This window comes from Dermacentor variabilis, chromosome 5, assembly GCF_050947875.1.
Source record: "Dermacentor variabilis isolate Ectoservices chromosome 5, ASM5094787v1, whole genome shotgun sequence".
Taxonomy (NCBI): Eukaryota; Metazoa; Arthropoda; class Arachnida; order Ixodida; family Ixodidae; genus Dermacentor; species Dermacentor variabilis.
The window spans coordinates 137,050,783-137,122,871 of record NC_134572.1 but is presented as its reverse complement, the minus strand read 5'-3'; the positions used below and the strand labels follow the sequence as shown (position 1 = coordinate 137,122,871).

At 45.1% G+C, this 72,089-nt stretch overlaps 2 protein-coding genes across 2 annotated transcripts; one reads left to right on the top strand and one right to left on the bottom strand.

The window, feature by feature from the left end:
• The first annotated feature begins 11,462 nt into the window (after window positions 1-11,462).
• On the top strand, window positions 11,463-36,779 carry LOC142583649 (uncharacterized). The gene is made up of 8 exons (XM_075694141.1): window positions 11,463-11,478; window positions 15,235-15,295; window positions 18,370-18,434; window positions 19,473-19,607; window positions 23,188-23,334; window positions 26,820-26,931; window positions 29,995-30,139; window positions 33,335-36,779. The coding sequence occupies exons 1-8, from the start codon at window positions 11,463-11,465 to the stop codon at window positions 33,419-33,421; spliced, it is 768 nt and encodes a 255-aa protein (XP_075550256.1). The 3' UTR covers window positions 33,422-36,779.
• Window positions 36,780-44,123: 7,344 nt separating this feature from the next.
• Window positions 44,124-71,195, bottom strand: TfIIEbeta (transcription factor IIEbeta). The gene is made up of 7 exons (XM_075693544.1): window positions 70,990-71,195; window positions 70,735-70,893; window positions 70,585-70,664; window positions 59,134-59,241; window positions 58,461-58,743; window positions 52,135-52,250; window positions 44,124-44,498 (listed from the first exon to the last, which is right to left on the bottom strand). The coding sequence occupies exons 2-7, from the start codon at window positions 70,883-70,885 to the stop codon at window positions 44,394-44,396; spliced, it is 843 nt and encodes a 280-aa protein (XP_075549659.1). The 5' UTR covers window positions 70,886-70,893; window positions 70,990-71,195; the 3' UTR covers window positions 44,124-44,393.
• Window positions 71,196-72,089: the final 894 nt, after the last annotated feature.

Sequence of the window (72,089 nt, the reverse complement as noted above, 5' to 3'; positions counted from 1 at the left end):
CGGATTCGAGACCCTCGTTATGTAATAAACGAAAAGTGAGAAGGTTGTGAGATCGTTCCGCACCTGCGGCAAGTTGTTTTTTCATGCACTTTCGTTTCCATTAATTTATAGTTTCTTTATTCCAGTCATTAAGCACAAGTAATTGCCCCTATGTTGTCCTTGGTGTCAGTGTTTGTTGGCTCCTTATGATATGACTATATATATATATATATATATATATATATATATATATATATATATATATATATATATATATATATATATATATATATATATATATATATATATATATATGCTTGTATGTGCTCCGAATGCAAGTATACCAACAAACGGAGCCATATAAACCCTGCATGCTGACCGCCAAAGTAGTGCGATCCTGAGGGCGCAACCTCTGTTCTGCGTAATAAAAAATTTACTTCTTACATAACACTTTAACGCATAATGTTGGCACACAGAGGCATCTCTAAAGCACTCCGAACACTTAATGGAGTAGCGCGTTACATTACGTTACTTCTTTTATTTACTTGATTTGGCAATTCGGTACGCGCCATTGGGTGCCTGCCCAATGGCACCCAATGGGTGCGGGTGGGTACAGAATGGGTATGGGCCACTGTAGCACAAGCAGTAGAGAAGCCTTGCTTGTATTCACATGTGTGCGCCAATGAAACACAAGGGATATATAAGTTGTGATCTTTGCCGTGCGTGAACGTAAACATTGCATGAGATTACATAGAATGATAGCAAACACAAGTGTAGCATCGCCATTACTTGTATACCATTTATTTACCCGCCTTCACATAGGCTCCATCCAACATATTGGTTCTGCATAATTTTTAAAACACTTCCTGCTCCCAACGCAGAGTTAAGCTCATTCTGTCCTATATTTGCCGTTGTTAACGGAGTTTCGTTTTTCGCGGCTAGAAACAAGTTTCAAGGCATATAGCCTTGCCATCGAAGACCTTCACTGTGTCTGAATCAATGCTAAATAAATAAATTATATATATATATATATATATATATATATATATATATATATATATATATATATATATATATATATATATATATATATATATATATATATATATATATATATATATATATATATATACGCAGATATTCAAACGACACTGGGCACGACGCGGTGACGGTTTCTCCTGGTACAGTATCTGTCGTCGAAAGCTTCTGCAGCAACGATAGTAGTTACTACAAATTTTGCGATCAGGCTTGCAACCGGCAGGGCGCCCACTCGGCCAAACTTGTCTGGGCCGGTTAGTTTTACTTTGGAGCAGTGAGAGTGAACCAAGCCACACCTTAATTTGTGCGAATCGGTTTGTATTCACAGCACAAATTAGAGCGCTAGTGACGATAACGACAAAGAACACATACGACAAGATGTGCGCTCGTCCGTCCGTATGTGTTCTTTTCGGCCTTGCCCTTATCGCTGTTATGAACGCTGTCGAAGCCGGACGAGACACTGGAGGAGTTTTTGTTCAATCATTCATTCATCTCACCAGCTGTGGCTGACAGACTTTACACGGTCCTGCAGTGCTTACGTGACTTCTGCATTATACCATCTTTTTATTCGGAATCCTCAACTACAGCTGGGGGGGGGGGGGGGGGGGGTGCTATCGCACTTCATTCATCAGCACCCGAAGTCGCTAGAAAAGTATTTATAGCAGGGCTTAGCCCGTTAGCATGCTTCGAAGCTTTCTTCTGGATCCGCTGACAACAATTCGGAATGAGAACGTTGTTTGCGCATATTTCTCGCACACGAAACCGGAGAGAGTGCGGAATGTTTGTTTCTTACTAAAACCAGTATAGTGAAATAATGTGCACATCATCAAGAATCTCATCCTCGCTGTTCCTTCAATATGAAAGTACCACTTGAATTTTCAACGCCAAGTGGTATAGAGTGACGGTAACGCACACCTTCATATAAAATTGAGGGGCACAACATTTTTATGGCACAATTCTTAACCGCTCAAGCTGGTGTCCCACATTTTTTCTTTCGCTCGCCATCAGTCACATCGCAAGCTGTCTGGCCATCGGCAGAGTGACCCGAAAGTATTTTTAATTGAAACTGATGGACTCGCTTGCTGGGCCCGAAATGACTGCGAATGGTTCCTACGTGAACGACACGAGAGGAACAAGAAAGAAAAAAGAAGCAAATGCTCGCCGAGAGAAAGAGAGCGGGTGAGCTACGGAGGCTCCCGCTTCGTTCGGTTCCCGAAATCGGCGGTCGATAAATCGAGCGAGACCGGAGGAAGTACAAAAGGACGCAAGTATAGGGAGAACATTTGGACCACAACGGTTCGACGAAAGAGACAAGAGCCCGGGGAAACCGTTTCCGACGGCCCACGGCACCTTTTGTTGCGCTCGTTCTTTTGCTTTGCCCCTACTTTAATCGAAGGCTTTGCAGACAGGAAGGACGTGTAGTAGCGAAAAAACAACAACGGGGAAACACGAAGAGGAACAACCGGAAGACTGTGGCGCGAAAAGGAAAGGAGCAAAAAAAGAAAGCTGAAGTTGAAACGGGCCCCACGCCAGCGCGCCTCGCTTCCCTGTTCTGCGCACACGCCGGCTCTTTTTCACTCGACCCCAAAGAGGTGAAAGAGTGCCAAGTGCACGCAAGAAAAAGAATGCACGGCAATTTTTGCATTGTAGACAGAGGAAAAGGAAAAAAAGGCGGGCATCGCGATAGCTCTGTTGAGTTGCTAGCACTGGCTGAGTTATGAAGGTGGTATAGAGGCCGAGAGCGTCAGCATTTTGGTTTTATTCGAGAAACGCTAGACTTTTCTTTTTTTTCAGGTGTGCGTGTGTGTCTGCGTGCGTGAAAGGGGGGTTGAATAACGGTAAGCTGTACAGAATCGAGATGCTTGTTTTCACAACCTCCGAGTTTCAGTTGTGTTGCCAGTACTTTCTAATTTCTAATGACAACCTACTTACCCTGTCACGAAAAAAAAGTTTCTGGGATTTCACATGTCAAAGTCACGATATCATTATGAGTTACGTAGTAGTGGGGGACTACGAATTCACTTTGGCGACTTGGTTTTTTTTTTTTTTTTACGTGCACCCTATGCACAGGCTTTCTTGCATTTCACCCTTATGCAAATAATGCGGCCGCCGCGGCCGGGATCTGATCCCGCGCCCTCGGATTTAGCAGCGCAACGCCATAGCCACTACGCCACCACTGCGGGTTTACTGTCATAGCATCTGAAAGCTACCCGTAATTACTTCTGTTCCTTAAAATCTGCAACGCTAATGCAGTTTTTGAAAGATCAGCTTCTGCTTGAGCCGACATATTTAATCGCGCAGTGATCATCTCTTCAAAGTCGGTGTCGCTAAGTTTCACACTGGCAAGCACTGCGAATCTTTGTGTCGCCGACTATACCAGTTATTTGAACAATCTTTCCCTAGTCCTTCGCTGCCATCACTGACACCATCGACTTCAAGAACGTTGTCGCTGATATATTTCTAATCTGGTGACCAAACAGGGTCTGCCGCACCTTTCCGTCAGCCGCTGTACAAAGAGAGCTAACCTGGAGGCGAGGCGAAATTAACCTACAACTCGAAGCGCGGGAACTCGGCCTACCATCTCTTAGCCTCGGATAGTTCAGCAGGTAATGTGAGTGACCCAAAATGGAGGTGGCGCTGGGCTTGCGAATGTTTCTTCAAGTGCGAGGCTTCCTCTCTGAGCAACGCGTATTGGCTTCCTCTGTGTTTTCGTGCTAATCTAAGGTGAACGGTAACTTTGCTCTTATCGGGCATTCGTTTTTCTTCACCTAAAGCTGTGAGCCAGCATTTTTTTAATAGAAAGGAAGGTCAAGCATGTAAATAAGAAAAAAGGAAATGGAAAGAACGCTACACCGTGGGCTTCAACAGTGTGCCTTAGACTGTGCTTTAAAAAAAAAGAAGCATTTTGTGCTGCATCACACTTTTAGCCAACGCTTTAATTTTGTACTCCGTGTTTGAAAATGTATTTATGTCAGAATATATATATATATATATATATATATATATATATATATATATATATATATATATATATATATATATATATATATATATATATATATATATATATATATATATATTGTCGCAAAACATATGTTCATCAGCAATTGCTCTCCTTTATTCACAAAGGAGAAAAGGGGCCTGGTACTGGGAAGGGGGGAAGGGGGGCGCATAGTCAGAAGTGTGCTATAGGGCTGTTTTAATTAGCTGCAATACAGTGTCTAGACGGCCCAGGAGTGCGGCTAAATTAAAGAACGCTATTCTTTAAGGCCCGTGGAATGTCAGCCACTACATTCAGTTGAATCTCTCCGCAGCGACAAAAAGGAAGCACTAGTGGGAGACACTACCTTAACTAAGCAGAACGAAGAATCAGATATAAAATTAATTATTCCGACATATTTGAGAACAGCGTAGATAGCTTTGTGCCTGACCACGTTAGACAATCTTTCTTTTCTGTCAAAATACGGGCAAGAATCACCCTGCCAACGCCAATAATTCAGTTCCATTCAAAATAGTGTCTGCCTTTATAGTCTCTGTTCAGTTCAGTGCTCCTTTCCTTTTATTCAGCTGGCTCTGTCTGTCGCAAACGACAAGTAATTCTTCTTGTTTTCTTTTCTGTTCTTTCTTTTTTTCTCGTATTGTTCACTCAGGTTTGGCTTATGCCAACGCAGAAGAACGGATCTCTTGCAATATTGCCAGCACAGTATTCTGCAGTCGGAGAAGGAAATATTAGTTCCAAAAAGCAGCGGCGCGCTACACTATCAATGCCGAGCAGTCACCCCAGGAACTTCTCTGGAGAGACGCCTTTAATATTGCCGCCTCCTGAATATTTGAAAAGCCATTTCCACGCTTATGCGAGAGTAGCGTCAGTCGTCTGGAGAAGTTTCCTTTTGTACTGGCAGAACAAAACTAAGCAGACAAAGAAATACTTTCCAATTATAAAAAGAAAAGGACTACAATGGACAAAGTTATTATTTTATTGTTCTTGCGTGAATTTCATTCATCACAGTACCAGCGACATCTCTGTAATTTAGTTAGCAATTTATACGGCTTCTGAGCACTGTGAGGAACAAACAGTACCGCGCCGTGTCAGATACAAAGGCGACGTTATATTGGTCGGATGTTCCACGATGTCGCACCTGGCAAGGAACAAAGATCGTTAGAAATAAACGAGCACGCGCTAAATTAAAAAAAAGACAAATAAAGAATAAAGCCAAATCAAACAATTACGCCGACTGGCTGAAAATTTAATTTTACAAATACTTAAGTCATAAAAAACCCCAACTTCATTTTTCTTCTCTACATATTTCTAGAAAAGCCCAACATTAACATTATACAACATAGCACAAGGAAACACATGAATAAATATTGATTTTTTATTCTGGTTTTAGATGGGAAGGGGATAAATTTAAGTTATAGCAAAGTAATTTCCATAGTAATAGCTTCACGGCGTGTTTTTGGCAATGCTTTATTTAATTTCGAATTTTGCTCTTTCCGAGAAAATTTTCTTCGCGAAAAATCTTTTTAGCAAAACTAGAAATTGGCATAGTTAGTGTTCGCTCATCTTGTAATGCGTTGCGTACCACTGAGTAAAACTAATAACACTAACAATGCTCGTCTGATGCGCCCTGTCGTGTTATTTGTTTTACTGGGTTGTACTCAGCGCATTACAAGATGAACTATATCTCGAAAAAGAAGAATACTGTTCGCGTAAGTGTAAAAGCCACTAATCTTTCGAAAGAACTTGGTGATGGAGGAGAGGCAAGGTTGGTGCAGTTTGCATGGTTTTACGCAATAGTAACATTTTACTGCGCGCTGCTTTCACAGTAACGTATTTTCGTATTCCCCTGTAATGTGTGCTTCTCCTTTGAATGTTCGGTACAAGGAGAAGCACACACAAAGAACTTCTTGTGAAAAGTTACGTATACTTTTCGTTTATTTATTTTTACCATAGCAGTTATATGGACGATTCTGGCGGATTTATGCCGTCGGCGTTGCTGTCGCCGTGACGTTCCGTATAAAGTCCAAGCGCGATAAAATCGTAGCCGCGTGCCATAAGCTGCAAGTGTGAGTTAAAGCGTGCGAGGGTGAGCCGGCGATCGTGGCTCAATCTCGTACACACAAGGAAAAGAAGCGTGTAGGAAGCGCGCCGTCTTCCGTCGCACGCAAGGATACGGGGGGGAGGAGGATAGGGAGGGGAGCGTTCTACTCCGGGCGACCCGAGCAGCCGCGCATGCCCGCCCGGGCCTCTGTATCCTGAAAGCCACTGCGACGAGGACAGAGTCCGCCGCGCGCTGTGTTTCCGCGACTTAGCGTTGACGCGAGACGCAGCACGAAGGTCAGTTCGCTCGCCGCTGCTGCCGCTCACTCACTCCAGCGTTATAACAGCGAGTTTCCGCGGTCATCAAGAGATACGTGTTCATGTTTGCTTGTGCGCGCGTGGCACCATGCTTTTTAAGAGAGAAGAGAGAGAGAGAGAAGGGAAGACGGAAAGGCAGGGAGGTTAACCAGACTGAGTCCAGTTTGCTACCCTACACGTGGGGAGGGGAATGGGGAGTGAAAGAGAGAGAGAACTTAGGTGTAGGATGTCTATAGTCGGGCACTCAAGTCTGTTGCCCTCAGGTAGCGACAAAGCGCTCGAACCGCTTTCTGGGCCAATGAGCTGTGAGGCCACGCTCCCAAGATCTTCGCTTCCGTAAATGGCCTGTCATCCAGTCTATTCAAGGCACACATTGGAGAGTCGCACGCTGATTATCGAAGTGAGAACAGTGGCACAGAAGGTGACTGATGGTCTCTTCACACTTGCACTTAGCGCACATTGGTGAATCCGCCATTCCAATACGATAGCTGTAGAAGTTGGTGAATGCTACTCCTACCCACAGCCGACACAGCAGTGTTGCGTCACGTCGTGGAAGGTTCGCTGGTAATGTAAGGTTCAGTGATGGGTCGAGGCTGTGTAAACGACACTTAGAGTTCTGTGGTGTATGCCAGCAACTTAACTTGATGCATGCTTTTTTAAGTTAGTTAGTGTGACAAGCATGTGACGCCACCCCCTCGCGTATAATCTTCGTTGGCCCGACAGGCTTGGTGGCCTGCCAGGCTCGGTAAGCAACATCGGTCACCGCACCAATAAACACCGGCGAGCACAGCTGCTCGGCGGTCAGTCATCGTTCGTCACCACCATGCTGCGGAGTGTCCGTCTAACGGAGGGAGCCTCGAGCCCTCCCTTGTTCACGAACCCGGGCGGATCGTGACAGTTAGTATGCCTATCTTTACAAGTCTTAACGGGCGATAAAGCTACTATCCTTACTTCGTATAGCTGTCCACTAATTTGTCATCGCAATCGATGCTTCGCCTTCCGGGCGGAATTGCGACTTTTTTATTATTTTATTTTGATAGCAATTATACAGGCCCACTCGCACCGTCGCCCGTTGACGCCGCCGCCGTTACGCTGCTCTGCCATCGACAACGCATGCGCGGCCCGCGTGTGGAGGGCTAGAACATAGAGTTTCTCACTATAACACCTAGAGGGAAATCTGGCGCCACCGTCTATGGGAGTTTCTTAAGGGTGCACCGTGCCGTCATGGGAATGACGGTATATGTGTCTGCTAGGCTCGTGTTGACTGGTGTTGTAAGAGGCTTCGTCTGAAACGTGGATATGGCTACGCAAATAACGCGTTCTCAAAGTAAAATCTTCATAAAATGTTTCCATTCACGCATATTACATCTTTACTCACCCACAATTCATGACCAAGCGAAGAAAAGCAAGAACAGACGACCAACTGTTTCAAAGCGAGCGCGAACCTTGTCGTCTGTCTTCCAACTTTAGCGGCTCGCTGATACGTTTTACGTAACATATAATCGTACACGCTATAACAGGTTCTCATAGTTAAACAAAACATGTTTTCGCGTAATAATAAAGCTAAAACAGCTTTTCACGTGCTGTTCTAGTAGAAAATGAATCATTGTGACAGACGGAACGGTACTTGCCAAGCGCGTCTTCAAGGTGTCCTGTCTCTACGAGAACGATGCCAATCCGAATCCACAATATACCGGAATTCCCATGCATACCACAGCGCAGCAGCGCCAGATTTCCCTCTAGGTAATGTAGTGAGAAACTCTATGGGTTAGAAGGTCTCCAAGGACGCGCAGTGCGTTTGGCTGCAAAGACGGCGAAGCCAAGTGAAACCTCCACCAACCTCCACCAACGCTCCGCTCAATCGACTCTGCAGCAGAGCCAGGGCAGCATTCTGCTTTCTGCTGCAGACGTCTACGTTGTGCGCACACTAGCGTTTCTGCTCAGCAGATGTGTTGTGCATGCGCCACATTGGCCGTGCTAGAACGCCTGTCCTAACGTTTTCAGCGCACTCGTGACCCCACCGTGGTTAACGCAGTGGAGCTGAGCGATACCCGCAGTAAACTTCAAGCTACAAGCGTCGACTCTTTTTCTTCGGCCTCTAACCTGTGCATCATCGAGGTGCGACGTCTGCAATGCTTTATCAAGCCAGCGTTGTGAGATGCCTGGTAGCTACCTGGGTACTGTTTCTACGGCTCAACAGCAGTTGCCTCGCTTGCTGCTTCGCTCCAAAATGTCGCTCTCGTTTATTGTTAGAACACCGTCTAAGGAAATCGGGAGCAGCCAAATGGAGCAACGGTAATCCTTGCTATCGCTCCCACTGCTTCTCCCTTCGGGCGAAACTGCCTTTTTTTTTATTACGTAATCATTCTGTGGCGAGTACCTCAGCAAAATTTGTCGGTCACGCGAAAATTGTAATGGCTTGTATCTGCTGAACAATCCGTAATATGCGAAGTTAAGACATTTAATCGTTATGATAGTATTAATGCATATGATTGGTAGCTTTATAAGCTATAAAGAACAACTGAAACCAAAATAAAAGAATTGATCAGAGAGAAAACCGTTCTCGTCAGGCCGCTTTGAAACCTTACTTTCACGCTTTATGGGTGTATACACAGAGAAGCCTGCTGTGGGGCTGCTGAGTACAAAAAGGACTTGGAGGATGCTTAAGCTTAGCCAATTCCGATGCCACCTATGCAAACATATGTAAAACGCAGAAACGCTTTTCTGAGATAACCATTGGGCCGATTTTAATGACATTTGTTGCATTTTAGAGAGAAAGTTAAAATCTAGTGACTGTTGGAAGCGAAATTTCAGTATAGGGCCTAAATTTTTAATGGAATTTTCAAAAAGTGGTACGTTTGAGAAAAATAGAAGCACGAATTTTACAAATTCGCAGCTTGCACATATAAAAAAGGTATCGCAGTTCTGCGAACTGCTATTGTAGCATCGAAAGCGGACAAATTTGATATGTCAATTTATATCTTACGTGGATTCGTGAAATGTTTACAAGGGTTTTGCAAAAGTTCTCACAAATTAGTAGTCAATTCGAAAGTCATACATCATCATCATCATCATCATCATCATCAGCCTGGTTACGCCCACTGCAGGGCAAAGGCCTCTCCCATACTTCTCCAACAACCCCGGTCATGTACTAATTGTGGCCATGCCGTCCCTGCAAACTTCTTAATCTCATCCGCCCACCTAACTTTCTGCCGCCCCCTGCTACGCTTCCCTTCCCTTGGGATCCAGTCCGTAACCCTTAATGACCATCGGTTATCTTCCCTCCTCATTACATGTCCTGCCCATGCCCATTTCTTTTTCTTGATTTCAACTAAGATGTCATTAACTCGCGTTTGTTCCCTCACCCAATCTGCTCTTTTCTTATCCCTTAACGTTACACCTATCATTCTTCTTTCCATAGCTCGTTGTGTCGTCCTCAATTTGAGTAGAACCCTTTTCGTAAGCCTCCAGGTTTCTGCCCCGTAGGTTAGTACTGGTAAGACACAGCTATTATATACTTTTCTCTTGAGGGATAACGGCAACCTGCTGTTCATGATTTGGGAATGCCTGCCAAACGCACTCCAGCCCATTCTTATTCTTCTGATTATTTCCGTCTCATGATCCGGATCCGCCGTCACTACCTGCCCTAAGTAGGTGTATTCCCTTACGACTTCCAGTGCCTCACTGCCTATTGTAAATTGTCATACTTTATATATCAATTTTGTCCGCTTTAAATGTAATATTAGGTACCGTTTACAGAATTGTGATATAATTTTTAATTGCGGAGTTAGTGTTGCAGACTTCATAGCTTCGTTTTCTGAGAACTTACTATCTTTATCTTTATTTTAAAAAATGACAACCTAAATCAAGAACTCTCAATGAACAGTCACAACATTTTAACTTTTTCTTACAGACACAGTGTGACAAAAAATTGTATAAATTTGTACTTGCTTGTTCCTAATTTGTTCTCTTTTGTTTGTATGCATTCCATTGCCCCTCTGCCTGGACCGAAAGGTCTGCAGTATGTACTAAACTAATAAATAAATAAATAAATAAATAAATAAATAAATAAATAAATAAATAAATAAATGCAACAAACCTCATCAAATTTGGTGAAGTTGTTGCCGAGAAAAACGATTTCTCATTTCCCATGTATTCAGATAGTAGCCCCCGAGCTGAAGATCCCTGTTTGCATCTGACGCTTCTCGGGCACTACAGTTTATGTAACTGTAACGTTTACCGGAAAATGCCGGTGGCGAAAGCTACGCACGAAAGCGACCTTTCTGGTAGAAACGCGGCCTCTTGCGTGGGCCGATCCCAAAGGTAATGCACCAACAGCGCCAAAAAAAAAAATCATTTCAGTATTCTGTTATTGTTTCGCACTTTTAATATATAAGTCTGAGAACATTTAACATGAAAGGCAAGCGCTGTCGGTGTTTTGTTTCATGACATTTGTTTGTGGGCTGCCATTCTCAAAATTCCGAGCAATAAATTCGTCAAGAATGTAAGACAAGGTATGAGCAAATTTAGTGATAGAAAGGTTTGGCAAGATTTATTTTAAGAAACCCGTAAAGGCCCTCATAACGCGGGTATTACACAGGGAGGTGGCAAAAATTACATGGCAAACTAGAGAAGCGCGATAAATGAATACGCAACAAGAATCAAAATGTGGCGGAACAACAACACTCTGTGGAACAATGAAATAACGCAACACAATAAACAGTGCGAAAAACGAAATACAACATATCGCGGTGAACGGTTCAGAACCATAAGAAAAGCTACGCATCGCTTTCTTTTTTTTATAAGTTCATGAAAATTTGGCTCATTCATTTCAATTGTGATTCTAGGAGGCAGTCGGTTCCACTCAATAATGGTTTTGGGCATGAACGATTTAGCAAAAGTGTAATTGCGGCGTGTGATACGTTTGATCTTGAAAGGGTGGTCACGGTGTGAAAAGACGGCTGAGGTTGAGCGAAATAAATCGTCATGAAGCAACAGTGGATGGTAAATTTTGTGAAAAAGAGTTAAGCGAGCAAGTTTACGACGATGGGAAAGGTTATGAAGAGCGTCACGAACTTTTAACGCCATGACGCTAGCGCTACGTGAGTAATCTGAATTACATTTTAACGAGCAGCAGGGTTCTGCAGGGATTCGGTGTTACCTATGACGTAGGCTTGATCCGTGTCCCATATGGCTGAAGCGCACACGATATTAAATTACGAGATTTTACGTGCCAAAACCACGATCTAATTATGAGGCACGCCGTAGTGGGGGAATCCGGAAATTTGGACCACCTGGGGTTCCTTAACGTGCACCTAAGTCTAAGTACGCGGGTGTTTTCGCATTTCGCCTCCATCGAAATGCGGCCGCCGCGGTCCGGATTTGATTCCGCGACCTCGTGATTAGCAGCGAAGCTCCATAGCTGCTAAGACACCGGGGTGGGTTATCTACGTCATTTGCAAGCAGACAATGGACCTTTGTTTTCCGATATCGCGCTCCTGTGCTGCGAAGTACTGTCACCTCCAGTCAGTCACTGTCTCATGTTCGAATTTTCGTATTTGCAATCGCTCCGACACCACCTGGCTTGTGCATAATGTCATTCGCATTCGCAAGCAAAGAACCAAAGCTTATGTTGGAGCCTATAAGTGACTCAATGTTTAATAACTAAAAGAGCCATTATGGTCGCGATTAGGCTGACAGTCTAAATCGCGACCTCAAAGGCTGCCACTGTTCTACCTCAGTTCAAATCGTCCGCGACAAATATTGCATTGCCAAAAAAAATCGTGTCGCACTTTATTCGCTTAATTTTGCCGATAGATGTAGACTCCATAATTACGGTATGAAGACTCAGTTTCTCGAGAGGACCAGAAATAATTATTGCATCGCCTTTTAGTCGACCAGTTCAAAAACGCCAGTGGAGTGACGCGCAGCTTCGGACGTGAGGCGGGAGACTATATTCACGTCACCGACACCGGAGGCGGCGGTCAGTTGGTGTTACAAACAACCCTGGTGCGCGCCAATTAGCCCGGTGCAGCAGTTTGGTGACACACAACGACCGAAAGCTGTCAAACATGACCCTTCGAATCGTATGCGTCTCTTAAACGCAGGAAGACCCTCTCTCACCCCTTATCACATCGAGTGCTGTATATGACTACGCACGGTCATAGCATTTGTGTAAGCGTCAGCCTTGTCTGGTGCCACGAGACCACCGCGTCAGGTTTGGGTGACGTGAATGTAACGTCCCGCTTCCCGTCCAATCGAAGCTACGCTGCACTTGGCGCACGCTTTAGACTGGCTGCGTTAAAACGTGACGTAATTATTTGTTGCGCTCTCGAGGAGGTTCCGTAGCGCAACCTCTGTGTCGACTGCTATCAAAGAAATAAATTAGTAAGAAGGTAAATAAATAAATAGCCGACACAAATTTTTGTCAGTGCTCCTTTAAGCGTGAATCACGCAAGGAACCAATTTACGACGCATTTACGGAGCGGGCGCGTGACCAAAATACAATGCGACGTCGTGTCACACCTGACACAACCTGGGCGAGGGGTAGTACAGTCCACTCCCGTTAATTCAGTTTCGGTCAGTTTGCCGTTTCGCTTAATTCAAACGCACTTGAATGCTTCGGCGAGATACCATACATTGTCAAAGAAGAAAAAAAAGTACGGAAGAACCCATCTCGCGAGGACAGCCGACGGTAACGCGGTCAGCATTCAGGCAACGTAGCGACAGAGCGTACACTGCTGAAGTGAAGTTTACTTGAAATATGCAATGGGCCATTCTGACACCTCCGTTGCTTCGGCTATATGCGACATACGCGGTCTCCGGTATACCGGCCGCCCACTTTGCTATCACACTCGCCTGCCAAGATCACCAATGAGCATGACGGCAAGATGATGACTGTATGACGACGACGACGCAGTGACGACAATGGAATGACGAAGAACGAATGACGTGAATGGAAGGAGAAATGCGGTATGACGAAGTCGCACGACGGCAATGAGGTGACGATTCTGAAATGACGACGATGGTAAAACGAAGGCAGCGTGGCGATGGCGTCGTGGGGACAATAGCACGACGACGAGTGTATGAAGGTGATGGCGTGACGACGGCGGCATGCCGACGAGGGCATGACAACGTATGCTTGACAGCGAATGTCTGACAACAACGCAATGACGATAATGACATGACCACGGAGGAAAGAAACAAAATAGGAGAGGCCTTGACGTCACGTTTTTGAAGCCGGAAACGCAGCCATGCTGGTGTACCATCTCCCTTTATATTTACCTTTCGCCTCCAATCAGCTCACCGAAATAGACAGGCGCGAGCTTTGAACTTTCATTGCTACAAGCTGCCGGGAGTGTGTGCTGCCGACGCGCGTCAGAACGAGGCCTACAAAACTTCTGTAACACGTTTAGTGAAGCAGGCGCGCTACTGCGATTTTCCGTGACACGCTGAAGAAGACGACGAAGACCTGCGCCGTGATTACTTGAGTGTCTCTGTTGTCGGTCGACACTCACACACACACACCCAAAACACAACTGTCGAGCTTATACACCACGCTCCAAAGTCAGCTTGTCTCGCGAACAGAATCTGCTACAAAAAAGACACAGGTCGAAAAATCTTATCGAACTTTTCAGAGGCCGAGACCAGCGGCGCGAGCTTCAGGAGCGCGGTTGCTGTGGCAACGTTGACATAGAGGTAGCACTCCCAGTATAGCCTCTATTGGCGGCGAGGAGTTACGGAGTCGCCATCTATCGGAAGCGCCTCGCTGGCGTAGTATGAGGGAACACGCGGCGCGCTCCTCATAGGTTTTGCTGTCAGAGCTCACTGAAAACACCACGCCCGAGCTCTCCCGGACATTTCTGTAAGTACTTTCGAAACGAAAGAAGCTTTTTAACGCGACAACGTTAAGGAGCTCGTGTCGCAGAAAAGCCGGTGTCGTCGGCGTCGGTGTCGGCGGCGTTGGCCGTGAGCGATAAATCCCAGCAGGCACTTTATGAATAAAAAACAACTTGCAAGATGGGCTGGGTGGGAATCGAACCAGGGTCTCCGGAGTGTGAGACGGAGACGTTACCACTGAGCCACGAGTTTTTTTTTTCTTTATTGCCAACTTGGCACAATACAGTGAAAAAACAACATCATATCATCACATTAAAAATGCTAGCTTGTGTCTGGCTAGCATAAGTGGGTAAAAAAGCGCTTTACGGTCAGGAGTTCGTCCAGATAAACACACCAATCTGGCTTTTCTTCCTTCTGTTTGTACACATCTCGTAAATATGCGATGCTTTCGTTGAAGTTGTCCCGGGCTGACCTCGCGTTGACGTCCGCATTACGCACTGACATTCTGGTTTTCTAAACACTGTGCATTACTAGAATCATTAGCATATCGTACGGCACACCTCCGCTTTCGACGGGAAGAAATCGAACGCCGTATAGGGTGTAAGCGGCAGTTCCTTTTTCAGGGTTCTTTGCAAGATGTCCCATAAGAATACGGCATCGCAACAATCGAGTTCGATGCTTCAAAGCGGTACAAAAGCGCCTCTAATGAACGCGGTGTTGCCTTAGAAACGAGCTGTTTCTAAGGCTCAGGCGTGCGTCGCTTGCTCAGGCGCACATTTCGTTGTCGCGCCGAACGCTGCGTTGCTCGACGCTCACCGCGTCCGATGCGGGGCGCGTAGTCGCTGCGCCGTAGCCCATTGTCTTACACCCCTTGGCGGGTCGACGGGAACGCTATCGCGTTCCACTCTTGAAGGCGAAGCTTAAGCGTCCTCCAATTTTTACTCTCTAAATAATAATCTTGGGCAAACTGAAAGCACACAATCGTTTACAGACGCTATCTCTTTACCGAATACGTACAGTGAACGCCACTGCGCGCGGTCGCCACGATGGAGTTTCCCGAACCGGCTTCTTGCGTGAAAGGTAGGTAAACGCTGAGAGCAAACTATGTGAAATATGTTATTATAGTGTTTGTATAACTAAGTGGAGCATAATAGAACGAAGCCTCAATGCAGCGATCGCGCAGATTCGCAGCGACCGACTGCGCGTCTACATGCTTGTCCGCGCACTGTTTCGCTTTCTCCGCGCGCGCATTTTCGCACCGTGCCATGAGCTTCAGGCCGCAGAATATGAGCATTTGACAGTGTACAAGCAACCACTGTTGCGTGAGCGCTATCAGAGCTGTTCAAAAATAATTTCATTGTAGAGACTTCGACGCCTATGGGGACTGTGATGTGCCTTCGCGACGATTCAATGTTTTTTTTTTTTTCTTCTAAATCCTTGGACGTTTCAATATCATTTCTCGAGTTGCGTCTCACTGTATGTTTAGCGGTGTTCTCAGCGTGCGATTTCCCGCTGCTTCTTTTTTGTAATCCAGTGCATTCATTCATAAAAGAAACATGACCATATGCCATGCTTTTTTTTAAATGTGCTGCTTACCGCTGCCTTTCCACTCCACTGAACTTGCCAGTATCTATAGCATCGACAAGTTCATAGACCAAACCGTCATGACATTAGTCGGGCAGCGGACTCGGGCGAGCGTCTCAGTGCGCGTTTTCAGAACAACGCAGACCGGGGGCCGTAGCAGAAATCTTCCTTGCGTCTGTGCTTGCTGCATACCCGAGTTGTAGCCGATGACTGTTTGCCTGTTTTATGTTTCGCGAGCCAAGCTTCACGCAGCTTCTTGTCCTGCGGCTACGTGTGAATAAGGCTGACACCGGCCTCCGTTACGTGCGTCCGGCCCTGCGGCACCGAGCAGTAGCCTACCATGTTGCGCGCCTTCAAAGGCAGCCACTACCTATTGTAGTGCTTTCAAGCGTTGTAAAGGAGACACTCGAAGCGGGAAAATTTCGCCACTAAATGAGGACCGCAGCGTACGAGAGAATTTAAACTCGTTTTCAGCTCGCTTCGGCGCTCCCGAAGCAGCCGACGCGGCCGCTATGTCCACGTGATCCCTCCTAGCACGTCACGCCGACGGTGGCGCCAGCTTTTCCAGTGGTGGAGCTCGAGGCCAATAGTCCCAGTGCTACTTTTGGAAAAACAGCACGCGACTTCCGCCACACTTTCTCCAAAAGGTCCGTGCTGGCCGGGGCCTCTCCTAAGCTTTTCTTCCTCCATGGGCATGACAAAGGCGGCATAATCACGATTCGATGACAACAGTACGATTACGAAAACATAACGAATAAGGAATGGGTTGACCGACGGACGGACGAATGGGATCGTGCACTCACTTCGCACAGCTTCCCTGCGTAATGGCGACGCAGCTTGGAATGCAGTTGGGGCAAGGGTTCGCGGTTCGCGCATGCGCATGGCTGAATTGGAAAAAGGTCCAGTGACCTTTTAATAGATCCATTTACCTTTTAAATGGGCCCTTTCTATTGCGATAATGGAGTGCCACTGGCTCCGCAAGAGATGGTAGAACTCTAGGCTCACATGATACATCAACTTCTCTAGTGCTTGCCCCGTGGTAATTTAATTTAATTCAGCTCTAACTTCGCTGACTTGAGATACCTTCGTGTATCATTCGTCAGCGATCGGCTGATAACGCCTGCGGTATATGTGGTGAGTATATTTTCCACTTTTGGCCTGTTTGCGGCGGTTTAGAACACGTAAAGACACATACATCATTATAACATTTTGCTGGGCTAGTTACACACGGGCACACAGGACAAGCGCAGTATCATGTCTATGCTTGAGTGTCACGTTCCATTGTAGCGCGAATTCCATTGGCGAGAAATACATGCCATATGACATCGCTTCACACTTATGGAAACACGACACGAAAAGCCCGTTCATTATCAAACTTCTAGCTCACGTGACAAAAAAAAAACTGAATTGTTTTCCTAAAATAGTACTTTCATTCCACGTAAGTCCTCTGTGATCATATTTGGTTGCAGGATTTCAAGTAAAAATGTGCCTCCAGATTTTAATAAGCAAAGTACTGCATGCAAGTAACATGTTCAGCATAGCTGGTTTCTCAATAGCTGGCTATAGGCATCAGTCATTTAGAGCTAGTTTTCTTGTTCGGTGAAAGATTTTTTATTCGTGTTGTTAAGGATTAGGTAACTGAGCGTTTTATTTACTTCGGCTTGATTTTTCTGCAAAATGCCCATGAGAGGAAAACTAACTACCAATAGTTTAAAGCAGCCGGGAAACTGAGCATAGGAATTTTCGCTCCGGAAGAATGTCTGCTGTAAAGCGGCGAACCAAACTTAAGGAGAAGAGGGCAGCGCGCGGCAGGAACCGGCTTCGCCGTATTGTATCCTGTAGCGCCAAGCGCGGCGCGACTTTTTATGAACGTGAATTCACTCATTGTCGGCGAGAACTGTTCCGACTTTTTAGTTTAGCCCATAATCGGGAACATCGCGCACCGCATACGAGCAAGCGTTAAAAGAAAAGCTGACAAGCACGCGGGTTCTTACCCGCGTGCTTGTCACCTGGCCCTCGAGCGAGCTTCGAGATAGGCGGAAAAGGCGCTTGAAATCGAATTCAAAATAGGTATACGAATTTTTTACGTAGGTATTGCTCAACGTTACGTATACTAGTAGTCTAGTAACGTTAGGTCTTACTAGCTTAATTACACGCCGCCATTCACATTGCTGTCGGAGTGCTTGCAAAGAGTTTTCCTCACGGCACGGCAGCCGCGAATATGACAACGATGGGCTTTGCCGATACAATCACGGTACACGCTGCACAACGCCAACAACTTGCCTTCATGTAAAGCCCTGTGTCGCGCTGCGGCTGAACTGGCGCTGAACACACCATTGGAACAAACTTGGAACTGTGCAATGAACTCGTGCAAAAGAAGTGCAGGTGAGTCGAACAGACCTCACATTTCCGAAAACATAGAGTTTCATACAAGTAATTATTGTAGAAAACTCCATCACACCATGCCATAGAGTTTCTCACTGTGTGGTGAGACACTCTATGCTCCATGCATAGAGTTTCTAAACAAATACTAATATGTAACTCTATGTCTCCATACAATCCGTTTTCAGATCACGGAGGCTAAAACAGAAGTGGAGGCCACAGAGAACACCGGCCGGAAACACACACAACCCAGGTGATCTTGTTGACGAAATGTCCGGTGTGCTTTATGACTTTGAGCCGTCGAACACACAAAAAGACACCTAATAATATTTTTGAGCATAGTAAACCAATAGTGGTAGCGCATACTAACATCATACTAATGTGTTAAGAAATTCTTGCTATATTGAAAAGGCTTGCAAACTTGTTTCTAGATGGCACTACCTTCTAAACGTGCTTCATCAAATAGACGTCATGTTTTGAACGTCAGTGTATTTTCTAATGTTGTGTAACGCGTTGTTGGCGGCCGAAGTGTGCATTTGACGAACTTCGTTGTGCTGTGCCATCATGTATAAGGAGTGCGGACGGATTTACGGCTGCGTCCTTTTCTTCCTGCTTTATGGAAGCTGTGAGTAGCTAGGCATTGCTTCGCTCTTCGATACGCTGAGGCGGTGTTGCGCCTGTGCAAGGCGCGGCCTAGGCCCTTGTTTACTCCGGGTCAGCAGTGAAAGCGCTCTGAACTAGAACAATTGTCAGGAAAGTGGACCTAGCGTTCGTGTGCCGAGAATTGCCCTTTTTCACTCACTCGCTGGTGAGACGAGCAGCCTGCATAGTTTTGTAGTTACTCTTCGCCACTTGTCGTTGACTGACAAAGATGAAAGTGTGTTTCCGTTCATGGAATCTTGTCGCCCGTAGTTAAGTGACGTTAACGGCGTCCGTATGATTTACAGCACTAGTTTGAGCGATGTCGCTTTTGCGCAGTGGTTAAAGCGTGAGCTTATGCTTTCTGTTCAAGAATCTCTCGTATTAGTAATTCTGCTAGCTTAACGCTGTTAATGTAACGCATCGTTTGGCACTTAAATGTTTGCACGCAAATTTGAGATTGGTCGACTCTGAATTGTTTAGATACTGCAGCTGCTATAGTCGATAATTGCTACACTATCGAAGAGCGCAAGCCGGACGTTTTTGTTTAGATTTGTACGAACCATGTGCCTACTGACGATCATTGTTTTGATGTCGTCATCCGGGCATGTGCGTACCCGACTCGACTACCGTCTTTTCTTTCCTTGCGCAGGCAGTGCACAAATCGGAAGCAAATGCGTGTTCCTTAGTTGCCGCTTCGCCAGGCACGCAGCTTGCGATGCCAACAATGTCTGCAGGTGCAAGCCAGACTATCCTGTACAGGTATCGCCGCTCAGGTGTGCCAAAGGTAGGTGACGGTGTAACTAATCTCGCACGAAATTGGTCTGTTACAGGCTTATAAGAATGCAGAGTGGGTAGAATTCGCAATTCCACATTGCACTTTCCACAATGAGCGCTAGTAAAGCTACCCTGCAGCACCTTGTGTGCACTTATGATGGTGGCGCGAACATAACCGGACTATCAACAGCCTTCGTCGAATCCGAGCTAAGCTTGACCGCTTAAACTATAGAAAACTGTGTTCCTCTTTCACATCATCAAAACCACAGTGACTTGATAATTATAGAGACATCGTGCACTGTTTGTTCTCATCTGCACTGCCCGTTTTTACTTTTTCACCTAGTACACCAGCCTGTTTTAACTACAGTTGCACTAGCATATCATCTTGTTGAATAAAATATCTGTATTCAACGTGCATGTGGTTCAAAGCACTGCCTGAACAAGTTCCTTGAGCACTTGACAACAGCCCTTAACATTCCAGTGTACAAGTGCACCCCTGTATTGTCGTCCATGATAGTACTGCAGTGCAGGCACGGAGTTGCTGTGGTGTGTAAAGATTATTTACCTGTTGGCGAACTGGCACAACTGCAATGCACAGTGACTTGCAAACAACACTCGCAGAGGTGACTTTTGCCAGCAGAGCAGATGTTTCTAAAGGACATGTGAAAATTTCTTGAGCTCTTCGACAGAGTTTCTGTAGTCATAATTGTGTCTGGGCTCACATACGCTATATTTGTTTTGGTGGCTGGGGGCAAAGTCTGTTGAAGTAATGCGACAGCTTGCACTGCAACAATGATTGCGGGCAGGCAGCATCACCAGAGTCAGTCTGATTGGCCTCGTGGCAACGGCCATTTTTATTCTCACAAATTTAAATTTAGGGGAATGTACTGCCTAGAATGTTCAGCGAGCCGTGGCATGTACCCTTTCAAGGTTGCTTCCTAGAACAGTAGTGCTGGCGAGGACTCATTATGCATAAAAAGGTGAGGTGTGCAGACAGGACACAAGAGAAGTGGACAACACGAACGCCAACTATCAACTGAAGGGAGCACTGAGGTGAAAAGAAGAAAGATGACACAGAACTCATCTGTGCAAGCTCTGGAATGGTATCACTACATGTCAGTCGGGTACATGTGCCGGTCTACGTGAGAGATAACTGTTAAGGCACTTCATCTCTTCCTTATGTAAAGTAATCGAAGGCTGACTCACGCACGCAATTCCACCATTATAGATATGCCATGTCTCTACCATAAGACACGTAACTTGATTCTTATGCTTGTACAGTATCGCGCATTCATCTAACTCTGGCGTGCAGTTACAATCTTGGCAATGTAGGGAAAGATTAGAAGGCGATACACCGGTTAATCACCTTTTATGTTCCATTAGCCTCCGATTGATACACCGCCCTGTTTTCCCTACGTAGAACTGGCCACAGCTAAGGGGAACTTTATAAACCACACCCGTACGACAGTCAGTAAAACTGTTGTTCTTATTGTGCTTCACTGGACAAATATCTGTTCTTTTTTTTGCCTCTTACCTGCTCCTTTTTCCTCTGCACGGCAGCGCATATCTTACCTAGCTTGTTGGGAGCAGTGAAAGCAGCATTAACATCATATCTACTTGCAACTTTTTTAAGCCTGTACGATACTTAATGAATGTACAGAATAGCCACTACTCTTTTTTTGCTATTACTGCTTTCTGTAATCACGTCCTTCCCCCTTGAAACCGACTTTTTTAGGCGTTCAGCCACAGTGGCCACTGCAATGCTAGGATAACCTGCTTCTAATAGGCACCGGACCTGTGCATTAAAACTGGCGCTCATTTTGTGCATGCAGGATCTGGTGAGAGAAGACTTAAGGCACAACATGGCAATTCCGTTTTTTACTACTTTCGAATGCTTGGATTGAAACTTTAACAACGGCTTCGAAGATCTTGGGAAGTACTGCCAACAAACGTGATCTTGTTCGAAGAGCAAGGAAATGTCTAGAAACTGAATTACACGTCGCTGAGAAAATTCCATGGTAAACTTTAATTTTCCTCCATGAAGTTTAAATTGATCACTTATTGAGGTAGTAGCGGAATCGAATTCTTCCCTATTGCAGAAAATTGGGTAATCATCAATGTAACGTAATATCTTGATAACGCAATCACCTAAGGCTTTCTCTAAGCAGCTGTCAACCTTACTCACATAAGTATCGCTAAGAATAGGGGCAACTTTTAAGCCAATACAAATGCCTGATTTCTGCGGAAACACGCCATCTCTCCACCCAATCAGCGTAGTTTTTAAGTACATTGAAATAATTTCTAGAAAAGCTCCCATGGAAGCACCGCATCTGTCAATGAAAGCCGACTCTTGCGCTTGTTCTTTAATGCACTCATTTACAGAATTTGGCAACCCGTCATGCGGCAAGGAGTAATGCAGGTCTTCGATATCAATACTAAAAGCTGTACAACTATTAGGATTTTCCTCTCTCAAATACTGAACTAGTGCCTGAGAATTACGCAAGCAAAAGGGGTCTGAAAAAGCTAGTGAAGCTAAGCAGTTCTGTAGGTAACTAGCGACACAGACCTGCCACATCCCTTTCTCTGACACTATAGCACGAAAAGACGTCTCCATTTCCATACCAGTGTGCTGATAGAATAATCATTCCAAAACATGTACATACGGGCTGAAGCTCTGTGTTGAAATTACAGAGGATGTGGTAAAGCAATTTAACAATGCATGAAGGTATTGCTCAGATTGGCCCAGAGCCCTCTCAAAAATACATGTAATGAAAAAGTTGGTTTTGCCCGATATGCAAGGCATTGATTGCGATAGCAAATTGGTAGGCAGCTATACAAAGTAAGGATAGTAGTTTTATTTGCTATATAAACATGTCAACATTCACTTAGTAACTAGACTAACAAGCATGGTGTTACGGAGCACAAGCAAACATGAACATATCTCACTCAATGACAGCACGCACCTGATGTCGTAAGGCTGAAGTGAGAAAGCATGGCAGCAACAGCGAGTGACTTGACCTTCATGCTGCCTCTTGCATCAACGTGAACTAAGCTGCTAGAACTCGAAGCTATCAGCACTCGGCATACTCTATCCCCTTTGCAGGTCACTTTCAAGGTAGGGCCCACCCGGCCACGCCGTACGCAGCAGACACCAGAGTAGAACAAACACCTCTTCCCTTCCTCCTCCCGGTGCCTTGCACGCCACAGAAGATGGTGCCCTCCCTCCCCGCCTTCCTCCCTTGTGTGCGTGAAATTGAGCCACTATCATCGGCTCACCTTTGCATGCATGCACTTGCATATACATCACACGGCGCGGCAACAATGTTATCGCCCTTGGACTTTATGCAGTACATCATGGCAGTGGCAGAAATGCACCTGGAATGACCATATAATTGTTATCGCAATAATAATTAACACTGATAGATGGAGAGCATAAAGATGTAAAATACTACACTGTGGTGACTGTCTGTTCAAGTGCAAGTGTGTGTGCATGTGGCAGTACTTGAATGGTTGCTTACTGTGGGTATTATTATTATTTTTTTTTGTATGCAGTGTTAACATGATGTATTCATATCCATTTCCTCCTCCAGGTCGACGTCATCTGGAAGTGTGCACAGACAACAAGGAATGCACAGAGACGGACAAAAATACGTACTGCTCTCGAACGTCGTCCCAGAGTCGTTGTGAGTGCCATGACGATTTCGTCTATAATGAAGAGTCAAGATCCTGCGAACTTAGTAAGTGTATTGAGGCTGCAATTTGGTGTTCGTGAGACGGTAACTACATGCAGACAACAGTGACAAATCACTGCACAGTTATGTGTGTATACTGGTACTAGCCTGTGGAAGGAGAAGTATGGACACAGAGACTAGCCTTTAGCAAAGAGTAGAGATTCTGCATGAAGGTCATGGTGGCCTCACACGTAGAAGAAAGGCAACAGACGTGTTATAGTCCGTGAAACCTTGAGAATGCAATGGCATCTACAGTGCTGTTCAACTCGAATCTGCATATGTGCTCCAGCCTTTTACATTTGCCCATTCCCACCATCAGCAACTTACTGCTATCCTTGAACCAAAAAATATATAATCGTTTCATTGTACCTGTGCAACATGTGGGACTGAAACTTGGAGGTTAACAACAGAGAAGCTTGAGAAGAAGCTAATGAAAGTGCAATGAGCAATGGGAAAAAGATTAAAGGCCTAATGATGAGAAATGGGAAGACAGCGGTGTGGATTAGAGAGCAGACGAGGGTAACAAATGTTCTAGTTGATATTAAGAGAAAGGAATGGAGTTGGGCAAGACATGTAATGCATAGGGCAGATAATCGGTGGACCATTAGAGTCGCAGAATGGGCACCAAGGAAAGGGAAGTGTAGTCAAGGACAACAGAAAATTGAAGAGCAACTCCGGCAGTTTTTTTCCTTTACCATATCAAGGTAACGAAATATTTAGGTCCCCGAGACCCCCTTATCATGCGCCTGATAGTAGAATTGTTCCGCACATTCGAAAATAATTTTAAATAACCAATAAAGTGCAACAATGAAACTGAAACCTGTCCAAGCTGCCAAGCAAACATCTTCGTGTAACGTCACGGGAGGTGTACCGGTCTTGCCCGCATGGTTAAAGAAACGAAGAGCAGTTGCTAAGCTGATTCGTGACCGCACCCGACCTACAGGTGACAATGTCAGTTGCACCAGCTCGTCGAATCTGTCGGAACAGTGGCAGCTATGATTCTGACAAATTCAATAGACACAAATCGCCATTCACATTTGACCCGCCACCACGAAAGCCAGCGCCTATGCACAACATATCATGCTGCGACGTGAGTACCGAGGTTAGCCCTGACCACCGATTTTATACGTGCTGCTTGACATTGTGGGTGTTTTACCCCTTCTCAAGGAAGCGCTTCACATAGTCGCTATAAGATGTGGGGCATGACTTTCCGCATTTGTATCCCGCAAGAACACCGCTGACAATCCAAAGCACAGACCGGTGCATTTGTTTACATTGGCAGGTACAGTTACCCCTCATCGTATGCTTGAGATATAATGCTAGCTGCTCATTGGGGACATCAATTAGTGTTGCAATATATGAAAACACGCAGGTTTTGTGCATGTAAGCACCATTGCATCACTCCGAGTTGCGCTGATGTGAGTGACCACACACCTTCGAAAACAGCGAGAAGGAGAGAGTAGTACGGGAGCATTGTTATGCTGCCTACTTATCATTCTTAGTATTCGCTTCATGCACAAAAGTCATGTGTTCCGTAAAGTAGACCTAGATTAGGACCCTGCGTGTATGCTCATTCATTTAGAGAATGTGCAGTTTTCTTGCCGAAACGCCATGCCAGTATTGGCACTGTTGGCAGCTGAATGAGGTAGTTGTTTACGTTGCTGTATTGAAGAGGCCTCTGCTTGCTGCCCATTTGGGATAGGAAGCAAACGGTGCACCTCGGAAGCTAAATAATGAGTCATCGTGACAATACATAAAAATACACATATCTGTGTAGCCACATTTAATTTAGGGAAGTGCCGGCGAGTGCAGCTGACCACCTTCAAGAACGGCAACGTATGGATGTTGATAGTGTGCCATGTCCTCGCTTCTAGCTTTTTGCATGTGCACTGCAAGAAATGAGCAATGGTTGATTTCACATCCGTATGGTCAAACCTGAACTACAGAAGCAATTTGCTTCATCCTAATGCTTAATTAGCTTCAGGTCAATCGCTGAGGTCTACCAGTAGTAGACGCTCGAACTCGCCAACTGTGATAGGCTTAACCGGACGGCACTAATCCTCTGCTCATGAAGAGCATTGTCACAAGAAACGTGATAGCAAACTTTTTTTAATTGTTGTGTCTTGTTTGAATGGTTCGTGCATCCAACAACACAACACCACTTGCCACCCCCATCTCTTGCCCGTCCACAGAGAATGCAACTTCTCGCGACAGCAACATCTCATGCCAAGCACTAGCTCACCATCGTCGGCTCCTCCACGCTCTCGTAGCTGTCATCTGCATGATCCCGGCATGCTCTGCGTGTACTGCACCTCGTGTCGCATACAATGTGGCCCGTAACTTAGGAGGAACTAAGGTAGGGTGTTTGAGGCAGTTAATTAAATTACTTTGTTAAAAATCTGCACGACTCTCAAGCCCGCTTTTTTTGAGGACATGACAGGAAGTGTGCAGAGGAGCAAACCCAGAAAATTTCATTAATATCCGTTGACATTGAAAAATCACCGGAGTTGCCCTTTAAGTGGCTTGAGGAATTCAGGGAATTTGCAGGCATAACTTGGAATCGCTAGTGCAAGACGGGTAATGGGATATCGCTGGGAGAGACCTCCGTCCTGCAGTGGACATAGAAATTGGCCGATAATGATGATGAGTTTCACGATGTCACAGCGGAGGCGAACATCTTGCAATTCTTGAGACTTTGAGAGACTGTGTCTTGGAGTGTAGAGACACTGAAGGCAGGAGCGGTGAAATCCTGTGGGTGGTACTGGTGCTGAAGTCTTAGTTTGTCACCAGCTATAGTGCACAACACACATAAGGTTCAAGCAGCATGTTACTTCATCCCATCACGTTCTAGTACTCACTTGTTCCCCACTACAAAAGACACATATTTTTTATGCATTCTGAGAGCAAAACAAACAAATATTTTGTCAAAGATTTTTAATATAAACCATTGTAACATTGGGTTTTCAAACACTTTGTGGGGGGTGCCACTTTTCATGAGAAGAGCTCTTTGGAGGATCTAGTCACCTCTAGGACACAAAGAAAGGCTGCAAGACATGGCTTTTCTTTTAGTGCTCCTGTAATGGGCATTGGTGTCTCTAAGCAGGCCTGAGGGCGTGTAGACAGGCACAGACATGTAGAAGCATGTGAGGGACAAAAGCAACATGAGCGTGTATTACACAGTGCTCTACGTAAGTGAAAATGCTTTTGCTATGATGTGGAGCTGTAGAGGCACCCTCTTCAGCTTCTTGCACCAGGGTTGCCATGCAGTGCCGCCATAACTCGGTGACACTCATGTTCCTAGTGGTTCTATTTCTTTTGGCAAAGACTGTGCTGCTCTCCTTGTTGCAAGCAGATACTTCCCTGAATTTCTCAGCTGCCAAGCACTGTTCATGTGAACTTGAACATACTTTAAAAGTTGCTTGTGTGAGCAGATAAGTGCGTCTCTTGCAGCTTTATTGTGAGCCTTTCATGCCTTGTTTTCTGCATTGCAGTGAAGCTGGCTCCTGTGTCTCCAGACATACTTTTGCCCATGGCTGTTGGCGTTTCAGTAGCACTATCCAGCATGCTCTGCTGCTTCCTCGCCCTGTGGCGACTTTGTAAACGGTAAGTTCTTGCTTTTTGACCAAGATGTGTGCAGTCTGTTTTTGTGAATGGGTGCATGTACAGTCATGTCAGAATTCTGAGGGCCATAGGTGCCGCAAAATTATCTTTTCTTTTTTGCAGCCTAGGCATGAAGTATGAAATCTAATGGCAAGGCCTATGCGTACCTCCTCGATCAGTGTAATGCATTAAGACAATTTCATGTTGCACGGCTGTGCTGTAAGGAATTTAGGTTTTTTGCTGATACCGTGGTCTCTAGACATTTGCTCTTGACTGTACATGCATGCGTGCACACACTTACCTTTCACTGTTCAATTTCTGACACTAGTACTAAACTAGCGACAAGAGGTCGCTAGTTTAATGGCCCCAGGGGAAGAAAATTGCTTTGCTAAGCCGTAACTCCGTCCTCTGTCATGTATAATTCACAAAATTAGCTTTGCTTTTAATATACCAACATTCAGAATTGTTCAAATTATCTGCAGGCTGAATTAAATGCAACACTAAAGGCAAACACTGAAGTCACCTAAAATGTTAAACTTTATAAAAACCTTGCAACTTTCTGTTCATGCAAAAGAGATGAAGTGCATTGACATCTTTGTGATGTCACACTGCCATACTAACGTTGGGCTTTTGGCACGAAATCAAAAAAATTGAGGTTTGGTATGCATATTATGTTACCATGATTATTAATCTCCTGCCTCAAAATTAGTTAAAAGAGAGTTACTTAAGAAAATAGAGACAGAATACTTCATTAGTCAATTCCAATTCTTTTCTTTCTTATGCTGCATCACTGGCCCCGAGTAGCACTCTGCCTAAGTTGTTACCAGGATTGGCTGGTCTTGAGCGGTAAAAAGGAATAGAATCATGTGAACAGAAGCACTGCATTACACTGGCCCAGGGCACTATGGTAACGAGCGACTGTGTTCAACGTATCTGCTGGCTTGAAGGTTTTAGCTATGACATATTCATAGTTTAACTAGTTTAGCCTTTTTATGTAAACCTTTTCATTAAAAAAAATGAATGTGCAGTTATTCAGTCCCCGAATATCCCATACCAAATTTCCACAGAACTTCTTTGCAAGAACCGCAATCTCAAAATTTTCCTTCACGACACCACCTTTCTAAAGCCTCCAGTTAGCATATGAAACCAGCTTTGAGGAATTGCTTGTAGAAATTGTGGCATTTGCAGTGGTTGGTAGACCCGTGTTACGAGACGAGTACAACCTCGTGGTTAGCCTAGAGTTGCCATTCATTTCTGTGCATGCCAGGGCCATTACCACCTTTTCCTTCGCTGAATAGCGTAAACTTCTAGGGGCAGCCATTACGGCACTGTCTCCTGCATGCACACAGCATGAAAGAATGCCTTGCACCTATTTTACACTTTAGGTGAGAAGGAATCAAATAAGCACCAGACATCACGTGCGAAGGATAAACGGTCCAGTTTTGCACCGCAGATGACTTGCCGTTTTCCCTGACACAATTCTGCCGCAATGTGCCCTCGTTCAAATTTCATCACTCCCCTCGTTGGGGGGTATTTCCGTATGATGTAACAAAGTGGCCCCTTTTTCTGTGCTCCCGGCACACTCGGTTTCAATATTGCCTGTATTTGGCCTTCAATTTCAATGGTGAATATCTCAACTTGCATGGGATTTTTCTTTTTTATTCCTGAAAAAATTGGTATGCCATAAATTCTGATGTCCTACAAATTTTCCATATAAACCAACTGCCCTCAAGTTAATTTGTTTTTTTAATTAGTCATTTCAGAGTAACTTAGGCTGCGGCAAACTATCTCTGCCTCGCCATAGAGCCCAGGCTGCCTGTGAAGACAACAGGTGTCTCACGGTCGTAGCCTTTTTATAAAATATATGTTTAGTAAAGCAATGAACAGGGCTAGTTAACGGATGTTCATGATTATATTGCGCTTAGTGTTACACTGACGTACGTCCACGTCTTGTCCCTTAAGTTCGTCAGTGTAATGCTAAGTGCAATGTAATCATGAAAAAATATGTATTGTTTAAAAAAACATCCCATATTTTGTTGCATTTAACTAATGTGTGGGAGACCACACCATTTTCTTGTGCAGAAATAGTGTAGCCTTATTGTTGCTTAGGGCATTTAAAGAAATACACACCTATGTCAGAAAAAGTGCATGAACGCAATGATAATGTGACTAAAAGTTTGGTCATGAATGAACTCCTCAGAGGTGAGAAAAATAAAACAGCTGCTGTGATTAGAATGCATTTTGGTAGCAGCACCGCAAGTGTTTGGTGACAGAATATTTAAGTAAAAATTTAGTGGCAATTTAGTGGTAAATGTGAGAGGGGTGTGTTAACATTATGTCAGACCTCTTTGAGGTCCCAGATCCATTATTTAAACCACATTCACTACATTGCTAAGTGTTGTTCAGGAGCTCACTTGACACGCATTCTGCCTCTTTGAGGGGTGAAGTGCAACTGACGGGGTGTGTGTTTGTGTGTGTGTGTGTGTGTGTGTGTGTGTGTGTGTGTGTGTGTGTGTGTGTGTGTGTGTGTGTGTGTGTGTGTGTGTGTGTGTGTGTGTGTGTGTGTGTGTGTGTGTGTGTGTGTGTGTGTGTGTGTGTGCGTGCGTGCGTGCGTGCGTGCATGCGTGCGAGCATACATGCACACACACATATCTTTGCCATGTGACCATTTTTCCACACTTCACATGCATATTTTCCATTTTGACACTCCTAATGCTAACGCAATAATAACCATTACCATTGTGTTAACAGTGTAGTGGCAACAGACATATTTAAATTCTCATAGTTTGACAGACTTGAAGGTTATTGACTCAGTCGCAATTGATAAGTGCCAAAACATGTATTCTGGATGGCCATGCATGCTCTGAACAAAATTGTAAAGGCGGACTCCTTCCGCTGACACCACTTTGGTAACTGATTGCCATCCACTTAGCTCAAGTAGGCCAAATAAGGCCATGTAGTTGCGTGCAATCTGTAGCCCAGACGCACTGTGTTTTTTCTAATGCAAATGACGTTGGAAGCATTCTTTTTTTTTTTCTCTTTCTCTCTCTGTTTCCACGCATGCAGAGCCAACAGTAGTGGCTTCTTGAGCAGTTTACAAAGCAGTGGCAGCGCTAATTCAAGAGCGACACGAGAGCACGCACCTGTCCGGACTCAGGACTCCTGGAGTTCCGACACGTTGCCTTCGTATGAAGCAGCAGTATCACTAAAGGTAGGTGAAAAACACGACTTCAGTAAGAGCATTATTGCCGAAGAAATCTTGAGAAAAAGATGCCATCAGGACATCGGAGCTTGAAGCAAAAGTAGGGCAAATTCATAAGAACAAGGAATGCAAGACTGGTGCCAGTTCCATGAAGTATATTTTCATGCGTGTAACTCATCACTTCGTATAACCTCTGCAAATAACCTAATACAACAGCATTTATATCTGGCACAAAGTGCAAGTCACATGGTTTAATCCTTTGAGGCAGCACTTTTTTCGCTACTCTCATAATTTTATTGCCATTTTTGCTGCTAGAGTGATTAACTTTGCTTCAGCTCTTCGCAAGGATGCCTTTACGGGCATCTGTAGATGTGGCGTTAAATGTTACATGCCATAGACTACCTGGTTTCAAAGCACCCTGTTTAAAATAGTGCCCGTGTTTCAAAAATGTGAGCCACATGGTGGATGACCACAAGGAAGTCTTTTACTAGTTTGTCTGGCAAAATAAGGTTGTCATATTTTGATACCAGCCTCTGTGAAGACGATTCCCCCTGCTACAGACACTAATTGCCTTAATCAATGCAAGCAGTGGGGTCTATTCACTCGGGGCAAATGGTACAGGAATGTCAACGCTGCTCTCTTACGATCACTCTGTTGTCGGCATTGGCTGCAGTGATTTTTTCATGATTACATTGCACTTAGTGTTACGCTGTCGAACATAAGAGACAAGACGTGGACGTATGTCAGTGTAACACTAAGCGCAATATAATCATGAACATGCAGATGTACTGTTCGGCAGCTGAAGTTTCATTCGAAGGTAAATGGAATATGCAAAATTAAATGAGCAAGAAGGGGGTGATGGCAAAAGCACAATAACACGGCCAGCACTAAAGCATAAGTTAATAAACGATCATGAATTGACCAAAAGTGTGATTTCTCCTTCAGTTAAGCTGCCAATACTTAATGAACATGTCCTTATATGGTTAATGTCGTTACTTCCCGTTGATACTCTCCGAAATCAATCCATACTAGTTCCTTTTTCTCTTACAAGCTATAGAGAATGTCTTCTTCAATACCAGATACCAGCAATACTGAACAAATTCTTAACTTGTACCAGATTCGAACTGCCAGAATGTAAATTCAAGAAACATGTGCGAAATATGCTTTTAAATATGTAAGAACCACTCGAACAACATCTTTCTTTTGCTATCTTGATATATATTTCATTTCATGCATAAAATTATTTTTGTTGCCTTTGCACAAGTGTTTACAAGAATTGTGTGGCATGTGTATTACATGCAATTATTTTGTGCACTAAAAGGGTTGCGTTGCGTGAATTATATTTCATGCCTACATTTTTGTACAGTGTTTCAGACGATTATTTTTGTTATGTGTCTGCTGCTATTTAATGGGTCCTTGGGCACTCTCAAGATGTCTGTGACATCTTTTCACCCAAGAACCTCCGACTCGGTGTTGTTGGAAATAAACTTGATTTCGACTCTGGTTAATTCGATATTTCGGTTACTTCGATCCCAATCTAATGTACCAGCCGGCGCGCATGCATTTCTATGGGCCCGAATGATCGTTATATTGGCCCTATTCACACTTGACTTGTCTTCACGCATGTGCCTGACCCCTATGGTGACCCCAATAACGACCGTTTCGGTGGCAGTGTCTGTCTCGGCGGAGCTTAGGGGACAGTGAATGCTTTGAACACGCATCACCTCGCGTCGAAAACGCCTATTTCCGGCCCGCCCTAGGAAGATTCTCAAGCAATAACAGTAGCTCACTATGTATGGTTACATTACTTACCAAATTCTAACGGGCGCCTTTTGTTTTCCAAGGCATTTGGGCCGAAAAGTCGAACCAAAACCGCCTTCGCTACGTTTGTACGCTTCACCGCATAACATAACTGTACTGCGACGAAGCTGACTTTAAATATCATGCGGTGAAGCTGACTTTAGAAAAACCGACCGCCATTCTAAAGAATCCGGTGCGCGTTTAATTTCTGCTTTGGTTAGGAGCTTTAAGTAATTTCTATTTTGGACGCCTAGAAAGTGGGCACGTGTTTGATTCGGATGTATCTTAAACTCAAGAAAGTACTGCCAAATGAATCATTGGTATGTTCTGGCGTGTTTTCTGAACTTTGTTTAATTCAACCGGCCATAGAATTCAGTTTTGTCGATCCCTTCAGGGTCTAAATAACGAGTCGGCTGCATTTGGCAATGCTATTCACATCAGTGAGCTCGTGAACTGCGCAATCACATTTCCCTTTTCCGCTCAAGTTTTGTGACTTCAATTTTGTTTATTCCACATATCTTCTGATAAAACTGCAGTGCTTATGTTTGTCTCTGTTTGATCTCGTGAGCGCTGCTAAATATGGAATCCTCCTAACTCGCTCCCTTTGCCATGCTTCTGAATTTCATTACCATTACTGTCTGGCCATACAACCTTCCTTCAGCGGAAAGCTGTAGAACTGGTCATCCCGCATCATGACCACAGTATGCTTCAGAACTCAATTGCACTTCGCTAGACAGAGCTTTACAAATGGCCATTCAGTAAATGTATGCAAAACAGTTCTAGAATTATTTTCTGTGGGCATAGCTCCTGTGCGACCGCAGTGTGTCCAATTTGCAGTTCCACATCCAGTAAGAGGTGCTCATGTAGAAGTGATGCGCCCAGAACCACAATCTGTTAATTATTTCAGAGGCTGTGGAATACATCATCTTGTCTCGGACATCATCGTCTTGGACAGCAAACTTGCTTGCGCAAACTAGCACACCTCGCTATGATTTCCAAGCGAGCAGGACAGCTATACCCTCTTTGTCATTATGAGAAGACACTGCAGCTTTCAACAGACTGCAAATAAATATTACTTATTGCCTGAGGTGATAGTGCTAAAGTACAAAGAAAAAAAAGGGGGATCTGCTGAAACCCATAACACCATTTAGCCGTTGGCCATTTATGTAATCCATTGTGGCTCACAAGAGAAACTACACGTCCTCAAGTGTGACAAAATGAACTTTGTGCATTTTGGGCGTAACTTGCACAATATGTTTAATAAACCAAAGTCTGTATCAGCTACGACCATGTTGCAAAGATACTACTGCATCATGTGTACTGTTGTGTATACTAGTTACTATTGTGAATTTGACTTACAATGCCTGTGTGTTGCTTTTTCTCTGCCATCATTTTCTTGCACAGAGGCCATCATCATCTCAAGAAGACCCTCCGCCACCATACTGCGAAGCTGTCACATTGCAGTTACCCCTGTCTGAAACAAAAGTGTGACTGCGGTGCTCCTACTGGCAAGTCTGGATCCTGCGCATTGCCGCGTTGCGCATAACCCTGGCCACAGTGGCCAAAAGGAACTGCTCGGGCAGTTATAGAATACCGAGACAACACAGAATGCTCATCGCTGGTTTGAGAGAGAGTTCCAGCGCACCTGACAGCTGCCATGGGTGCCTCTGTATCACGTCGACAGCTCATGGATACCTACGGCCAATCATTCCACTATGGCGTGCAGCATGGAACTTCCCACGATGTCATCCGCGAATGAGGAGGAAACCTCACGACCCGAGTGAATCTTGAGCTTTGCTCTTGTTTTATAAATGTGGCAGGTAATCTTGTATTAAAGTTGGCAATGAGCCAACGTTATGCACTGGCAGGGAGGGCCCAGTCATGACTTAGTGTAGTGGTATTTCTAAGTTGTTTTTTGTAGTGTACCGTGGGCTATTCATAGCATGCACTTTCTGCTTTAATTAGCCCATTTTTTCTCTCTTCGAAACAGCAAATATGGTCCAGTAGAGCTTCATTGGTGTGTTTTGCACAGACTCGTTAAACTGACGCTAACCAAGATACCGTGTGATTTATGTATAGTAGCTGCCCAAGGTTTGTTTTTGTGCCAGTCCCTACCTATATGCATGAAAGATGCGAGTCAGTTGAACTTACATGTAACGAGTGTGATCATCACACCGAAATGGCCTATATGGGCCTTATTTTGATTTTACCTGGCATCATGAGGTGGACTTGACAAAGCCAGGTCAAAACTGACAAAATTTCATTTTGAAATAGCAAATCAATAATGCAGAAGTGCACACAAATTTGTGTGTGTGTGTGTGTGTGTGTGTGTGTGTGTGTGTGTGTGTGTGTGTGTGTGTGTGTGTGTGTGTGTGTGTGTGTGAAGCAAAAAGGCATATAGCAGTGGTGCTCGCATTCACCAACACCTCCAGTTCTTTTTGCAGTTTACTGTGTAAGTCACAGATGAACACATCTTCGCTGGTGTCATGCATGTGATAAGCAGACTGAAGATAATAGACAACCAGGCACTTTGGCACAAACCTTATCAATAAGTTTGAAAAGGATGGAATTGAGCCATTGGATCAAGGGGGCTGGAAACTAGGCAAAACCTAAGTGTCTGTCTGATTCAGGTTCTTATCACTTTGATAGCGAACCTCTCAAAAGAAAGTGTACCTCCACTTGCCATGTGTAGCCTGGTCATTGACGCCAGAATGAAATCCAAGAGTAATGAAGAGTGAAATTGGACGTGTAGTGTCCAGAGTGACTGTGACGCATAAGTAGAAGGGGCTGGTGCATTCATTCTAATCAAGTCAGTTTGCACGTGTTCAGTACATCTGAGACACAAAGGTGCTTCCAGCATGCAAATTCTCACTGTCGGGCTGTCTTTAATGCCACAGCTTGGCATCAAACAAGTGTTGCTGGGCTGTCTTTGTAATAACCGAGCATACACTATAAGCCAAATGGTTACAAATGGACTTGGCTGGATTAGTAGGCTTCAAAGCACAGTATTACAGCAATGTGCCACAAAGTATAGTACTTCAGTGTAGTGCTAGGTGTAGTGCTATAAGGAACATTACTGCGGTTCTGCAGGGAAGAGCATTGTAGTACTACTGCATCATGCCGCAGTACTGTAGCATTGTGGTGAACTGCAGTTTGCTATGAGGCATATTGCTGCAATACTATCCCAGCAAGGTAGGCCATATGTTTGGTTATTTTAAAGATAGTGAAGTGTCTGAAAATGTTACTTTGCTGGGAGGGACTCTAATGTGGCATACCATAGTTGACATTCGACGAATAAGAACAAGGGTTCTTACATATTATGAGGTCGCGGCATGGCATATTGGTAGCAGTGATGTTGAAGTGCTGCTGCTTCAATGACCGTGGTCCAATTTACATTCCTACTTTCTATTGGTGAACAAAATCCTTTTTCCTTTATATTATGCCTGATCAGAACAGAGCTCTGAAATAACCTTAGTAGTGATCATACCTTTCTTCTAAAAATTAACTTTGATGTAGGGGCCATTGATTTTTCATGCTTGCAGACCGGTTTGCAGTTCTCTTGAAGGATGTTGTTGTATTGGCAAAACTTTGACTGAAACATGGCAGATTTTGTTTCCTATGTAGATGTGCCACAACAGCAAGTTCAAAAGGGCAGCCATGTTCCTCTGTGTTTGCTTGTTAAGTAAACTCGCCGCCACAGACTCATCATAGGGGAAAATGTATTTATTGTCTTTTTTTTCTGTAGTACTACTAGTAGTAGTAATAGTATCAAGCATGTGAATTTTCCATAAAAATATATATGTGTTCGTGTGTATGTGTATATACTTTTGGCGAATGTTACTGTGTTAGCGATCAACGTCACATAAACAATAATGTGAAGAGTTATTCTTAAGACATTCCACTTTGCTGTCAGGTAGAACTGCAAGCCCCCATTTTGCCAGTGCAGTTGTCGGCGGCAACCAGTCTAGTGCAGTTGAAATTGCAGCTGTTTTGCTATAATGTTCAGAAAGAGGATCCTGTTTGGCAGACTTCATACACAAGACCACAATATGAGGTTCTACAAGCATATTCACTGAAGACTGGCTTTAAGGCAGTCGTAAAGCAATATTGGCGATCAGTTGCTATGCCTGCCATTTATTAAGCATGCAACGAAGTACACGTACATCTATCCACTGTGGGCAAGACACAAGGAAGCGGTCAGCACATCGGGCACTGTGGTCACTTTGTAGGCCGTGCACTCCAGGCCTGCTTGTGTACAATCGACATCAAAAGTTTACGAGGCACAGGATCTCAAAAAAAAAAAAAAAAAGAAATATTTCCCAAGCTTGGGTACGCAGTGTTTATTTCAGATCCGCTACCAGTTCTGGCGTAAACGACAAGCAGCGTTGTGCTGTTTTACAGGCTGCAAGCTAAAACTGGACTCAAATTTGACTTTGTTGTGTAACTACTTTCATTGTGTAATCTTTCGACGCCGACTATGCCGTAAAATTCGCTTCATTGTGGTATACTATACACAGGTGTGTTTCCTGTGATTGACAAGTTGATATTGGCCAGTATGAGACAGCAAGAGGTGTAAATTGGGCAGCTCATTTTCAGCAGATTCACTTGTCTAGAGGCTCTCGACAGTTGTATTTTCTCGTTGTAACTAAACTTTGCAGGTACTATGAATTCACTATGTGATTGCGGGGAAACAAGAGCAAAGTTTCAGTAGCCCTCTCCCTCTTTCCTTTTTTCTTTCTTTCTATGGAATGTGCCGCAAGGTAGGCATGGGCAAGTTGTTTTAACATGTTACCACTGTTTCACATGCTCGCAGCTCCAGTATGGGAGAAATTAAAATCAGTCTCATTCAGTGCCCAGCATCATTTGTGCAATGTTGCAATAAGGTAAAAGTTATGCTCTGTGGTGGTGAAAACTGACTGGTGGTGAGGGCCACATTATCTTCACTTAATCATTTTTGAAAGAACAAAAAGAACTCAATGCACTTTGCTATATTGAGTATTCCAGACCTGCTCAAGGTTTTTGTGCTTTATTGTATGCATCTGGTATGACTTCCAACGCAAATGTTTGCTCAAGATAAGTCAGTGCCATTCACACGTCATATTGGCCTCTGCAATATGCCGAGTAAGTGTCTGCAATTGACTAGAGTGCAACTAGATCTGTTGCAAGCATACATTAATCAATGTTGCCAACTCTTTTTTTTTTTTTAATCTGCAGGGTTCCACATGCAGCTTGCTTGCATTTGTGCCTACATTTTTAAGGTGGCAAGTCTTTTGGGGACTGGAAGCACACAAGAAAAAAAAATTTTGTAGCTTTTTTACAGACTGGCACTTTACACCACATATATTATACAACAAGAATCTTTGGAGTGAATCGCGCACATGCATCAACACGAGTGGCACTTCTTACAAACACATACGTACCAATTGCTGTGGACTGTTTCTCAGATAACATGACGTGAACGTGTCGTCACATTTTTTAGCAGATGCTGACATTTAAGACTTGACTGTAAATGTGCATAACACGATACATATTTTGAATTTTTTTATGGAATGGTTCTTTACACCAAGTATTTTGTAGAGCTGTGTTGCGTAGGGGTGCATGTGCCTGTACATCACAGACAGACTGTCGGAATAGCAGTTTATCATCGCTCTTGAATACGAGTGTTCAGTTTAAAAAGTGGATCTCAATCGTTTTTTCCAACGATGGTGCATATTGTATAGAAACACTTTAACCGTAGGAATCCGTAACAGCACGTTGTGCTGCAGCGGAAATGGCATTTGGCAATTGTGTTGAAATCATAACTGCATTTGTAGGTTTTTGTATGTGTATGTGTGAGTTCATTGCCTACTGATGAGTGGACTAGTGCCAAGCTTTCGTGCATTGGAAAGGCAGTTCACCATAAACCTATGGCTCGTGCTGTATACAGTTCAATACACAACTGTATTAAATGTCATATGTAGTATTGTTTGTGGCCAATGAATTGGTGATCTGTAGAGATAAATTGCCTGCACCATATAGATATTTTGTTGCTGCTGCACCCCATGGAGAATAGCACGCTCATTGCAGAGTCCTGTATGTTTTGTAAATAGTGCATACTTGCCCAAAGAATAATAAAACTTGCTACAAATTTTAGCTGTCTCTCTCTCTCTCCTCACAAGAACCTGTATGAAAGCATCCATGGAAGCACTTCCTGTCTATTGCAGGTAGCCAAACAGAACCGATTCGGAAAACCACACCTAAAACGAAACTTTGCCTGAAGCAGAGTTTGAACTAGTATGCTTTGTATGTGCCTGAACCTAATTCAATCCTAAACAGAAAGAAATGGTTGAAGCTTATATGATGACAGAATAATTGAGAAATGGCATATACCGAGTTTTACATTAAGTTTACGTTAAGCTAAACAAAGCAGCTACTTCTGCAATTGGCAGGCCCCACTACAGCAGCCTTTTACAACTGTTGAAGAGAGTGGATAAGACAAAGCACCTCTTCCTGTCCACTCTCTTCGGTCTCATCTTTGTGCGCTTTTACAGTTTCAAGATGCAAGCATATCACTTAACTAGCCCAGTTGTCCATTCTGTTAGTGTTCTGTTATTTAACTGTTGCTATTAAGGTGTTTATGTTTTCTCTTCCTAAGCCTAACCTCGCGTGGATTAAAACGTGGGACTCTTTTCAGAAGCGCTCTTACTTTTACGTGCTTTGCCTCCATAGCTTTCCTTTCACAGCCACAGAAAGTTGTCCGTGAGTTTACCTCGGCCGCACGGCTGTCAGCGCAGTTGCAGCTTGCGCGCCCTATGTTGGAAGTAATATGAGATGGGTGTAAAGACTGAGCAGACTGAGACATAGCTGAGATGGCCGTGGCTTCATCTGCGCAGTCTTCCCGCGTGTTTAGCACTGGAGGTTGCATAATCTCAAGCTTCAGACGCATTGAAGCGAGAGGCAGACAATGCGTTCACTCCCCGCTGCCTTAAGTGTTGTCCCACTTCGGGCGACGCTATCAGCTGCAGGGGCGGAATGGACTTGAAAGCATTGCTGACCTTGCTTAGAGATGTAAGTGGTTGAAAAAAGCATTGAAAATTTCGGGGGGAAAAAAAGCTGTATTTTATCGCTTTTTTTTTCAACCAGGATAAAGTTCAAAAAAAAGAGAAAAAAAAGACAGAGCTTCCCTGCAGAATTCTGCTGTTGCGATACGACTCCTCTCGGTGTATATAAAAGTTTGGTCAAAAGAAGGAGTTTGGGAGTCTGTGAAGCACCTGGATCCATTATCGTGGAGGCAAAGACTTTGCTTCCACCAACCCTTGAGCCCCATCGCCTGTTGCGTACTACAGATTCCCCCTTCATCTATGGCATGTGAAAGAAACTGGTCCGAGTTTGAAAATGTGCACACCAAGCTATGCAATAGGCTCCCAGGGGACAGCATTCAAAAACTTGTGTAGGTGCACTCGAACCTCAATCTCTGGAAGGCTTCGTTCACTGCACAGCGAAGCGTTGACTCGTTCAGCGGAAAGGAATCGGACACAGATCAATACAAATGTCGGTCTTTACGCTTTGATGAGAAACTAATGCCTTGACATGAAATCATGCTTAGATTTTAAACCCAAGAATTCTGCTGGGCCTTTTGTGATGCACAATAATGTAACTATTCTTTTCAGTGTTAGAGAAATAAGTGTGTTGGGTTTTTCATAGCTCTGTGCGCAACAGCTTTTCTTTTTCTATTGTATTTTTCCGGAAAAAAAACATGCAAAAAAAAATTTTTCACACCCCCTCAAAATTTCATGAAATTTTACATCTGTAGCCTCGCTTCGTAACGCCAGTGTGAAGATATCGCTGACATGGTAACCGTATCTTCTTTTTAGTCGCCGGCTCTTAAATTCAACAAAAATTATTTTCTTATCTCTTTGAAATTTGCTTTTTCCGATCGCCCTATAATTCTGAAAACATTACAGACCCTTCCATGCAAATTGGGCTTGTAAAAGTGCAAGACGCAGGTGCCATCGCACACTTAAATGCTAATGAGGTGCTATCTGCAGATGAAGTTCCCTAACCATGCAGGTCTCATTCGTGGACAAGGCGTGCTCATATGCCAGGTTCAGACTGACACGCTATTACCTTCTGCCCGCATACATGCGCTCCATGGCCCACTCATGGAAAGCCCTTCACCCTGCTCCAGCTGCGGATGTTATACCCCTTACCTTCGATGTACTCTGGAAATGCATCCTGTACCCCACTTTCACCCCTCTCCAACCCTACCCAACTGTGACTACTTCAGCCACTTGGTTAACTCTAGCCACCAGCCTCAACGGCCAACAGTACCTGGACTTCATCAGAGCAGACATTCGTCAGTCGGGCATTACAGTGAGGGCTCTGGCAGTACCACACCTTTACCTTACAATAAAGTGTTTTCTCTCCTGTGGCGTATGCCTCTTACTCTTTTCATATGCAGTGCTGTATTTTACCACTTTCATTTTATATTCTTGAAGCGAAGAGACTTGCAGTGAGGGGCACCTGTGTTCAATCAACAATTGCCTCCAGAACCACAACAGGCACTTCACGATACTGTTTACATCATTGGCAGTCATTTGGACCATGAATTAGAGGGAGTGCCAGGCTGAAAACAGGTTGCAATTTTTCAGTCTTCAAACCTTTGTGCGCATTTGATGTATACGATTATAAATATCTGATCAATATAGGATTACCATGTAGCGGCCGCAAGTAGGCCACAACGTGCAGGCAAGAGTGAGCCGCGAGCGCACCTCGAAACGCCACCTAAAGGAATTTCGCTGCTCCAAACTGGTTTCTCTCTCCCCCCTATCTCCGCTGTCCACCAATGGAGAGGAGATGGGGAGGGAGAAACTGGTTCAAAGATGCACTCGCTCTTGCCTGCATATTGTGGCCTGCTCGCAGCCGCTACAATCAATATATTTTGATCACATTATGATAATCAGAGTTGCAGGATGCTGCTGCAGCGATAGCAGTAGCATATATGACAGCACTGTGAACGCAGCTGGCACGTGCTGAAGTGATGTTCGATTTTCTTCGAGAGGATTTATTGAACCTCTGACTGGCTTTCACTGGGCATCAGACGTGCAACAGAAATCTTTACAGAACTTTCTGCCTTGAAACGTGACAGTCGAACCTTGTTATTCGTTTACGCATGCATGCCAATATTGGAGGAAGAAATATGAGAATATTAGATTTGCTTCGTTATATTTGATAATTTGCTATAACTTGCTATAATTGCTATAACTTTGCTATATATTGTGTTCGTTGTGTCGAGGTGTGAAGGCCGGACGCATCTGTCAAGTTCTTGAATGGCTGCCCTGTCGGACATGACAATATCATCAAGTCCCAACATAAAGAAATCTTGGAGTGTGCTGTTTAATTAGTACATGGTGCTAGGAACAATTTTGTTCCTAGTAGGTTTGTTCGATTCAGGAAAAGGTGCACGGCACCTCAAACAAAAAGTGCAAGGGGTGCCGGGCTGCACCCACCCGCTGCAAGGTTCAAGGGTGCAGTGCACCGCGGCGGCACCTTGCATTGCACCCCGTTCAATCGAGCACGGGGGTGCAGGGTGCACTGCTGCACCTTGGGGAATCGAGGGTCTAGGTGCAGTGCATCGTGAATAGGTGCAGAAGGTGCAGAGAAACTTGGCTGAATCGAATAGACCTAATATCAGAAGACTCCAACATTATTTCTTGGATGCAACCGAACAGGTGCTGGCACAGAAATATTTTTTTCTCCAGTGGGTATTGATTGTGGTAGATTATTCTTCAGCACAGCAATGTCCAAGCCTCTCCATGCTATCAAAATGCTATACGATACTACATGCTAAATATGATACTGTACTCAATCTCGTTACAACAAAGTTGAATGGACAGCGAAATTACTTTGTTACATCTGTTATTATAGTTTATTGCAATATATGCCCAATGAGGTGCACAGTTGTAAACACGGAAATAAGACGGCTTTGCAGACTGCGGAACCGCTACAGGGCCACACATGCGATGAAATTTGAATAAGAGAAAAGAACCTGTGTGTGCAACATGCGACTTAGCGTATGACGCGACAGCGTGTAGATAGCTGCCTTCTGTTCCATTGTGATGATCTCTCACACCCACTTTCCACTTGGCTTGTTGCAGTTGAGCAGTACGTGGCACACAACGTAGCGCTCTGCTGTGCGTTCAAGACAAGCGTCTCATTCCAAGTGTGAAAGAGGAAGCAAGTGGACTTCGCCACGGCGGCTTGGCTTGGCCAGCTCGTGGCCTCCGAGATTGCACCGATGCCAGTGCAATCTCTGAGGCCACGCTCAGTTGCTAGCCCAGGTGGCGTGGCCTCCGAAATTGCACCGATGCCAGTGCAATCTCTGAGGCAACGCTCAGTTGCTAGCCCAGGTGGCGTGGCCTCCGAGATTGCACGGATGCCAGCACAATCTCTGAGGCAATGCTCAGTTGCTAGCCCAGGTGGCGTGGCCTCCGAGATTGCACCGATGCCAGTGCAATCTCCGAGGCTACGCTCAGTTGCTAGCCCAGGTGGCGTGGCCTCTGAGATTGCACCAATGCCTGTGCAATCTCTGAGGCTACGCTCAGTTGCTATCCCAGGTGGCGCGCCGCAGGGAAAGGGAGAAACGAGACGGTTATTTGAGGGTGAACGCACAACCTGCGCATGACCCCCGAGATTGCGCCTGGAGGTATCTGAGGCCAGGCCCAGGTGCGGCTGCATGCACCGTAGAGAAAGAGAAATGTGCACCAATTTTTCGCTCCGCTGCACGTAGCCGCACAGCATGGCGTGACTTGTGAGTGACCCCCAAGCATGCCCCTGTAATTGCACTGGGGAGATTGCGGAGGCCACGCCCCACTGCGCCTGCCTGCGCATATAAGTGAATGCATTTATCTTTCACACTGCCACAGGTGCACAGCGTGGCATGACTTGTACAGCCAGGCATGCACAAGAGGCCAGTGTTGTGAAAAAGACCAGTGTTGCTCGATGATGTATTCAATGTGTGCGTTTTTGAACTGCCGTGGCGAACGACTTCTGAACCCCGTGCAAGGCGACACAATCGGCGCACAACGGTCGGGTATTTTTTGGTTTCGGAGACGAATCTAATTCGTTATCTCTCTTGGCAGGACAATGTCACTCAGTTAAAACTAGGTTTTAAGTGCATGGATCTTCATGGGGATTTCAAGGGGAATGTTACTTTGTGATATCAGTAATTTTGTTATATCGAGGTCTGAGTTTTTTTCGTGTACTTTTATATAATTTGTAGCAGTACACCCCTATTAGTACCTGTGCAACTATAAAGATAAATTGGATCCAAAATCTATCCCAGAACAGCATGCGGCACACTGGTAGCTGTACCAAAATTGGCTTTCAAATAATGGGAAGGTGTCTTTGAAGTGCAGCTGTATGTGGCATACACTATGCGTCTGAAGCAAAGAGCAGGCATATTGGTTTGATACAGGCAAAGTCTGGGATTCAACATCACTTCTGATGTACTGTGACGGTGGTGATTTGTCTAGTTTCATTATGTAAAACGGACTTGTGCAAGTTCTCTCTGATGAACCCCTATAAATTTTCACAAAATTTTCAAGAAGCTTTCTCTGTAGCTTCACTATTACTAAAAATAATTTTTTTAAGCTATGAAAAAATTTTGCAGCAGTTAGCCACTTGAAGGGACACTAAAGGAAAATATTAAGCAGAGTTTATCAATTTAGAAGTATCATTGTTTTCTGGGTGCCAATATAAGAACTTGTTGCAAAGAAAATTGCCACCAATGGTCCTGCTGCTGCTCCTCAATTTGAATCGCTTGCATCAAATCGGGCGAGTTGACATAGCCCCGACGTGACCTCTCTCTCTGCCACTCTCTGTGAATCAGCCAGTGCCGACGACAAAGAAGAAATATTGTACTCCAGAATAAGTGGCGCTGCTCCATTTTTATATTTTCAAAATTTTCTTGCTAGCAAAAGCTCTGTTCTGACTACAAATGATGAATTCACTATATTACAGAGCCTAATCTTTCAATCTGCCTTGACTTAACATTTTTTCTTTAGTGTCCCTTTAATCCTTTATGTGCCACTCCAGAGAATATGCGCCTGGGCAGCGATGCCAACCTCTGATCGTATTAAAGCCAGATAGGCAAACCAAAGTGGGGTAGAGTAGTCAAAGAAATTCTCTTGCGTTTAATAAATTTACACGGATAGAACAGAAAGGAAACTTTTTATCGAGAAATCATAGCTTAAGAATATACAAAGAAAAGACAGATCAACACAGTTCAGCTGGGAGCACCTTTCGGTTTAATGTCAAACATCCCTAACTTCAGCGTGCCATGGTGCATCTCAGCAGCAGCCGGCAACCTTTGTTTTACTAGCTGCTTGTTATGAATGACAGTACATTATGTTACAGCCCTCCTTCACAGAATTGTTACATGAAAATTTACAACGCATATGTACACTCCTAACATGTATAAAATCTACTTGTCAGTGTAATCTTCTAGAATGTCTCCCATGTGGTCGTTGTGCTTCTTGAACGATTTCGCCCTCTTCGACGATGGCTTCTTCCGCTTCTGGGCAACATTCTGCAGTAATGAAAGTAAGGAAAGAAAAATTGCAAGTTGCCATCCATAAGTTTGTGCACTCAAACTTGGCGAGATTGAGAGTGCCTTACAGATAAAAGTTTGCCTATAGATAAAGTGTCTCAGAGCATTCTACATTGACCTGGGAGCTTGATTTTGCCTGCCAAAGTGCAGCATACAGACTCTTCAAAAAAACCACCATGCCAGAATGTGCACCACTGCTCTGGTCTTAGTTCTTTTGAGAAAGACCGCCATTTATGATACAGATCCACATCTTTGGAGCAGACTAAGCCTCAAGTTTTACAATGTGCTGCAATGCTAGCCACTAAAGCAAATGCAGTATTAAAATAAACACTCAGTACTCAGCAGTGCTCAAATGCACTACAGCAATATGTCACTGCCAGCACCAGTTGTTCTTGGCGAGCAATACTGAACACCCATGCGCATCTGAAAAGATAATTGATGCTTCTGCTCAGCAACATAACACTATGGTTTCTGCACTATAAGTCGCAGTTTCCCCTCAAATTTTTGTCGGTGCAGCTTGTACAACAATGCAACTTCTATATGCATAAAACCATGCACGCTTGCACACGCACAGTCGATATGAGAGTTGCTTTCCATTTTCTGAGCACGCCATGCTGCAGAAGCAATGTCAGCTACAGACCTATGATGTCTTATAAAAGTTATGCAGAGTTCAACGACGGTGACTCAGCAATGTAGCCAGCCGAAGTAGCTGAACTTTTTAACTGTGTGGAAAGATGAGGCCTTCAATGGCTTTGAGTGAAGTGCAATAAATGTTCGTTTTCTGCACCCGAGAGGAGTGCTGGTTGAGGTTCTTGCTGTAATTAGCTCGGATGTGGCCCATAAAAATTTCGTTCACAGAAATGTAGTGCCCTGAAATAGGTAAGGCAGCATCTTTGCAATGAGTGTACAAGCATGCTTTACTGCGTTTGATCATGCCCACAGAGTTGAATAGGTCAATTTACACAGCCGCAAAAAAAGTGGGGAATGTGACTTATACAAAGGTGCAACTTGTAGTCAGCAGGAAAAGGGGTTAATTACAAATGGTTGGTGGGCGGTTGGTGAACACAGCAAATACACATGTAAGGTCAGGCATCATATAGAAGCACTTAATTAGTGAGAAAATGTTTTAAGCACCTAATTTAATGCAGCATTCCACTAAATGCAGAAACATCAGCTAATGACTGCCAGAACTTTGTATGCAGCACGTTGGATCAAACTTGGCCGGGACAAGAATCGCACAAGATCAATACAGCAATGGTCCCCCATGCCAGTTTTCGTTGACTTATTGTAGAAACGAAATCATTTCTGAAAAAGTTCTGCAGCATTCATTCAGTCGCAGCAGGACAGCTAGGTCTACAGTCGAACCCACTTATAACAATACCGGCCTTAACAATATGTCAGATATATTTCATATGTCATATCAATATGTCAGAATAATTAGCAGCTGATGCACTGTCAACTTTTATATGCATTCTATGGTAAAATAAACTGCTTACTACAAAGCTCCCATGCCGTCTTTATCAGTTAAAACAATTAAATTTGGCCATGGGGTGTGCACTCTGAAAGAATGCCAAATCCTCCTAAAAAATAGAAGGGGGGGGGGCCTTTGTTACACTCAACAGGGGTGGCGAAGCGGCTGGCATTTCTATTTCTTTATTTTCCTGGATTTTGTGTTCTTTTTCTTTTCAATGCAGACATCCAATGGCCAGATTTAATTGTTATAGCCAATTATGCAGCGTGGTAACATTGTAGTAAATAGTTTTTTTTTACCATAGAACACACACAATGTGCAGGCTTGGGCAGCTGCTCTTTGTTACATTCGTATTGTATTGTATTGGGTTTAGTGGCGCATAAGCAACTCAGGTTATTATGTGCCAAACTCAGGGTATCATTTCTTTTAAAGACGTTGGGCCACCTCGGCGAGTCCTTGTCAGGGCAAGGCTCCCGAGGATCCCAACAAATTAAGTAAAGACCTCAGCTTTCTTCTCAGTCATGAGAAGTTGGCTGAAGTGTTCCACTACGTGGTAAGGCACAGCGTAAGAATTTTAAAGTTTTTCTAAGATGCCTGCTTCCCTTAAAAAGCTAAAAACATATGACTTATCTACAAGTGCATCTTCACCTTAAAGCAATGTTGGATGAAAGGGAATGTTTTTATTGTTAAAAGGGGTAAAAATATATATATATATATATTTTTTGCAGTTTTTCAAGTTTTGTGCACAATAATAAAACGTGATTGACTGTAGCTCACTTCCACATGTTTCACACAAAGGTTTACCTTGTTTTGTCAACAAGATGTTATGTGTGTGATGTGTTTGTCCGATGTGTAGACTGCACAAAATTACTTCAATGAAACGTTGCTGGTTCCTACACGACTCCCATTCCCCTAAGATGGGCTTTACCAAGTGTAGTTTGTTCTTCAATTCAATTTCCTATGCCTTCTGCCATTTGTCTTTCAATTTACTGTATACTAACTTCATGCAGTCTTTATGAGGAATGTTCACTTTCCTTATTTGACTGCTCCGAGCTTGTGTGGCACATGTGTCTGCTCTCTCATTGCCACTTATCCCTGTCCCTGTGTAACTAGTGACCCAGCAGAACATTATTGTGTATCCTTGTGTAGTGACTTTCTCTATGTTGTGTACGATACTGCCAATTAAGGGTGCAGTGGCATTTCTGGAATGCAGCTCCATGAATAGACTGAGAGAACCAGCATAGACTATGCTGTCCTTGATATTCTCACTCATTGTTTTCCTTACGGCTACACATACAGCATAGCATTCGGCAGTAAAAATAGACGCGATAGTCAGCAGCCTTACTATTTTATTCCAGTTAGCCTGTACTACACCACTTCCTACGTGGCTTGCCGCTTATGAGCTGTCCGTGTAGAATTCTGTGTGGTTTGCGTATTCTTCATTTAGTGCAAGGTATTCTTGTAATATATGTTCGTGTGGTGTTTTTTTTTTTCTAAAGTGTGTTAATGCCAAGTCACAAACAACAGGAATGCTATACCACGGTGGCAATGGATCGTGTCGTGGAGCAATTTCAGGTAGGGCATCCAATATTTCCAATTCCCGACGCGTGTCTTCAAAGTGTAGCAGCAACGGTCTGATTGATTGGGGTTCATTGCTAAACAGTGTTTGGGATGTACACTTCGTAGCTACGCAGTAACAGAGGTGTTTTAGTAGGGATCTTATCTTCAGCACGTAAGAACACATAAGCATGGTTCGTCTGTCTGCGAGGGGCTATTCATTAGCTTCTACATAAAGACTGCTTACAGGGGATGTTCTGTATGCACCAATTGGGAGACGCAGGCCTAAGTTTCGTATTGGATCCAGTTTCTTAAGGTACAATGGTCTCGCAGACCCATAAACTATGCAAACGTAATCTAAGCAGGAGCATACGACGGAGCAGTAAATATGTAATAGGTATGTCCTATCAGATCCCCAATGTTTTTGTGAGAGCACTTTGAGTATATTTAACGATTGGGAAGCTTTTTTCTTGAGTGCATTTATGTGAGGTAGGAACATAAGCTTTCGATCAAAAGTTATGCCTAAAAATGTATGTTCCTGTTTTACTTGAAGTGCTGTTTCATTCAACTGCAGGGTGAGGTCAACCTGTAAACCACTTTTCTCAGAGAAAAGGAGAACAACTGTTTTCTGTGGTGAAAATTTGAACCCGTTTCTGTCCACTCAAATTGTTAGTTTGTTTAATGTTAGTTGTGTCTGTCTCTCACATGTTGACAAGCTGGAGGATGTGCACGCTATTTGAAGGTCATCTACATAGACTGAGTACATTATAGATTTTGGCATTATTTTGGCCAAGGAGTTCATGTTAACATTGAAGAGAGTTGTACTTAAAATACACCCTTGTGGCACACCATTTTCTAGAATGAAGTTCTCTGACAAAGTGGCACCAAGACGGACTTGAAATGAGTGGTTTGACAGAAAGTCGCCAAGGCATCTGAGCATGCTGCCCCGGATGCCAAAGTCTGCAAGGTCGCGTAAGATTTCGAACCTCCATGTGGTATCATAGACTTTCTCAAGATCGAAAAAGACCGCAAGACGGTGTTGTTGTTTACGTATAAAAGCATCTCGAATTGTGTCTTCAACACGAACGAGATGATCTACCGTTGAGCATGCTTTTCTAAAGACACATTGGTGGACGTCAAGAAGTTTCTGGGACTGTAGAATGAACATTAACCTAATATTTAGTCTACTTTCAAAAGCTTTGGCGAGACAACTAGTAAGCGCTATTGGTCTGTAACTACCAACAGAGGTTGGCGGTTTTCCAGGTTTTATGAAAGGTACAATCAAGGCTTTCTTCCAAGTCTCTGGTATTTGTCCTGATGCCCATATTTTTTAAAAATTTTTAAAAGTGTTTCTACAGCGGCTTCGGAAAGGTGGGTCAGCATTTCATAATGAATTTCATCTGGTCCGGGAGCTGTTTGTTTACTGGCATACAGTACGTTGTTGACTTCCTGAAGTGTAATTAAGTTATTGTACGGCTTGTTGGTACTACCAGTTGTCGGAAGTCGGCTTTTCGGCTGTGTCCTTGTATTTTAAGAATGACTGGCCGTATCATTGGCATCTAAAGCATCTTCTGGGATTGGACAGGAAAATCAAGAAAAAGGAATGGGCATGGGCAGGACATGTAATGAGGAGGAACTTCCGAGAAATGTTCACCTAATATGTCTGCTTGTTTGTCAATGCTTGTTTGTGTACCAGGTGCTGTCAGAAAAGGAATTGTGAAGGGGGAGAAGCTGCCACTAAGTTTGCAAACTTGCTCCCACATTTCTTTCGATATGGTAGAAATGTTTATAGATGATATGTAATTTTGTCAGGAAGACTTCTCAGCATCGTGGCGAATATGACGGGCTTGAGCTCTTGTAGTTTACAGGTTGATAATCACAGGCAGATGGTCGTTCCCATAAGGGTTATCTAGAACATCCCAGCTAGCATTGGTATAAACAGATGGTGAACAATAAAATAAGTCTAAAATGCTCATTTTTCTGGTACTTGGCGAGCAGAAGGCATGTTTGCCTGTATTTACCAGGCAGACATCATTGCATAGGATAAAATCTCCTAAAGTGTGGCCCCTAGAATCTGTTTGTTCACTACTCCAAAAAGATGAGTGAGCATTAAAATCCCCTACTACCAGGTATGGCTCTGGTAGCTGCTGAAAAAGCCCCTCTAAATCATGTAGTGTGGCACTGAGCTGTGGCTGGAAATATAAAGACATACGGTAATTGTTTTAAAATCAAGAACAGTGACCGCTATTCCTTCGTATTTGATTTGAAGCTTGATTTCACGAGTAGCAACACCACTTTTTATTATAATTGCAACTCCTCCCAAGAGTCTATTGCCTTGCTCGCGGTCGCGGTGAAAGACTTCGTATTTTTTTAAATGTTTGTATGGTGATGTCCTAAGTTCGCCTCTTGCAAGCATAAAACCACAGGAGAAAACGAGTTTAAAATATCTTTTATGTCACTTTAGATTTTGGTTAGTCCTCCGCAGTTGCAAAGTATTAGGAACGCCACATTTAGTTATTTTGGAGGACGTGATTAAAAGGTCTTAGGTTACTTGACTTTCAGGAGCCATGATTGTGTTCTTTTTCTTTTTTTTTTTTTTCAAGGGAGTTGTGTCTCCGCGGCAGTGGGGGCGAACTTGGAGTTGTGTCCATAGCCTCCCTTAAGGCCTTGAAACTCCGCGAAACCGTGAGTGTGGGTGTTTCAGGCCTTTCCTGTTGGAGAGAGGCCTTGAGGGCTGCAGACTGCTGTGCCGGCGGGCCCTCTTTTAGAGATGGCAGGGCAGCTTTCGCTGCGTCTGCCTGGGGGCAGATAGCCTTGCTTCAGGCGTTGCCTGGGCAATGGCGGGAGTCCAGTGTTGTGTGCCACCCCCGCGCACCACATCGGCAAAGTTTGTCTTAGCAGAGAAAGATAAAGTGTCTCGATCCGCATGAAATCGCTTCCGCGCTTCTTTGAAGCTGATGTTTTCCTTAGTTTTTATGCTTATGATTTCCTTTCCATTTTTCCAGGCCTGACATGACCTGAAATATGCTGCATGGTCCCCTTCGCAGTTCACGCAATGTGGTGCAGCTTCACAGTCATCGGATGGGTGGGTCAATCGAGGCACACCTTGCACATGTTTGACGGCCACGGCAACTCTGCATGCCATGGCCGTATCATTGGCATTTAAAGCATCTTCTGGGATTGGGCAGGAAAATCAAGAAAAAGGAATGAGCATGGGCAGGACATGTAATGAGGAGGGAAGATAACCGATGGTCACTAAGGGTTCCAAAGGAAGGGAAACGTAGCAGGGGGCGACAGAAAGTTAGGTGGTCGGATGAGATTAGGCGCCGCCGCTGCCGCTGCCGCCGCCGCCGGTGGTGGTGGTGGTGGTGGTGGTGGGATTGGGGATGTAATGCCTTACAGTTACCTTAATATAGCCTACTTTGGTGGTGTCGGGGAGCTTGTGGGAAGTGAATGTCAGAACCAGGTGCTTTGCGGGCACTTTTGTTGTTCTTTCTGATTTTTATCCTGTGGACATTTGTCGCATTTTGTTCTTTCAATCCTTCAAGTAGTTCTTCTGTCAAGTTCAGGAGGTTGTTTTTGGATATTACTCCGCATACAGTGTTGAGGGAGCGATGTGCTGAGACTGTAACGGGGATGTCCCCAAATGACACAAGCTTTGGAATTCTGAGGTGTTGTGGTTAGTCTCGGACTTCAAAAAGGAGGTCTCCACTTGCCAGTTTGATACCTTGTATCCTGGCCCTAGGGCTTCTGTGAGGGATCTAGACACAACAAAGGGGTTTATGGTATGTGCAGGATTTTCCATTTGTTTGCTATGAACAACATTAAATTTTGGAAACACTTCTTGGCTTTTTGAGAAAAATTCAGCTGCTACATCGGTCCGCCCCAGTGTCCGAGGGTGATCAAGTTTTGAAAGAAGGGGAGCCATAAAAAAAATTTTATTTCGACCATAGTGGCAGCCGCCCACCATGGAGCCCAACAAGGGGACGAGGCAGAAGATCGCAAGCAATTTCTGCCCTCTCCAATTGTACACCATAACTATAACCAAATATGGCAGAAATATGGTGGTTCGCCACACAAGGTTAACCCTAGCCACCAGGAAGGGGAAAAAACGAAGAAGAAAGGAGGAGACAGGAAAGGTGTGAGAAAGAGGATAGGAAAAGGCAACTGCCGATTTCCCCCAGTCGGGTCAGTCCGGCGGTGCCGTCTATGTGAAGCCGAGGCCAAAGAGGTGTGTTGCCGACGCCGAGGGGCTGAAACGGTCCAAACACCCGGCATTAGCTCAACCCCGAGGATCCCCTTTTCCCCGGACGCTGCTAAGCCGCGCACGGTTAGATGCGGGAGGGTCCAACCCTCGTGTGCTCGGGTACGTGGTGTCGCAACACACCAAGCGCCTGCTTACGCAGACGCCCCTGCGGGGCGTTACATTCGGGCATTGTTAAATCGGGTAACGCTTCTTTCTGTCTAAATATAATGTTTGTCCCCTTTGCTATTCTTGTGTAACCTGGTTATAACAAGTTTCGGCTATAACACTAAAATATTGTTATAAGTGGGTTTGACTGCATTTCACTAGCTGCGTGAACTTACCACTTTCTTGACACCCATGTCCTGCATTGATGTGATGCCCTGTTTCTGCAAGTACTCCTCGATCTTCTGGTCATCTATACCTTCAACAGCAACACTTCTCCAAAGCTTTTGGAACTCTGCACAGACAATGACAGAGAGTAAAATAAGGTGGTCTGTAGGTACTGTTGATCTGTTGCAAAAAATGGCATTCTAGAATTGCGTGCACTGCTCCTTGCTTAACAAACTCTCTCTTCAAAACTTTAAACTACCCATTTATTTTGAAAATGAATTTATAAAGAAGCATGCTGTTTCATGTTCATGGAAGTGGACATGCTGCGAGCTTGTAGTTGTGGTGAACTCAACTGCAGGTGTTCTGTCCAGCCACATTCTCGATCTCCCTCTCTCAGTCACACACACATGCATGCACCCACACAACATTGATGAGCAAAGTGACAACAAGATTACTGGAGTGTTAGCAAGTGGTATTAAATAAAAGCTGCTTAATCACCAAGTCTGTAAACTTGTGGTAGTAATATTACAGAATGTTAATGTTCAGTGACTCCGAACTTTAAATTTCAATAAACATGCCTTGTTTTACTGAATGAGAATTGTGGGTTATCGTGTTCTACTACTTTACGCCAATTAATACAACCCAGGTTTTGTCAGCTATAATATCAGTAAACAGTAATGAAATTCGGCACTACGTAAACAGGGTGTCCCAGCTAAAAGTAACCAACATTTTAAAAATGACGAAGTGCATTAGTGGACTGAAACGTACTCAGTGGTGTTGAGGACCGCATGACCTAGTCTGCGGTATTCTTTTCATTTTGTAAAGTCAGTTAATTAGTATGAACTAATTGCCTGCCTAACCTTTAAAATATTGGCTTTGGCAAGAAATTGCCAATACAAAAGTTGTAGATTGCATTTAAAAACAGCTGGCTGAAGTGTTTGCAACTAAGTACCATTGATGGAGCTTATTGCACTCGCCCTCAAAGAAAGCCGGTGAAATACAAAAACAATTGCACGATAGCGCCACTATTTCAGTGCTCCCAGACGACCAATCAGGGAATGACATCCACTTGTCTCTGCAGTGCTGTCCGGGACAGACTTGGTGCTTGTGGAGGCCGCAAGGAATGTACCAGCAACTGCCGACGTGCCATCAAAAGCAAGCAGGCTTCTGTAGGAAGCAAAGCCTGGCCCACATGGAGCTTTATTGCACGCGAAAATGTACATTGAGTGACAGGAGTGCGGCCGTGCCGCTTAATTGCACCGTTGTCGTGGGCACACACAGCGAGCAGGGATGATGAAGGTGTATCGCACTTCGACGTGACATAAACATATTCACTCCACTTGTGGAATGAAACCCAGACACATAAGGTAACAACAACAACGAAAAAATAAAGCTCAGGCATGAGTAAATGTGGACCGTAGAACTGTTTAAATGGGAAGGAAAATGCAATTGTCGTGTTCTATTCGTTTGCGATCACATCTTACTAACGAGAGTTGCTGGCACGCATCTTGCAGCCACCGGAAATGGCGATGAATGATATGGTTTCATGCCACGTACGCTGACGATATCTTCTCAGTGCTACGAATTAAGCAAAGCCAGCTATGTTTTGGAGAGAATGCTTCATCTGCCTGTCGCTCCAACAGGTCACCGAAACTCGAGATTACGCAAGCTCCAATACTAAACACACAAGAAGACAGCTTACATGATGCCATCCCACCTCGGCATGGCCACGCTTTGCACACATGGCAGATTACCTCTAAAGCAGGTTGCTCGGCGGCATATGTGCTCATCCGCACTTACAGCCATGCTCAGCCACGGCCGAGACACGTGCCAGAAATCAAGACATGCACCACAAAGTCACGAGCTGGCAGGAACATATTACAGGCAATAGGTGCAGAACTGAATACATCAAGGAGCCCAATAGAGGCTGAAGTAGAATTAAGGACTGAAGTTAGGAAGAAGATCAGAACCAACCCTCTCCCCAGAAACATGCATCCAGAATATAATGTCGAAAGGAGAAAGGCAAGAGCTAAAGCACTCTTGCAGGAAATAGAGCAGCAGAACCAACTGGCAGCTATAGTTGATGCTGCCTGGGTGAAAGGTAAAGGAGCATATACGGCCATTGTATCAAATTATCAAGGGAAGGTGCAAGACGCTCTCACTATTTTTACCAAGGACCCCATGGTGGCGGAACAAGTGGCAATTGCTCTAGCCATCAGAAGTAATAAGTGGGCCTGCATTTACAGTGATTCAAAATCCACTGTAAAGTGTTTTGATAAAGGCTACGTAGCTGGAGTTGCAGCTAAACTTTTTGAAAACATTGGGATTATGACAACTGGGGAAAGTGGACAAGACTCGGGTAAACCTCAATGAGGTTGCTCATGACTTGGCATGAGGACTTGCTAACCGTGACAGTCACAACCGAGCCGTTCACCACCAAGCCAGGGAATCTAGAGATCATTTAATAACATCCAATGACGTTACCAAACATTACTATTTAGGATGCAGACAATTCCCATTGCCACATTCAAAACTGAACAGGGCTCAGGCAGCCTCACTGCGCTTATTGCAAACGAGTACATATCCCACACCGTACACCATTAATAAAATATATCCAGAGAGGGAGATTAAGATGGACTGCAATGATTGTAATGGCATCATTGGAATCAGACATATGCTGGCGGGGTGTCCCGCGACTCTCCCCAACCTCGTTGAAGAATGGACACAGTGGGAGAAAAGGATTCAAAGCCTATTGTTTGAGGACCAACTAAGGGCAGTCCAGAGGGCCCATGATGTCGCTGAAAGGCTTGGCCTGACAGTGCCAACGTAGGAGCGGCCCGCCTTGACTTGAGAAGTCGAGCCTCCGGACCTAATTACAATAAGTTTTCACACACACACACACACACACACACACCAACTTAGCTACCACTCCACCTCCCCCTCTGCTCTCCCCCTCTTTCCCTCTGCTCGCGCGGGAAGGTGGCACTCACGAAGCCACCATCTTGTCTCACCTTCGCATATAAAGCACACAGTGCGCGAGATGCGATAGGACCATATCATACTTGTACTTTATACAGAAGAAAGTGCAGCCCCACATCGGTGGTCGCTCTTGTCGTGCGGTGCGCTATATGAGAGGTGCGTTGTGGGGATGCGCAACTCTCACGCATCCTCTGATATGTCGTTTTCTTGCATAGCTCCCGTCTGCTGTAATTCAGCTTCGCCGTGTGGCTTTACTGTAGTGGTCGGTATGCTTGCAGGGTGGTACGAGCGATGGCACGAGTGTTGCTCTGCTAACGCCACCTACCGGTGGGGTTACTTGGGCGCAAAAAGGAGGAGGTTCTTCCTCTTTGGCTCGGCATCGGCAAGCAGCGCGGACGTTCTGCGCGTGCGCCGATCCATGCTTCTGCGTGACCGTCTCGCGAGGCCTACCCTGGAATGGACGAACACGCTCATTCGAACGCGCCACCGTTCATGTGACCGTACACGCGAGCGACCAGGCATTGGTGTCCAGCATGGGGCGAACATATTTGCTCGTTATCCGGTCACGGTGAGTCGGACGGACTTCCACGATTTCTCGCGCGCCCATCGGCACGTTTTGTGGATAGCAACTTGGCTAGCAGGCATTAGCCTATGAAAGGTGCAATAAATGCCCTTGTAATTGCTTGCACTACTGTGTTGTCGTTCCTTTGTCCCAAGAGAACGGGTGAGAACCCCACAGCGTTTGCAAGCAGCCGCTTGTGATTCTATCATTTGACCATCTGAGTCCACGGAAGTTTCCATTTATTGTCTCGGCATTCGTTTGCGGCGGCAGTGAAATTTCATTACAGTATATTGAAATCACCTATAAACTTCGTTACTTTGAGGTTCTAAATACATGGTGTTATATGAACAAGAGGTTAGGAAAGTTGAATCGTTTTATCGAGAATCTCGTTATATTGAAGTTCGTTATATCGAGGTATAACTGTATTTCGTGGGCTTTCTTTAAAGGCAAGTACAGGAAGCTCCATGAATAGTACTTAGTTACAAACACTTCAGTCGGCCATTTTTGAATGTGATCTACAACTAAATACTACAACGTATAGGCACTTAAATTTAAAAAGTTAAGTAATGAGTTATACTAATTAATTAACCTTGAAAAATAAAATACCGCAGACTAGGCTGCACAATTATCAACACCACTGAGTTCAACGCCCCTAGCACACTCAGTCATTTTTAAAACATTGGTTATATTTAGCTGGGACAGCCTGTATATAAACACATGGCGACTCTTGCAAGAAGCTTGTAAAGCACACCTATGCCTTCTTACGCAAAGTCTGGAGATTCCCAACATGCATTCCCAAGCACGCCAGTGAACTCTATACGCACAACATGTATCACAAGTGCTTTCAAATTCCTTGATTTTTTTCCAAATTTTTTCTGAGCATAGAGACAGAAATGTTAGACTTAATCTGCAGAGCCGATGCTTCTAGCAGATACTACTACTTTGAACAGGTGCAGATTCATGGCCCTCAAAACTGGGGCTGGGGAGTTAACGCTCTTTGGTCCGTTAGCATAGTCTCTCCAAAAAACTGCGGCTGGTTTTCATACACAAACAATAAATTGCTTTATTGAGTGAATCTTTGTGTTGCACCCTTTCTTCCCAAGAGCACAACCCACCATGGTAGGCTTGCGCCACCAATGTGCATCCCCAACACAGGGTGGTGTTGAGTTTCTGGAGCGGCCAGAGTTTGCATATCGTGGCAGGTTTTTAAAGGGACACTAAAGGCAAATACTGAGTCAATCTAAAGTGATCGATTAATGCTTGAGAACGTCTAAGGCACCAATATCATTGCAAGAAAAGCTTCAGTAATAGAGAAACTGAGGTACATACAGGACACAATTTGAGACTCCCCCGGGACATTTAAGTACTAGCCGATGACAAAGGCACTCCTCATTATAATTCTGTCTTTGGTAATCACCCACTCATAATAAAGAAATCATTGTATTGCATCATAAGATTAAAGAAAATTACTTGTCCAGTTCTATTTGAGATTTAGAAAAAAGAACTCGGTGACAAGAGAAGAAAATGGAGCTGGGCAGGCCATGTAATGCGCAGGTTAGATAACTGTTGGACCACTGGGGTTACAGAATGGGTACCAAGAGAAGGGAAACGCAATCGAGGACGACAGAAGACTAGGTGGAGCAATGAAATTAGGAAATTCGCAGGCGCTAGTTGGAATCGGTTGGCACAGGACAGAGGTAATTGGAGATCACAGGGAGAGACCTTCATCCTGCAGTGGACATAAAACAGGATTGTGATGATGATGATGATGACGCCGCCGCCGCCGCCGACGACGTTACCCCTGGCAATGACACGGGTGGATGAAAGGATTCGTTTTGTCCACTCTGTACATGCCTTCGTGTTTCAGTAGTTTCATTATTGCGTATTGCTGTGCTGGTATTGCTGTCTCACGAAACTCGCATGAGCTGCAAGTAGTGGAGAATGCCACGTCCACGTGCGAGCTTCCCGAACGATCCACACCACTTGACCAAGAGCAGTTGCAGCAACAAATCCAACGGTCTGTCTTGGCTCGGTTTCTTCATGACCGTGCATTTGTGTTTTGAGCAGAAAACCGTAGCACACCCTGTCGGGCACCGTTTTCCTCACCGATTGCAGCAAAGGGCGGTGACAGCGCAAGTAGCATCACCTCTCCCCACTTGGAGCTAGGCAATTTGACTTGCGCTAAAGGTATAGGACCCTACAGACAAAATTTTCTCGTAAGCTGTCCTTTCATGGCAAGAAAAAAACGCAGCGAGGTTTCTGAAATGGTATTTAGCAGCCTACACCTACTTAGTATTTGCCTTTAGTGTCCCTTTACACCTCAACACGTGGTGACACACATGGTAGCCAGTTGCACAAACAACACTTTGGAGCCATGGCTCACCATAGCATTTCTCACCAACACTTATCAAAGGCCCAAGCGAGAAACACAACATTCATGTTCACGCAGTTATATACCAAACACAACGACGAAAGCTTTTGATGTCTCTGTTTGCATGTCTCTAACAGGACAGCAATGCACATAAACACCCACGACATTCAGGGCATAAACCAGGTTTCGTACTACGGAAGAACAGGTTGCTGATCAGCAAGCACAGCGCTTACAAAAAACATATGCACTGAGCTTGCTCGCTGCATTGCTTTTCAGGCTTAACAAACTATTGGCATTTTTTTTTTTACAACTGTCTCCAATGCGTGCAAAGCAAAAGCAAGCAGACCATGACATTACACCCATTCAGTCAAGAAGCAGTAGAGCAGCGTCGAGATGAAGAGGAAGATGAGAAGCAGGCAACTCACCCTCATCAACGTTGAACTGCAGGGACTTGTCGTTGTAGAAGAGCACCTTCTTTTTGTCGACAGGGCGCACCACGTAGATGATGCTGTCGCCCAGTGCCTTGAGGTGGCGTTCCACATTGGGCAACGATTCCTGCACATCCTCCAGCAGCACGCCTCCAAGGCCCCGCTGGTCGTGTTTGTCTAGTAGCCTCAGAAGACTCTTCCGATCCTTGAGGTTGTAGGCAGGCCGGAAGCAGTACTTGCCGTCTAGCGTCACTTGAAGCTTAGGGTTGTTTTGCAAGGCCTGCACACGAGTAACGTGTTTAGGCCACGGTGTACCAACTTGCATAATTGTTTTAACACATACCTTCACTCCATGAAATGCTGAAGAGAGCACAGTGGAATCCGCAGAAAACGATGAGTGAGTGTAACAACAACTGGGGAGATTTTGTGCCCCAGAGTTTCAAATTAGGCTATTTAGAGGACACCAGAGCAGAAGGGTCTGGGTTGATTTTTGAAGGCCATGTGGTGTGCAGATTTTGGACTCAAAACTTTCAAAGTAATTAGCCGAAGTCTGATTTAATCTTTGTGTCCTTCTAAGCTGTGCAGTTCAAATGAGACTAAGCAACACAATCTGTTTACAAATGCCAACAAGTCAAAAGCTTGTTAGCTGTCGAGTAAAAACACGAAGTACCTCTGTCGACAGCCAGTGCTTTTGCCGTGCTCCAAGGTCCAACTGGTTTGTCTCGTCCAAAATCTCTTCGAGCGACAATGGGTGCGTGTCACCTTCCAAGTGCCTTTGCTTGAAGCGTGAAAACAGAGAAACAAGAAGACAACAAATGCACTTATTTTGCTGCTTTTACACCGTCCTGAAATTACTATGAAGTGTCTCCAACATACGGAATGAGTGCCTAACTTCAGAGTTTACCAATTTTAAGTGTGAAATCAAATATCGCTACAGTTCCTTTTGTTTCGTTCCCTGACCAGCTTGTTGACAATGTTACAATTCCAGTGGCACAACAGACAGCTGAATACTAGTTATCCATAATGACCAATGTTTCTTAATTGTGCAGTAGACAGTTTCATTACAGTACAGCAAAAATGTGTAGAAGACAATGACCAGAAGTAGGTGATTATACTATTATATTATCAATTAGTTAATAATTATCAGACAATTCCTAATCTTCCACTTCTGGTAACTCTTCCACCTTAAATAAAGCAAGTGGTATGACAAACAAAAGGAAACCTTCATTTAAAATGTGAAACATGTTGCTAACTCCCTTTTATTTAAATTCTTCTTTTGCGCACTTTGCCTGATAGAATGCGTGACTGTAGCCAACCTTAATGCACCAAGGTTCACAGCATGCTCTGTGGCAAAGTTAAGGAGAAACACTAAGCAAAGCTGCAGACAGTTGAATGCTGCTATCGATTTTCTTGCCATCAAAATTTTCAGTTCATGTACAGGACCTTCATCACTGTTGCCTTCTTTGACAATTGAGCCCTTTCCGCCCTAGATGGCCTTGAAGATGTTGTTGGTCATCAGTTACAATTGCAACATCATGCTGTCGTCAACTGCGATATGTTTATCAGCAGGTGCACCTGCTGATGCGTTACAACAAGCAACGTACGAGTTGAGTGATTCCCGGAACAGTGCAGCAGAACTACCTTTGATATCGGCAAATTCACTGCCACTTGCACTGTCGTTAGCTTATGCACAGAGCACACCTCGGTGATGTCTGTGGAAGGCAGTCGCATAACTGCTACGTGGTGTTTGTTGTAAAGCAACAAATACGCCATTGCAGACACCTACATTTTTTTGTTGTACATAAAAATTCTCTATAGTGGTCTTCATTGTAGCGGCGGTCACAACACATATCCAAGATAGGAATTCGGCTGGGCCATAATCAATACTTCGTTATACAGGTCATATCGCTGTAGGGGCATTTGACTATATATGAAAACTGCCTTAGTTGAATTTGATGAAAATTTCGATGTGTTTACTCTGTGGAGAAGGCTTACTGGCACGTGCCAATACTGCCTAAACACCTTCGTTCCAAATAAGCGCAAAATTATATACATGAACATACCACCTGAGCAATATCATTCATTAAAGGCATAAAATGTAAACAGCAAGAAAAAGAAAAATCCACAGTCTAGCTATGTCCAATGGTCATATAGCAATCCACACGGCATAGCATTTGAGTCATAAGACCATTACTTTCAAATGGCAATACCAAATTTCTCAACAAATGACCCAAATAAGTTTCGGGAATTTTTAGTGATAGCAAGAACCATGCGACAGAGCTATCAATTAATGAAACAATAATCAATGAATTAAAAAGCATAGCATAGAACTTTAAGCTTGCTTTCACAGTCTGTTTTCTGACCCATGTTTTCGTGCAATGCCAAGTGCAGTAGTTTTTTACCCGTCGCAAGCTGGGTTCATTTCCTACCATGACATCGGTTCACTGCTTTTAAATTTTAGTTCCAAAACATCCCCTAGTACTGATAGATCGAATATTTTGCTTCAATGTTATGCACAAACCATTGCAAAATTCCTTGTGCTCTTTCATAGTTGGTTGTTCTCAGCAAAATGAGCGACAGACTGGAAGACTGCTCGCATTATTCCCATTTTTAAAAAAGGTAGTCACCATCCTATTTCCACGTGTTGTAAGTTGTTTGAACATATTACAGCTAATCATATTGTAATGCCCAGTTGAGTAAAGGTATTTTAATTAGTTTACGCTGGGAGAACATGTGCCCGACAAACAGCTAAGTGATAGCCTCGCTCCAACATACACAGTGCCTTGCAAGCACGCGTTGCCTCCTTCACTGCTGCTATCTTTCGCAAGTAGCTGTAAAGAACTGGACGGGCACAGAAGGCGGCTGGCACATGTGATTTGCAGGCAACTTGTGTCATTGTCCCCCTTCTAAAAGTGCATCGTCCCGATGCTTATAAAGAAGGCAGGGGTTTCCAGGCCATCATTCACAATGCTTGGTGGCTGAAGCAGTTATTGTCTGTTGTAGTATGGTTTCATTCGGACGACATGAACGATTTCTGTCCGATGCCGCCATCGTGATGAGGTTTGTTGAAGTATGGTTTCATTCGGACGACATTAACGATTTCTGTCCGATGCCGCCATCGTGACGAGGTTACTGAACCTTCTGGAACAATTACGTCGTCCAAAGGGCTAAGTTTGTGAATTATCATATTGGAATGCATCATGTAACCGCGCAAACAACAACTGACAAAGAAGGGAACACACAGGACACAGGACAGGCGCAGCTTCTCCGCGCCTGTCCTGTGTGTTTCCTTCTTTGTCAGTTGTTGTTTGCGCGGTTACATGATGCATTCCAATATCGACCACCAACTCGTCCGCCTATCCCTGTTAAATATGAATTACCATATACGGGACAAAATAACTATGAAGAAGCTTTCTGGATAGGCCGTGCATCCGTACAAGAGTCCGCACCCATACTCTGTCTACAGGCGCGTACTGGACATCTTTTCGTCGCAAGTTGTATCAATCCACATCCGTTTGCTGTTGCTGATGAATGCGGTGTCGCACCAGCTGTGGTGACAGTCTGGCCAAAAATGAGTTGGAAAGGTGTCATTCGAGCCGTCTCTTGCACAGTTGTATGCAAATATTACGTATGGAAGTATCCTGTCCCGTGTTCAGTGCTCCATGTCCATGTGTACTGGCAATATCGGTCGGCATTCTGTTGAGTTGTTCAGTCAGTTTGTCTGTCTGCAGGTAATATACGGTGGTGTTTCTGCGGCTGGTTTGCGTCAATGTCATGATGGACTGTGTCAAATGGGCAGTGGATGTGGTTCCTTGGTCCATGATGAGAACTTGATGAGTCAGCTACTTGACTGGGCGCTCCCCTTGACAAGAAACCATCTCAGCATATCAAGTTAGGTAGTCAGCTTTAACTGCACATTCCTCTGTGTCTTCAAATATGGCACCACTGAAAGGCTCTGGTGTCACAGTGGATTCACTATGATGTGAGTTGGCGTGACCCAAGTTGCCATCTTCGTAGAGTTTCTGTAACATTTCCGTTAACAGCTGTTGGTGCTCCGATAGAATCCGGCAAAGGGAAAAACTCAGGTGGCTCATCACGTAAGTGACGACTGCTACATTTGTGAACAGGAGTGAGTTCGTTTGGTGCGAGTCACTGTGGGTCCGGGCTGCTTTCTCCGACTCGAGAAGGGCTTGAAATTGCACCCACACCTCCACCAGCATTGTAACACACAGCTGAGTAAAGGTATTTTAATTAGCTTTCATTGAGTGAACTTGTGCCCAACAAACAGCCAAGTGATAGTCTCGCTCCAATGTACAGTCTTGTCGCAAGAGTTCCACATGACTTATTTTTTCTTGTGCCCTGCGCTGACGGCGCATTTTTCCGAATGCACATGCCTTGTGAGGACGTGTTGCCTGCTTCAATGCTGCTATCTTTCACACATAGCTGTAAACAACTGAATGGGCGCAGGAGATGGCTGGCGCTTGTGATTTCAACGCACCTTGTGTCAATATTACCAAATGTCTAAAAAAAAACTCAGTATTAATAAATTTACAGCATGGTTTCAGAAAGAGTTTTTAAGCCATCCCACAGTTAATTACTTTGATTCATACCTTTTCTAAAACATTAGACAACAATGGCCAGATTGACACAGTATTCATAGAGTTATTCAATAAAAGGTCAAACTCAAAGAATAGTATATCCACTGGATATACTAATTGTGTGGATTACAGATTACCTCTCAAACTGGGTTATTTGTTTCAGTTACTGAAACTGCTCCAGTTCTCTTTCTGTCATGTCATGTATGCCTCATAGTAGTGTTTTGGGGCCACTGCTGTTTTCTTTTTTTTTTTGTACGTTAATGACCTTGCTAGTGTAGTTACTGCTAGAACAGAAATTTGGGTGTTCTGTGAAATTAAATCTTTGTGTGATCAAGATGAACTGAATTCTAATATAGATAACAACCTGCACTGATGCAATGAATACGGCATGGATATCAACACCGAAAGAAAGTGTTTGGGAATAACATGGAAAAATTGTCCTCTGGAGTACGAGTATAAATTAGGAGCGATTGAAGCAGGTTAATAGCTGCAAGTACCTTGGCCTAACTATTGCTAACACTCTCTCCTGGAGTCTACACATATACTATGTTTCAGTAGCCCCGTGTTGCAGAGCCAAGGCTATGCTACCCCATGGGCACAGATTCTTGCGCAGTGAGATGTCATGCCACAGATCTGAATCCGGTGGACGACTAAATGGCCTTGACAAGTAGTTTTGTTGGCAGCTGCTTACATGGAAGCTTCTCCACAGGTTGTAGGATGGTTTATTGCACAATTTTGCTTCATTCCTTAATAAGATATTTATTGAGGATCTATGATAATGAAAATAAAGTTGTTCACTTGTTCGAATGAAAACATGCAGAGAAAATAAAATATTGTTACGTGTAGCTGACGTACGAGTCTACAATATATTTACACGTAGACAAGCGGTGGCAATGATGGCGACGCTATCAAGCGGTGGCCACGTCGTCTTCCTTCTCCTCAGTGCAGCCACACTGTGGCGGCTGTTCCGTAGCATCACCCCCGGCAGTAGAAGCGCCGTCCCGGTGCTTAATCTACACATCCGCGGCGAAAGGTGTGTGATATGGCTTTAGTCTCGCCACGTGAACGATGTCACTTGCAGCCGACGATGACGCTGAGAGGCTGGCGGGGATGACTTCATACGTGACATCGGTCACTTGTCGCACCACACGGTATGGGCCAGTGTAGCGGGACAGCAGCTTTTCGGAAAGGCCCACACGTCGAATGGGGGACCAGAGAAGCACCAGAGAACCCGGAGTAAATTGTACGTCGCGATGGTGGCAATCATAGAGGCGTCTCTGATGCTCCTGCGAGGCCTCGAGACGGGTGCGGGCGAGCTGGCGCGCGTGGTCGGCGTGTGCGATCGCGTCGCGGGCGTATTCAGTGGTTGAACGTGTGGCCGAGGGCAACAATGTGTCCAAGGGCAACGCGGGTTCTCGGCCATATAGGAGATAGAATGGTGAATAGCCGGCGGTGTCGTGACGCGATGAATTATACGCGAACGTCACATATGGTAAGTGACGATCCCAGTCGTGGTGGTCGGTCGCGACGTACTTGGATAGCATGTCGGTGATGGTCCGGTTGAGGCGCTCCGTGAGGCCGTTGGTCTGTGGGTGGTAGGACGTGCTGAACTTGTGCTTAGTCGAGCAGGAGCGGAGGATGTCCTCGACGACTGCCGACAGAAAGCTGCGGCCACGGTCAGTGAGTAATTGGCGCGGGGCACCGTGCACTAAAATGATGTCATAGAGCAGAAAGTCAGCAACGTCAGTAGCACAACTTGTCGGGAGGGCTCTGGTGATTGCGTACCGCGTAGCATAATCAGTAGCGACGGCGACCCATTTATTTCCGGAGCCCGAGAGAGGGAACGGTCCAAGAAGGTCGAGACCAACACGGAAAAAGGGTTCCGGAGGGATGTCGATCGGCTGAAGACATCCAGCTGGAGGTGTGGAGGGCTGCTTCCGGCGCTGACAGGGCTCACAAGCGGCAACGTAGCGCCGCACGGAGCGAGCGAGACCCGGCCAAAAGAAGCGACGGCGTACACGGTCGTATGTGCGCGAGACGCCCAAGTGTCCAGCCACAGGAGCGTCGTGAAGTTGTTGGAGGACAGTCGACCGCAAGTGGGATGGAATTACGAGCAGAAGGTCACGGCCGTGTGGATCGAGATTGCGGCGGTATAGTGTCCCTTCCTTAAGGAGAAACATCCGGAGAGAGGCGTCGCCAGGCGTTGACTCCAGATGGTCGATGAGGGCTCGTAAGGAAGGATCGCGGCGTTGCTCATTGCCGATTTCGAGCAACTTGGACACAGAGAAAACGCAAGTGATGGTGTCCGCATCAGCCGGGTCGTCGACGGGGTAGCGGGACAAACAATCGGCATCCTGGTGCAAGCGTCCCGTCTTGTATACCACGGAGAAGGTATATTCTTGCAGGCGTAACGCCCAGCGAGCGAGTCGTCCCGTGGGGTCCTTGAGCGAGGATAGCCAGCAGAGCGCGTGGTGATCAGTGATGACACAGAAGGGGCGTCCGTACAAGTATGGGCGAAACTTGGCAACAGCCCACACAAGAGCGAGGCACTCGCGCTCTGTGATTGAATAATTGCGCTCGGCGGGTGATAGAAGTCGGCTGGCATAGGCTATAACGCGATCATGTCCACGCTGGTGTTGTGCTAATACTGCTCCTATGCCGTGACCACTGGCATCAGTTCGAACTTCCGTTGAAGCAGACGGGTCAAAATGGGCCAGAATTGGAGGCGTGGTAAGGAGAGTAGTGAGCTGCGAAAAAGATGCGGCATGGTCAGGTCCCCAAGAAAATAGGGCGTCTTTCTTCAAGAGGTCGGTAAGGGGACGGGCGATGGTCGCAAAATCCTTCACAAAGCGTCGGAAATATGAGCACAGCCCGACGAAACTACGAACGTCCTTGGTAGACTTCGGAACAGGAAAGTTCGTAACGGCGCGAATCTTGGCCGGGTCAGGTCGCACGCCTCTGGCGTCCACGAGGTGTCCAAGGACGGTGATTTGGCGGCGAGCGAAGTGACATTTTGACGAGTTCAACTGGAGACCGGCGCGGCGGAACACGTCAAGAATCGCTGAAAGGCGGTCTAGATGCGTGTCAAATGTGGGTGAGTAAACGATGACGTCGTCCAGATAGCACAAACAGGTGGACCACTTGAACCCCTGAAGCAAAGAGTCCATCATTCGTTCGAAGGTGGCGGGCGCGTTACAGAGACCGAAAGGCATCACCTTGAACTGATAAAGGCCGTCAGGGGTAACAAATGCAGTCTTCTCTCTGTCCATGTCGTCGACGGATATCTGCCAGTATCCGGACCGTAAGTCGATAGAAGAAAAATAAGTGGCACCGTACAGGCAGTCTAGAGCGTCATCAATACGTGGCAAAGGGTACACGTCCTTTTTTGTGATTTTGTTCAGGTGGCGATAATCTACACAAAAACGCCACGTTCCATCCTTCTTTTTGACAAGTACGACGGGAGAAGCCCAGGGACTGCAGGAAGGCTCGATAATGTCCTTTGCAAGCATCTTTTTGACTTCCTGTTGGATAACAGCTCGTTCTGACGCAGAAACACGATATGGACGACGGTGAATAGGGTTCGCATCGCCAGTGTTTATGCGATGGGTCACGACGGACGTTTGACCTAAGGGTCGATTGTCAAAGTCAAAAATGTCGCGATAGCCTTCAAGAACGCGGCAAAGGGCTGCAGCTTGAGCAGGTGTAAGGTCAGAGGAGACCATCTTCTTCATGTCGACGTCAGCACTGTGCGATGACGTCACGGTATGGGCTGAGCTGTAACGATCTTCGACTGTGAATGGCTCGACCTCATCATCCTGCAAAGCGCGAACTATAGCCAAGGAGATCCCCTGAGGCAGAACTTGCGCGGTTAGCGCGAAATTGACGAGTGGAAGGCAGGTGCGGTTACCAGTAATTTTCAGCACAGTGTGCGGCACGATAACACCATGTGTAAGCATAACGGCCGGAATTGGTGCGGCCACGTAATTGCCGTCAGGTACAGCTGGTGAGGACAACAAGTCGACGTGTGTCATAGAGTGAGGTGGTAGGCGAATAAAATCTATGCAGCTCAGATGGCTGGGAGGCGGGTCCACAGGGTCGGCAAGAAGAGGCAAGTCAAGGTGAAGTGAGCCGGCCGAACAGTCAATGAGGGCAGAATGATGGGCAAGAAAATCCAGACCGAGAATGAGTTCGTGAGGGCAATGCTCGATGACGGTGAAGAGAACGACGGTGTGTCTCTCAGCAATGGTGAGTCGGGCAGAGCACATGCCAACAATAGCGACAGTCCCTCCGTCGGCGACTTGTACAAATCGGTTCGGGGCAGGCGTCAGAACTTTCTTGAGCCGACGGCGAAGAGCAGCACTCATAATGGACACATGCGCCCCGGTGTCAATCAACGCGCACACAGGAACATTGTCGACGAGAACGTCCAAAAGATTCTTGTTCGTCGGTAAGGTGAAGCGAGGATTTTGAGCCAATGTCGTCTTTGCAGCTTCACCTCCAGAAGCTGCGCTGTCTAGTTTTCCGGTCGGGGGTGCGGCGAGTAGGTCGGAGAAGGAGCACGGCGAGACGGGGGCGAGCGAGATTGACGACGGGAGGGAGAAGGCGAGCGGGAGTAGCGTGGTCGTGTCAAAGGCGTCGCAGGGTCAGATGATGGGGTGGGCATAGAAGGGGCGAAGGAAAAGGACGCACTAGAGGGGCGAGGGTGGTAATTAGGAGAATAGCGTGTGGGGGAAGTCCAGCGGCTGCGGCAGTGGCGAGCGACATGTCCAATGTGTCGGCAGTTAAAACAGATCGGCTTGTCGTCCACGGTTCGCCATTCGGAGGGGTTGCGCTGTCCATAAGAGTAAGAAGGGCGCGGTGGGGCCGTGCGTGGAGAGAGAGGTTCCGAGCATGCGGAACGAATGGAGTGCAGGCCGACGTTGGATAACTCTTGACGGACGATGGCCTGGATCAAGGAGATTGTCACCGGAGAATGATCAGGTGACGGAAAGGAAGGGGCCGCCGGTTGTGCCGCTTCGACCTCACGACGAATAATGCGGGTCAAGTTGTCACATCGCGACGGCTGGTGGAAGAGGTCGTCACAGGATGACGTAGCAGCTGTGTTGGGAAGTCGCGTGATGTGCTGGGATAACCGGCGGCTTTTAGCATGCTCAAGACGGCGGCACTCCTTGAGGATCGTATCGATGCTGGTGACGTTGGTAAACACCAGTAAATTGAAGGCGTCGTCAGCAATCCCTTTGAGGACGTGATTTACCTTATCGTCCTCAGACATGGTTGGGTCAGCCTTGGCACAAAGGGCCAAGACGTCGAGAATGTAGGACACGTAGGACTCGGTCGACGTCTGTACACGTGTGGCTAGGGCTCTCTTGGCATTGACTTGACGACCGAAGGGATTGCCAAAAAGGTCGCGGAGCTTCTCTTTGAAGAGATCCCAGCTCGAGATCTCCTCTTCGTGAGTCTGGAACCATGCAAGTGGAGCTCCGTCGAGGTAGAAAACAACGTTCGCGAGCATAATAGTCGAATCCCACCTGTGACTGGTGCTGACACGTTCGTATAAGCGGAGCCAGTCGTCAACATCAGGACTGCCGACTCCGTTGAAAATACCAGGATCCCGAGGTGGGGAAATGGCGACGTAGGTCGGGGCTGCAGGCGGAGACGGTTGCGTAGAGGAAGTGCCGCCAGCAGGAGCCGAAGTTGCACTGTCGCCGTAGCGACCGCTGCGAAGCTCCATGACGGGTACGGGGAACGTCCACCTCCACCAAATTAATGTTACGTGTAGCTGACGTACGAGTCTACAATATATTTACACGTAGACAAGCGGTGGCAATGATGGCGACGCTATCAAGCGGTGGCCACGTCGTCTTCCTTCTCCTCAGTGCAGCCACACTGTGGCGGCTGTTCCGTAGCAATATAAATAATGCAACACTGCCGTACAAACATTACCTTGCATTTAAAAACATATGAATAATTAATTGTTTTGACAGTGGCTAAATTCATATGTACAGTCGGCACAGTCACAACACTGAAGAGGACTCCCTCTTGGGTAGTGCTTTGTCTTTCACAAAAATGGCATCTGCAGACTTGCTTCTGTGGTAGCGTTCCAAGCTGCTCTTTTACGCAAAAGGAACAAATGGTGTTGAGCATGCTTGGAACAGTGTGGAAGGAATGCAGTAAATATGCACAAATTCTAATTAAGAAAACAGTTGCACTTACGAATGTTAGTGAGCGCACCATGTACAAGTGGATGTTACGAGAAGGATCAAGAGATGGTGCTACCCTCCTGTGCAACACGCTGGCCGAGTGCTCCTTCTGAACCTTCTGCTTCAGCCATCTCTCCAACTCTCCTTGAAGACGCACGTCTTTTAGGCGTCAGAGCTTATGTGGAACAAATTTTCTACCTCTGCTATCACAACAGCTGATCTCACTGCGCAGCTGCAGCCTCAATTTTAGTGCCGCTGACTGCACTGCAGAGCTCGCCGCTAACAGACGACAGGGTTCGGAAAGGCACCTTTAAGATGTGTTCACCCCTCCTGATTTGTCAAAGAAGCCTGTAGCTTGCACACTGCTGCACAGAACTACTGAAACAGAGTATATATAACATTTGATCTTCCCACTTCGCAAGTTATGTTTCTCGAATAAAGAGCTTAGGAATTTTTCCCAATGTAGAACTGCTAACATGTTTTTACTTACAACAGGTAAAAGCTTGAGTACACTTCTGTAGAGTGGTATCCTTATACTAAACAGAACATTAACAAACTAGAATGCATTCAATGGAAAGCAGTGTAGTTTACTTACTCTAAAACTGAAACAATCGATTCACCTACAGAGCTTATGAAACTAATAAAATTGGAACACTTGAAGTCCAAAGGATAAAAAAGTGCAGCCTTGAGTTTCATTACCTGGTCCTTAACCATAACTTTGCATCAACCCCTCTTCATATTTAACCCCTTCATCTTCACAGTACACAAGACATCACAGGGCCCACTCACTAACTCATACTGTACATAATGAAATCTATAAGTTTTCTTCTTTTCCCTGTACAAAAATTTAAGTGGAATCGCCTCAGAAAACCTAATTTGACACACACCCAGCAGTAGCTTTCTTTTTTTGTTCCTGTGTCCTCCGAATTTTCATTGCTAACTGCACCGCTCTTATAATGTCATGATATTTCAATTTTTGTGCTAAAATGTGTCTTTCCATTCACTGCATTGATAACTAATACTTTGTACTGTGCCATTTATATTATTTCTGTGTGTGTCACCATTCTTTACCTTTGTAATATTTTTACTGCACCCTATTTTACATTATTTGTGCATGTTTTATACACCTGTACCTTTTGTATTCTCGATGCTATTTGCACTGTTCTAATGTATTGACAATTGTATTGTTTGCTATTATGTGTATGTCAATACATGGCATTGATTCCAGTATTCGCTACTATGATGTACCTTCTTCGATCTTCTAGTGGTCTTCAGTGTGTACTAAATAAATACATAAATAAGTTTTCACCAGGAACTGCTTACCTTCATGTGCTTCACAATTTTGGCTAGCACACTGAAGTTGTACTGTGAGCCACCAGAAGTGGTCTTGTAGTTGTACGCGTCTAGAATTGAAATGAAAAGAAAGCATATTACTACCACGGCTAGAACGCAGAAACACAAGACTTACGATACCTTTTGGCTTCGGTGGTTTGACTTTTTTCTTTGGTTGAGATGCCGCGTTTCCCGCCGATGAATCGCGGTCGCGTTTTCGGGCTTCGACCACAGGAGTGGCCATGGCCCTCTTTTTAAACGCATCTCTTTCTTTCAGTAGCGCAGGATCCATCACAATACCTGCGTACGCAAGCGTCATGAACGAAGGCAATGCAAAAACGACTACTGATATCAGTTTCGAAGAGCTGCCGTACTTGCGCGTGTATACATACTTACGTTTGTTGTTTAGAGTTCCAAGACACCCAGACTTTCTCTCTCGAAGTGATCTAGCTCGAATAATTGAGAGGACTCGAGGAACTTCACGACAGTCCTCCTTCTAAGCAATTCTTAAGCTACTAATACACCCTTGAAACAAGAGGAGACGTCGGTGTGAAAGACAGACGATTAGAAAGAAACCAGAAAAATTTAGGCTTGTCTGGTCTAGTCTCGCCTCCGCCTGGATTCAGTCTATAGTGTACTAGAATAATGTCCTAGTGGCGCGAGCAAGAGGGAGGGACAATGCGCCGGCTGAAGCAAATGCCAGTAGCCGCCGTCGGTGGCGCTGCTGTGCTTTTTTCTAGCTGCTGGCGCGCGGTCGAGCCGGCTCAGACGCGCTCTGCAGCTGTTTGCTCCGTGTGTTTTCCGAGCCGTGTTACGTTCAACGTGGCCATGCTTGTGAAAAACAGTGGATGATTTGAAAAAAGAAGGCGTATCCCTGCATCTACTGCAGCACAGGAGGTTCGATGCCAAAAAGAAAGACGGACACCCATTTATACGCTCCGGGCATGCCGCAGCGATTATCAGGGCGCTCCTAAAGCGTCATTGTTCGCCGCACCAACGGAAAATGAACTTGGGAAGAAATGGGAGAGCGCAATCTGCGAACAGCAGACAAGCATCTCACGGAATCTTCAGCGGTATTTCATTAAAACTTCTTTCTGGGCGAGTTGGTGCATACTTGACATAAGAATTCCGTGCTTGTGTCTCGTCCTTGTTACTTTGTGGTTGCATGTGTTTGCGTTGTTACAATTTTTTATGTTCAGTGGTATGTGAGCGCCACTTTCAGACTCGATACATTTGGAGGGATTACGTCGGCATCATCAATGGCACCGAAATGCGACTTCCGCGTGGGAAGCTGTCGCTGGCGCCTGGCGCGGTGCCTACCCTTCTGCCCGACTGTACGTCCTACCTTTCTGTCGCACCTGTTGAAGAGAGGCCAGAAAGGAAGAGGCCAGCCGTAGAAAGTGCACTGATGGTAAGCACGAAGCCACTTAAGAGCGCACGGACCGCACAAAATGAAGAAAGAGCGGGAGAGCGTCAGCTCCGCCAACCACTTCGCG

What these genes read in the sequence shown, in the direction of transcription:
- LOC142583649 (XM_075694141.1), top strand. An exon ending in ACCGGCTTCTTGCGTGAAAG is followed by an intron (nt 15,296 to 18,369) that starts GTAGGTAAACGC and finishes ATCCGTTTTCAG; the next exon opens with ATCACGGAGGCTAAAACAGA. An exon ending in AAGCAGCAGTATCACTAAAG is followed by an intron (nt 30,140 to 33,334) that starts GTAGGTGAAAAA and finishes TTTCTTGCACAG; the next exon opens with AGGCCATCATCATCTCAAGA.
- TfIIEbeta (XM_075693544.1), bottom strand. Translation starts at nt 70,885, where the DNA reads ATGGATCCTGCGCTACTGAAAGAAAGAGATGCGTTTAAAAAGAGGGCC. An exon ending in AAATTGTGAAGCACATGAAG is followed by an intron (nt 59,242 to 70,584) that starts GTAAGCAGTTCC and finishes TCACGCTTCAAG; the next exon opens with CAAAGGCACTTGGAAGGTGA. An exon ending in AGCACTGGCTGTCGACAGAG is followed by an intron (nt 58,744 to 59,133) that starts GTACTTCGTGTT and finishes ACTCGTGTGCAG; the next exon opens with GCCTTGCAAAACAACCCTAA.